Source organism: Monodelphis domestica, chromosome 5 (assembly GCF_027887165.1).
Source record: "Monodelphis domestica isolate mMonDom1 chromosome 5, mMonDom1.pri, whole genome shotgun sequence".
Taxonomy (NCBI): domain Eukaryota; kingdom Metazoa; phylum Chordata; class Mammalia; order Didelphimorphia; family Didelphidae; genus Monodelphis; species Monodelphis domestica.
The window spans coordinates 221,235,438-221,307,526 of record NC_077231.1 but is presented as its reverse complement, the minus strand read 5'-3'; the positions used below and the strand labels follow the sequence as shown (position 1 = coordinate 221,307,526).

At 34.6% G+C, this 72,089-nt stretch overlaps 1 long non-coding RNA gene across 1 annotated transcript; it reads left to right on the top strand.

Moving 5' to 3' along the window:
- Positions 1–13,153: 13,153 nt before the first annotated feature.
- LOC130454606 (uncharacterized) lies at positions 13,154–71,429 on the top strand. Its single transcript, XR_008912333.1, has 2 exons — positions 13,154–17,314; positions 71,188–71,429. It is a non-coding gene; the product is annotated as an uncharacterized LOC130454606 (long non-coding RNA).
- The last annotated feature ends 660 nt before the right edge of the window (positions 71,430–72,089 follow it).

The following is a 72,089-nucleotide window of genomic DNA, read 5'->3' as shown; positions in this document are numbered from 1 at the left end:
TGTCTTTAGGATACAGACATAGATGTCTTTGGGATTGTTGGGTCAAAGGTTATATACAATTTTATAGCCCTTTGGGAGTAGTTCCAAATTGTTCTCCAGAAAGGTTAGATCAGTTCACAACTTTAACATTACTGAATGTGTTCCAATTTTTCTGCATCTCCCCTAGTATTTAGTGTTTTTAATTAATCAGTCAAAAGCTTTAACTATATCTATTGACAATCATATGATTTTTATATATTTATATATGATTTTATTACTGATACAATCAATTATGCTTATAGATTTCTTAATATTGAACCAGCTCATGTCAATGCAAAAATTTTAGATAAAATACCAATGATGATATTACAGTAATATTTCACAAGTAACATACACTATGACCAAGTAAGTTTAGGATTTAAATTCTGATATTTAATTGGAAATATTTATTTTATTCTTTTTTGGTTTTGGCTACATCCAATAAATTTTTGGATTGACAATCTTCTATATTAAATACTAATTTTCTTCCTGAAGGAATATAATCATTTTGCTGAGTGTGCTGTTGTTATGAGGCTAGCTCTTTTGCCTTCTGGAATATCATATTCAAAATTGTCTGTTCCTTTAAGGTAAAAACTGAGAAATCTTGGGTGACTGTGACTCCATGATATTTCAATGTATTCTTCCTGGGTATTAGAAGCATAGAAAAATACTTTGATTAATTATAAAATATGGATAAACTTCAATTTGGGAGCTCTGGAATTTGGGTATGATATTCCTGGAAGTTTTCATTTTGCAGTTTCTTTTAGGTGACAATAGGTAGATTCTTTCCATTTTGATTTTACTCTCTAGTTCTAGAATATCAGGGTAGTTTTCCATAACAATCTCTTGAAATATAATGTCTAGGTTCTTTCTCTGACCATGGCTTTTACATAGTCCAATAATTATTAAACTATCTCTTCTTTATCTCTGTTCTAAGACAGTTGTTTTTTCTCCTCCATCCGTTTGTTTTTATTGTTTCTTGATGTCTCATAGTGGTGTTAGCTTCTATTTCCCTAATTCTATTTTTTGAGGAATTATTTACTTCATTCAGTTTTTGTACTATTTCTATTTAGTCAATTCTATTTTTTTTAAAATAAACCCTTACCTTCCATCTTGGAATCAATACTGTGTATTGATTTTTTTTTGAACCTAGGATTTATTTGAACCTAGGACCTCCCATCTCTAGGCCTGGCTCTCAATCCACTGAACTACACAGCTGTCCCATAGTCAATTCTATTTTTTATTTATTTTTAATAACGTTATTTTTTAATTTGGTCAATTTCAAACATTATTCCTTGGATACAAAAATCATTTTCTATTCCTCCCTCCCCTCTCACAACCCCTGCCATAGCCAACACACAATTCCACTGGGTATTACATATGTCCTTTATCCAAACACATTTCCATGTTGTTGGTATTTGCACTAGGATGTTCATTTAGAGTCTTCATCCCCAATCATATGCCCTCTACCGCTGTAGTCGAGCAGTTGTTTTTCTTCGGTGTTTTTACTCCCACAGGCTTTCCTCTGCATGTGGATAGTGTTTTTTTTTCTCATAGATCCCTCTAGATTGTTCAGGGACATTGCATTCCCACTAATGGAGAAGTCCATTACATTTGATTGTACCACAGTGTATCAGTCTCTGTGTACATTGTCCTGGCTTTGCTCCTTTTGCTCTCCATCAGTTCTTGGAGGTTGTTCCAATTCCATGGAATTTCTCCAGTTTATTATTCCTCTGAGCACAACAGTATTCCATCACCAACATATACCACAATTTATTCAGCCATTCCCCAATTGAAGGTCATCCCCTCATTTTCCATTTTTTTTTTTGCCACCACAAAGAGCACAGCTATGAATATTCTTGTACTAGTATTTTTCCTTATTATCTCTTTGGAGTACAAGCCCAGCAGGACTACATGGCTGGGTCAACAGGTAGATAGTCTTTTATTGCCCTTTGGGCATAGTTCCAAATTGCCTTCCAGAATGGTTGGATCAATTCACAACTCCACCAGCAATGAATTAATGTCCCTACTTTGCCACATCCCCTCCAGCATTCATTACTTTCAATTGTTGTCATGTTAGCCAATCTGCTAGGTGTGAGGTGATGCCTGAGTTTTTTTTTATTTGTATCTCTCTAACTATAAGAGATTTAGAACACTTTTTCATGTGCTTATTAATAGTTTTGATTTCTTTAACTGAAAATTGTCTATTTATGTCCCTTGCCCATTTATCAATTGGGGATTGGCTTGATTTTTTTGTACAATTGATTTAGTTCTTTGTAAATTTGATTAATTAGACCTCTGTCAGAGGATTTTGTTATGAAGATTGTTTCCCAGATTGTTATTTCCCTTTTGACTTTGGTTGCATTGGTTTTGTTTGTACAAAACTTTTAAATTTGATATAGTAAAAATTATTTATTTTATATTTTGTATATTATATTTCACATTATATTATATTTTGTATATTATGTTTCAGTCTTGCTTGGTTTTAATCAATTTTATTTTTTAAGAAATTTTTCATCACTTAAGTTTTGCATTTCTTTTACCAGTTGGTCAATTTGTTTTTTTTTTCTAAACTTGTGTTCTTTAGTGTATTTTTGGTGTGTTTCTTCTAACAGGCTGCTGTCTTTTTATAATTTTCTTGTATTGCTCTCATTTCTTTAACCGTTTTCCTCTAATACTCTTATTTGATTTTGAAAATCTCATTTTTAACCTCTTCATGATTTTTGCTGGGTTTATGCCTAATTAACATTTTTTACCCCTTTAATATTCTCTTTGTAAATGTTTTGATATTATTCTATACTTTTAGGCTTGTGTGCACAGATTTTGTTGTTGTTTTTTGCTCATTTCCTCAGTCTACTCTTGTCTTTGAACTTTATTTTACCATTGGGCTCTGTTCTTGATAGGGAATTTTAGCTTTTTTTCATTGCTGATTTCAGAACTAATTTTGGATGGTTTGAAATTTTGAGGTGCTTTCAAGGTGCTGTGATCCAGGTGTTTGTTATTTTCTGCTCTATGCTCTATTCCTTACTCAGGAAAGGACTCTGTTCTCTTGGAATTGTAATAAGTATTGCTTCTCAGGGCCCCTATTCTCTTAGGACTAGAAGCAATACTACTTCTCATGGTTGCTCGCTTGCGATTTATAGCTCTACCATTCCTCAGGGTTTCTAGAATCTTTTGACCACTTGCAATATTGCTCCTTAGGGCTCTTACTCCAAATAGTGTTTCTTTCTACCTTTGAATTTTGACTTGAAAGTGAATATAGCTGATGGAGTTGCCCAACAACATCCAGGTTCCCCTATAATCTCTCTCTAACCAGTTATCAGATCCCCTTATTGTCTCTGATTTAAGAGCTCCTATCAGCACCCTGTCCCATGTCTTGTATTCTTTTGTGTTCTGGCCAGCTTCCAAACTCCATGCCACATATCTCTCATTTTTATTTTCTAGGTTGACTTGAGCTGTAAAAATATCTCATTCTGAATTTTCACTGGATCTTCAATTCCATTGGAGGCATTATTTTAAAGTTGTTTGGAGGCAAATCTAAACATTTATTTTTTTAAAAAAGAAAATATTCATTAGCAACCTTATTTTTTTAACCAGTGCAGTTTAAAAACCCTGAAAGTCTTTCCATTTGACTTGCAGCTAAAGATATCATGATATAGAAATAATAATTAGTACAGTGCCTGGAACACAGTAGGTTAATAAGTGTTAATTGACCAACCAAATGTTATCTCTATAATTAGGATAAGAGCTTCTTGAAAGCCAACATTTTCTTTATTTTCTAAAAAAAATCTACTAAGAACTCAATTTTAATGTCCTTGCTACTCTCTAAATTGATCCAGATTATAATCCATCCATAGTAAATGATTTTCTTGAGTTGTTGTGGCCCAAAACATCATCATTTGATATCCATTTTGATGATAATTAGGTGAGATTTGATAGTTATTTGAGCATTTACATGCCCAATTCCTACTTGAATCAAACCTAGCTGGACATACCAAAGCTTTGCTTGTATTAGCAAAATTATAGAAATATAGTGTGACCCATATATCATAATAAGGCATAAGAGTGATTATATTATCTCTTAATTTATCTCCAAGACTATTTTTGAAGCTGCTTTTTGTAGCCAAATCCAGAGGGCAGATCACAATTAAAGAACTCATCCATCTTCTTTCAGTATAAATACACAGTTCAATACTAACAAAGCATGCATTTTATATAATAATATGATTTTTTTTACAATCTCCTATTGAATGTAGCCCAGTATTTTTATTGAATTCTATAATGACCATATTTTAATAAAACATTCCATATATATATATATATGTTTGTGTAATACATAAATATACATACATATATACATATACATGTGTGTAAATGCTTCCAGATATTGTAGATAGAAAAAACTCTTTGAAATATATTATTTCCTAATTTTGGCTATATAAACTAGAAAATTTATCAAAACCTCCTTGTCTTCAAATTTTACTGAATATAAAAATATGTTAAAAATCATTGCAAATCAACAGTAAAGACATGTTCAGGTGGATCCTCTACACATGCCTGCCTCCTGAAAGAGAGACATTAGGACTCTTTCAAACCCTGAAGAAATTTACATTTTGATCTTATTTCTCTGCTCCTAATGATAGCCTTGTAATGTGAAGGCACTAATGTCCCTTCCAAGGTGTCTAATTTATATCAAGGGAGTCACTTATTTGTAAATAGACTCTGTTCTATCACTTTTATTATTTAAAGAACATGTATTCCTTTAAAGAACTGTTCAAAGGAAATGAACCAGATCTGAAGACATTCAAATCTTGAATAGAATATTTGCCTTAGCCCATCCATAATCTGAGATAGCATCACAATGTTTATTCTCTACATGAATGATGGTTTCCTCCTTTAACAATTTTTGTATTTATAAAATGCTACCAACAGCTTTTGAATTTTTGAAAAATGAGTGATAATAAACAACTTCACAGTGTTAAAAAAGAATACTTCTGAGAATCAACAAAATTGTCAGGGTTTCAATTAATGCATGGCAAAAATTAGTATTAATTTAAATAAATGTTCATTTGTATACAATGTTAATATTCTTCCATATATGAAAAGTAAACATATAAAGCATACAAAATGAATGAGCAAAGCACACTCAGCTCTTCTCTCCCCATCTCCTAAGAAATACCTACAGGGAAAAATGCAAAATAGACATCATAACATATATCTATCAAATTATGTTTTAAAAAAGAACAGCTACTTCTGAGAAGAAAGGAAGTAGCTGGATGTTGAAGTGGAAAGGTAAGAGAGCTTGTGGAAAGCAGCACCATGAACTTTGGCAGTGACAGCTTCTTACTAGGAAACAGATGTCAATTGTAAACCAAAATTTAAAAATAGCCTTTCTGTACCTGTCCTTATAAGTTCTTTTATACTTACAAGTTATGCAAATGTTAGTAGCAGTCTGTTTTTTTTTGCTTTTAAAGAAAATGATAATCAGTTTTCATGAGTTTTGTTTGTACTTTCCATAAATACTCTAGATTTATAAAGTACATTCTTGGCCCAAAGAAGAGATATGAGAAGAAACTCTCCCTCCTTTGCTATGGTGGAGATACACATTATATATAATGTTAACATTATATATAATGTTAATTTTTTCTTCAATATGTTGACTGGTTTTGCTGTGGAGGACAGCTCTCTGGGAGGGGTCATGTAAGGAATACAAAGGGATTCCATGTATTTTCCTACTTTATAAGTTTGTTTATTGCTGACACTAAAAATTAGAAATGACCAATGTATATGTGTGTGTGTGTTGATTTATGGTTTGCAAAGCACTTTGCATAAATTATTTTAGTTTATTTGCATAACAACTTCATGAAGTGTTAAAAATATTATTTCCCTTTATCAAATAAGGAAAACAATATTGAAAGAGGTTAATAGACTTGCCGAAAGTCTCTACAATAAAAGATGACTAAAGTGGGTTTCAAACCTAAACCTAACCTAAGTCTTAATGATTTCAAGTACAACCCTAAATCAAATGAAAATTTGTATATATGTGTATATAGGATTCAGGGCTGTATTTGATATTAAAACATTATATATATAAATGTTATATATATATAATTTAGAGCTATATTTGAAATATATAAGTATATACATGATCTTTCACATATAAAATTAATTAATATGCTACATATATAAAATATGTTAATAAACATGCATTTTGCATATTATATACAAGTCTATGTTTATACACATAAATATGTTTTGTGTATATATCCATAATGTGTACATAACATACATGTATATTGCATGTATATACATGTATGTATATGATACATAATATATGCATATATGTGCATATTCACTCTGTCATCAAGACCTATGTCTTCTTTCTTAATATTTTTTCATCTCTGCTATAACTCTGCTATAAAATTCCTATGGCTATTCCCTGTGGTGTCTGGGGTTTTCAGGGAGGACTAGCACCATTGGTTTGATGGCTTGCTGAGATCTTTTCATGGCTCCATAACTCATATCTACCTTTTATTGAACTCTCACTTATGGCTTTAAGAAGTTATAGTATGGGCAGTGGCCATGCCTCTGGTCCTCAAACAGGCAGGCTACATCAGATTGATAGTATTCAACAGACCTCAAAACCATTGGTGAGTTATAGGGTTGTCTATTTCATGACTGTGAAGGCTTCCTCTGACAGAATGGGTGGATGAGAACAATTTGATCCAATGGTCATGAAGATGGCTGAAGCAGTTGCTATGCAATGCGTAGAGCTTGGTCAGCCATCAAAAACACCAACATCATCTATTGCATTTCTGGCCATCTACAGTTGTCTTGACTTTTGGCTTGCCACTGAATTGCAATAGCTCTGGAAGAGTGAGGCTGATGGCTTTGTGCAACTCTACTGCTGTTTAATGCTACTTGAGTCAAGCTATCATCTTGTGATGTCATTACTCCTCTTTGAAACAAGGGATAAACAACATTGTTCTCACCTATTGCATTTTTTAGAAAATAATCTCTTGCCTAGGCAATTGATATAGTAGTAGAACATGAAGTCTGGAGTCAGAGGATCTGTGTTCAGATCATGCCTCAACTACTCTGTATTTGATCTTGGACAAGTCACTGGATCTTTCTGAGACTCACTTTCCTTGTTTCTAAAGTAAGTGTCTCTGCATATAATTGATCTCCCAAATATTATTTTCATCCCCCTCTAACCAACCCCAGGAAACTACATATTGAACACTTTTTTCCCAAGTTATTCTTTTATTCAAAAAGCTTCAATATCTCCTCCATGCCCACTAAGTAAACTTCAAACTAACTTCTTGGCATTCTACCTGTTCATATCTCCCACTGATCTGAGCTACTTAATTGCAATATTAGAAACTCTGAATGATAGAATTGAAAGAACAGAAAGGAAATTAGATAGTATTTACCCTAACACTTAAATTGTCCATAGAGTTCATGCTATCAGCCAACCTTATAGATGAAACTGTCTTATTATGATTATTTAATTAGGTACTTTAAAATATTCTCCTTATATTGAAGGAGAAGAATGAAAGAAAGGTTACATATCTCATTTTGTCCACATTGGGAACTCTCAGTGAATAGACTGTCTCCAGAGTGGCAAATCAATATCTGCATAGGAACTTAAATATTTAGAAATTTGGGGGTGGAGCTATTGATAAGTCAGGATCATCACACCAGCATGTATCAAAAGCAGAATTAAATCACAGTTCTTCCTAACAGGCTACCTTTCTGTCCACTATGCCAGGCAGACCTCTTGCTATTATTTCTCAGTAAAATATGAACAGATAAAAAAATTCTTAGGGGGGAAAATACCTTCAGAATCTCTTCAATATTTGTTTTCAGGTCAAAATGAACCACTGAGGAAGATAGTCCTATAAGAAAATTACCTTTGAATAATATAGGTGGAAGTGTAGAAGCGTTCTGTCTTGCTAAGAGAGGGTTATTTATGGACTAATTGTATGATTTAACACTAGCCAGCAAAATCACTTGTTTCTTTTTTCCCACTAGAGACCCATTTGAAGTTTTGGATCTCCTAAAACTGGACATTACAAGTCTTTTCTCTAATACCTAATTTGACTTATACTAAAAACACAATCTTATGTCATTAAGAGAAGAATAATATGACATTAGAAAATGCAGTTTATAAGATAATATTTAAAAGCATTTCTTGTTACACTCACTTGAGTGCTAAGCTGTAGGTAGCTATCTAATTTGCCTAGCCTTAGTCACAGCATTTTTTCCCCTTATTTTTGAGTCGACTCTTCACCGAGCTTCTATATTTATGTAGGATTACTAGCTATTCTTCCCTTCTATGAACATAATTGTCTAGCCTTTCACATTAACAATGGAACTTTTATAAAAACAAATGAATAAATAACTAAAAGCTTTATGAGAGCATTATTGTGGGAAAAGTAATAGGGCATATTTTTTTAGAAAGCAGTCAAATCAAATCAACAAGGATAGATGAAGTTTGCACTTTCTTTTCTACAACTGATAGAATTACCTAGAGCACTGAGGCAGTAATATGTGAGATATGTAAAAGATGTCTGCCTTGCTCCAGGAAATAGAAAATGAGCAATGGACCCAGACCTAGAGTCTAATAATCAGAGAAGAATAATATGAAATATATGAAAAGTGGGAAAAATAGTTTATTGCTCTCCTGGAACATCTTTTAAATCCTCTGCATAAATAATGGAAATATTTTCTACTCATTTGCCTGTTTTATTATTATTGGAACCCTACCATGTTGATTTTCTTTGTCTGATGATAAGCGTTTACTGTCTATAAAACACTTGAGTTTTCATTATTCATTTAATGTCCTTATTCTGTTCTTCTGATGCTAGGGCCAAGATGAAACAAGTATTTCAGTATGTCAAAGGACATATGAATTCATAGATTACTACCATTCCTTACTCAGAAACAGAACATAGTTCATTTATGTTACTTTTTTCATTTGCTATACTTCTCTCTTTTCTTAAATATATTCTCTCCCCAAAATTGCATCCAATTTGTTGGCAGACCTTCTCAAACATTTTTTACACTTTATGTATACCACTAGAATGATTGAAAAAATGACTGAACAACAAATTAATCTTATGTATCTATTATCTCTCAACTTTATTAAAGGACCATTAAACTCTTTTTCCAATCATTAATATCCTCAGAAGTATCTTATTTGCATAGTGTACTGGATAAAAAAACTCATTTAAGAGTTGACAGGACATTAATAGGTTCAATTTCTACTTCTGACATATATGAGCTACTTAACCATAGGTAAGTTACTTGATCCTCACTGTCCCCAACTAAAATTTTCAGTTTTAGTGTAATTACCAATCTGTATCACTGAAGAATAATTCTAAATCAAAGTTCCTCACATTGAAATCAAATCGGGGAGAACTAGCCACTCTCTTTGCCCCTAATTCTAAACTCATTTCTTGCATGTCAATGGACCTGTATATTTGCAGAAGTATACTTGCACTTCCTCTTAATTCTTTGGAAGACCACAAATTATGATTCATCATTGATTGTGTGGTTCTAAGATTCACAATTATACAGCACTCTCAGGGAAAAAATACTAAAAATGGGTCTTTGTGTGTGAAAACATTATAACTGTGATCATTAAAATAACTGCAATATTCCCCTCAATGCAACCCAGTCTGTTTCATCTTTCCTTTCAATTCTGAACATGGTTCATTATTTATCTGCAATGCCTATTCCAAATTTTTTTCATAGATTGTATGAATTAAATGGATTAGTTATTCAACTGCAAACTACAGGCTGGACAATAGATGTTTTCACTCATTTTTTTCTGTATAGATTTTTAAGTGGATTTATTTTGAATAATTGTGGCTCTTATAAAGGAGGTATGATGATACAATAAAATTTGCTATAATAAGCACAATATATTTCACATCTTCCTACAAATAGTAGTAAATGGATTACCCTACTATCTTTATAGAATTTTCCTTTTATTTGTTTATTATGCAAGATATCCTCTATGTCTGTGAACACCTTTAGAAACCTTTATCTAGTTGTATTATCAGAAAATCTTGCATGTTTGCAAGATATGCATGAAAGGTTTTGTGAGGAAGGAGAAACTTTAAGGACACATTTTCTTCTAAAGGAGAAACTTCAAGGCCATATTTTCTTCTATTGACTTCTAAAAATAGCTAATAAACAAAAATATTGATATTATTTTCACCTTTAAGTCACCTGAATGAGTGCTCACTATAATTATTAGTCTTCTCATATTTGAAACAAGAAATCTTGAATACAGTATACATATATCATCCTTTTAAAGACTTTAAAAATAAAAAGTAAATATATGGATTAGGAGTTATTGGTGAATTCTTCAATGTCTTTTTTAAAATAGAGACACCTTTTATCATTTTCCATTCCTTTAAATATCACTTGAAAAGTTGTATGGATGGCTCCCATTGCAATTTCCTCTTTGCGTTCTTGGTCAATTTTCTTAAAATCCTTTTCTAGTTCCTCTTATGGGACACAAGGTTTTGAGCTGTTATTATTCAAAATGTTGTAGTTCTCCTGTTGCTACTGTTGAAAATCAATCAGAATAGAAATGATGGCATTTCTTCAATTTGACATGTATTTATTTTCTTCTTTTCAATCTCATCTATAAATTCTTGAGATAATATGGCCCATTCAGATCATAGATATATATTTTTATATCTACTATTTTTTCACTGTTTTGTGAGGTACCACTGTTTGAAATTTTAAGTTACATTACCTTATTAAAAATTGCAGGGCATCAACAACTATTATGGAATGCTTGCCACCTGAGTGATAATCACAAAATTATAAGTAATAAGAATTGCAAGTTTTGAAGTTATGTGAGATTATCTAGTCCATTATGAGACATGTATAGGATTCTCCTCTATAGCATTATCAACAGATATCCAGAATCTATTTTTTTATCTTTAGTTAAGAAAACAAAGGTGTACATTTAATTTTGGAATAGTTTTAATTGAAAAAAGAAATTATTTATTGAGTCTAAAAAAGAACCCCACCTTGATTTTCATGCTGAATACATCATTTCCAAATGGCAGATCTTATCTCTAAGGTATGATGATGGCAGATCTTATCTCTAAGGTATGATGACTGGCCACTTTGTTGTTGTTGTTGTTGCCCTCATTTTTTTGTGAAGGAAAGAAAGGGAAGCAAATGATGCCAATTTATATCATGCTTTTCCTTCCTTTCTTTTACCTTCTAACCAAAAATGGAGAGATTTTTTTACTTCATTTTTTCCATATCTTCTATATAGTGTCTCTTTTATTTCTTAGATAACATCTATGTTCCATGCAATTTTTCTCTCCATTGCTCCCATAGTAGCAAAGTTCACCATCATTATGTCCTTACACTGTAATGATAGGTTCCTGTAGATCTCTTAATGTCTAGTCTCTTTCTGTTTACATTGATCATATATATTGTTGCTGGATTAATCTTTAAAAATATTTTCATAATGAATTTCTCTGTTGTGCTTAGAATTACTTTCTATAATCTATGGCAAAAGTCCAACTCTTTATCCTACCTATCCAAAGTATAAATAATCTTCACTCTAACCAGGTTGCTTTCCTCACTGTCATCAAAACACGTGATATTTCTTTTTGCATTTGTGATCTGTTTTCTTTGAAGTATTAATACCAGCAAAACTTTCTGTAGTCCTGACTGCTGATTGGGAAAGAGCATAATTACATAAATCACATTAATTGTGCCCTGATTCAAGGACCTGTTATACATTTACTTTTCTTTTACTTAAGATTTTTACACATAAGACTTTGGTAGTCTATATTTCATATAGATGTTATCTTTTCTTTTTTATTTGGATTTTTTAAAATATTTTTTATTTCTCTTGCCAATTGACTCATAAACCTATAACTCAGCCATGCATCCCTAAGTGTTCTCTGTGTTCTTCAATACTCTCTTGGGGGGGGATTTATTATTATTATTGTTCTAAATTGCAAAGTTTAAATTCTTTTTGAGACTAATTTTAGGATAAGAAAAATGGTGCCTCTCTGAATCCAGAAAGTGAACTTTTTAGAGAAGGCACCATTAAGTGCCTGCACAGACCACACACTGAACCAGAAGATGCAGAGTGAACATAGGGATGTGGTGATTTGAAATGTGTGGGGTTGAATGAATTTATTTTGTATGTATACTTTTATGCTAAAGAGGACTGCCTCCTAACTGATTTTTTTGTCAACAGGTTGAGCAATCATTGGTTTTGTTCTCTTTTCCTTTAATACCCAAACTATGTTATGTTTACAACATCTATTGGAGAGACTAGTCTTACACAGATCTCAGGGGGAATGTATAATTGAAAATCTGTTTCTCTAAAAAAGAACTACATTTACCAGGAGTCCACTGACTTCCTGTCATTATGTACTTCCTGTAGACAGGGGATATTAGGCGGGAACATGGAGTGTCCCATGTCTTTACTTCCTGTCCTGAGCTTGGTGGTGGTAAGGTGGGCATTTGAATGGGCTGATAAGCCTTGGGCATGCAGTCTTTTTATTTGTTACCTTTTTATTACTCTATTTCTAGTGATCCCTAACAAGTCTCCTAAAATTATAATATTTTTTATTTGAGATTAATTTTAATTTTTACAATACTAATACTAATTATTATTATTAAATGAAGAAACAAATGTAAAGTGACATAGAAATCTTAAAGTGTTATAAAATACTGCTGCTACTACTATTGTCAATGTACAAATTTCAATTATTGCTACCATTATCATTTCTTTAGCTCTTTAAGACATGCATATTTCACATATTACCTCATTTGATAGAACAATGCTCTGAGATAGTAGTAGTCTCATTTTACAGACTAGAAAACTGAGTCTGAAAGAGGTTAATCAATTTACTCAGTATGATACCACTAGTATTTTGTGGTCTCAAACTCATATCTTCTTGACTACATGTCTAACACTTAAGCAGTATGCCATCCAGTAGCTATATGGGACTACACCCCTTATCTTTACCTATCTATCCTAAGCCTCCCCAGTTTCAGTTCAAATTCCATCAGGAAATTTATTCCCATTGCAACACTCCACACTGATTTCTCCTATCCCTAAATTTCTGCTGTACTACAGTCAGTGCCTCAAAGCTTAGGTCTTATTTGTCCCATGCATATGAGATTTGTTGTTTTAATGATCCATTTTCAATATAATTTGTTCCTTAGCAAAGACCACATTTAATATCTCTAGCCTTCTCTAAATACCTGCCTATCAATTGCTTCCCCACTCTCTTTGTCTCTCCAGTAGATTCGATTTCTCCTATGCTCATGACAACTTTCTAATCCTTCTTACTTCAGTAATGCCATATTGCGACCTTAGGTTGGTGAGAGGGTTCCCTGATGACATACTTGTGAGACTTCATGATGCCTATCAACACAAAGGGAGCCTTCATTTCTAATGGCAAGGAGGAACTTTAGAATCTAAATTACTGCATTAGTATGCAGATGTTGAAGAGACAGAAAATTGAGGTTCAAAAGAAAAGAGGTGAGAGAGAAGATGCAAATTTTTGAATAGTTAGCACAATCCACTAGAATTGTAAACATGTAAAGGAATCTGGTCTCCTATTAAGCCCCATTTATTTCCAATTTCTGGAATTCCAGGGATAATGGCATTATAGTCATCCCTTTGAGGCCATTTTCTCCTTGATTGAGCTGATGGTTTATTTTGCTCCTGTCAGAGTTTATTTTTCACTTCTGCACCCTATCATTTATTTTAATCTGTACAATTTGCCCAATTTCAGTTTTACTCTTTGTTTTAAAAAAATGTTATTCTCTTTGAATTACTGATATTAAGTGGAAAGGATCTAAATTGTCTAAGGCTAAGCAAATCGCTATCCTCCCCTATAGATTAACTAGGAAAAGTAGACACTAGAATCACAAACTTTAACCTGGAGAACATTTAACCAGGAATGCAAACAGCACAGATAAAGTTCATGAGAGATACGGTGAGAGATACGGCAAGAAGAAAAGTCTATGGCCAAGTTATAGAGATTCAATGTTAATACAGGCAACAGGGACTTGAGCTTCTCATATAATTATCTCAAATAGCTGAATTTACAAAGGGACATTTAGCCTTGATTTCAGGGAAAACATTGTAACAATTAGAGCTACCTAGTGATGGAATGAACTGCCTTAAGAGGTAGTATGTCTCCCTTCTCTGGGAGTCTTCAGGCAGTTGTTGAACTATTGGCTAGTTGTTTGAGCTATTTTAAATGAGATACTAAGTCAGGGCTAGAGTGAACTATGTGGACTCCAAAATTCCTCTTTAATGTTACATTTTGAAGTTTTATATTTATTCTGTTCCAATGTCTGTTGATTTGTTTGTACAAAAATTTCTGTGTTGGTATTTTTAAAAAATTTTTGGTTCTAAATGGATGTCTACCCTCTTCTATTTTCAGTTTCTTCAAAATTTGACTTAGCTGGACAGCTCCTTCTGTTGCTCTGCTTATTACTGTCCCTGGCAATAGACATTCAAAGAAGCAACAAGACAACTTCTCTCTAAAAATCCTCAGTGCAAATTGATTCACTATCATGCTAACAGGTTTCCTTGATGGGGAAAAGTATCTGCAGGTACCTTTTGTTTTTCATGCCTTTTCTGAGGTGGGTTGGCTTTTTGCTTTGGTAAGAGTACAGACTTCTACTATACTAGGTTGACTGGCTTTTCAAGTCTTTTATTCAAAATTTATGGCACTCCTCTTCATAAACAATATAGCATATGGGCATTACACATGTTGGTAGATGAATTGAAGGAAACACAGCACCTGTCCAAATCTCATTTAAGAATATGACATTTGGGACTTCTGGTCAAGATGGCGGCGTAGAAGCAACGAAAGTTCAGACCTCGGAAACCCTTCCTTACCAATCGCAAACAGAGTGCTCCTAGGCCAACGAAATTCAAGCTGAACAACAGAATAGACCTGGAGAAACCTCCACCTAGACCTGGATCAAAAGGTACCGCACCCCAAAAGCCAGAACCCTAGATCCCTGGGATCTAAGGGGTAGACAGAAAGAAGGTCCCAGGACCCATCCCCCCCAACCCAGAGTGCTGAGCCCACAGCAGCAGTGGGAACCTCAGGGCTCTAAGGACTCACCTTAAAAGCAACCTGAGCCAGTCTCTGGGGTGCCCAACACAGACGGCAGGGAAACATAGAGAGAAGGGGGAAGCCTGTAGCCCCCTAGCTGGGTCCTTCCATCTGTGTCTCAAGGGAGGTCCCAGCTTTAGGGTACCAGCTGAACCCAATCCCATCAGGAGCCCTCAGAGCTACTGAAAGGACAGAAAACCAGGGCTGGCAAAGGGGTTGCTCCAAAGAGCTTACCTTGAAAGTAACCCGGGCCAGTTTCTGGGCATTCAACAAAGACTATGGAGGAGGAGGTTACTGCTTTTTTTTTCTTCCTTTTTTTGGCTCAAAGATCATTCAGCCCACACCACCTGAACCTAATCCCATCGGGAGCCCTCAGAGCTTCTGAAAGAACAAAAACTTCAGGACCAGTGAAGGGCTTACTTTGAAAACAACCCGGGCCAGTCTCCAGGCATTCAACACAGATTGTGGAGGAGGAGGCTTTTTGCATCAGGGCTCATTTGGCCCAAATCAGGTGAACCTAATCCCATCAGGAGCCCTCAGAGCCCAGGCGAGCCATGACCCCTCCCCACTTAGAGAGCAGGGTCTTCTGAAAGAACCAGCTGAACCTAATCCCATCAGGAGCCCTCAGAGCCCAGAGAGGCCAGGCATCTCCCCCCTTAGAGAGCAGGGTCTTCTGAAAAAACAGAAACCAAGAGGCGAAGTCAAGATGGAAGCCAAGAAGGAGCATAGACCTGGCAGCCTGGCCAGAGCTTTGGAGATCCTCCATATCTGCTCCAGCCTTCCAGGAAGTTTAAAACTCAGAGTAAACCCAGCCCAACTAAACTGAACTCAATCCCATCAAAAGTCTCCAGAACACAGGGAAGCCTAGGCTCTCCATCCATCCTCATTGACTGCTGGACTTTAAGCCAATCAAAAGCCTCCAGAGGACAGGAAAGCTCAAACCCCCAACAACCCTCCCCCATAGATTACACAAAGAGATCCTCTGTTAAAGCTCCAAGAGGGGAGACTGATAGAAGTCCCCAAAAGAACAAAAAAATGAGAGGAACAAGAGCACAGACAAATACACTGAGGAAAGAAGGGGTGAATTTGAACAAACAACAGAAACAGAAGAAAGAAACTACAATAGATAGCTACTACTCACCAAATGGAACAGAGGGGGAGAGATCAGCAAATGATAAACCAGAAATCCCAGCGAATTGGATACAGGCTGTGGAAGAACTCAAAACACAACAAAGAGAGACTGAAGACAATTAGGAAAAGAACTTAAAAATTAAGATAAGCCATCTGGAAACAGAGGCACTTGAACTAAAACAAGAAAATAGTGTCCTGAAAGCCAAAATCATACAGATGGAAAATGAGGCAAAGGAGATGAAAGATGAGACAAAGGAGATGAAAGACGAGATAAAGAGGATGAAAGAAGATCTTCAAAGAAAATCAGACCATAAGGAAAAAGATGACCAAAAAACCAGAGATGAAATCTAATCTTTAAGAACCAGAATAAAACAACTAGAATCAAGTGACCTCACAAAGGCAGCAGGACACTATAAAACAAAACAAAAAGAATGAAAAAATTGAGGAAAATGTGAAGCATCTCATTCACAAAACAGACGATTTAGAAAATCGTTCAAGAAGAGACAATTTAAGAATAATTGGACTACCAGAAGACCAAGACAAAAGAAAAAGCCTGGACATAATACTAGAGGAAATTATCCAGGAAAACTGTCCCAAGAACCTAGAACAAGAGGGGAAAGTGGAGATTGAAAGAATCCACAGATCACCCCCTGTATTTAATCCCCAATTGACAACACCAAGAAATGTTATAGCCAAATTAAAAAACAATCAGATGAAAGAACAGATATTACAAGCTGCCAAGAAGAAGCCATTCAGATACCATGGAAACACAGTGAGGATAACACAGGATCTGTCTGCATCCACACTGAAGGACTGAAAGGCATGGAATATGATATTCTGGAAAGCAAGGGAACTAGGCCTACAGCCAAGAATAAAATACCCATCAAAACTGACTATATTCTTACAGGGGGAAGTATGGTCATTTAACACAACAGAGGAATTCCAAGCATTCATAAATAAAAGACCAGACCTGAACAGAAAATTTGAAGTCCAACCACAGAACTCAAGAGAATCATCAAAAGGTAATTAAAAAAGAGGGGGAAAAACAACAACAATAAAAACAAAAACAAATTTTTAAGAGACCCAATCAGTTAAAATGATATGTATCCCTATAAGAAAAGAGGTCATTGGCAACTCTTAAAAACTGTTGCTATCACCTAAGCAGCTAGAAGAACTACACTCAGAGGGAACAGTGACAAATTGTATAGGATGAAAGGACAAGACATAAATAGGTATATAGATATATGCATACATAAATACATATACATGTGTATGTGTATATATATATATATATACATGACTAAAGCTAAAAAAGAAAAGAGGTTATGACTAAAAGAAATGGGAAAAGAAACAAATGGGGTAAATTTATATGTCACAAAGAAGCTCATGGCGGGAGGGGGGAGAACATTGATACACTGGAAGGGTAAAGAGGATGGAGATAGGAAATACTCAACTCTTACATACTTTGAAACTGACCCAAAGAGGGAAGAACAATCCAATCCATTGGGGAAGAGAATAGATTTGCACCCTATAGGGGAGTAGAAGGGTAAAAAACACACTGGTGGGGAGGGAAGCAGTACAAGGGAGGGAGAAGGTGGGGGGGAAATTTTAAAAAGACTACAGGGGAAAATAAGGGAGGGAATAAGAAGGGAGGGGGGTAGAAAGGGAAGTACAAGGGGGACTGATTTAAAGTAAATCACTGGACTAAAAGGTAGAGCTGAAGAAGAAAGGTTAGAATTAGGGAAGGATATCAAAATGCCAGGGAGTCCACAAGTGACAGTCATAACTTTGAATGTGAATGGGATGAACTCACCCATAAAACGTAGACGAATAGAAGAATGGATTAGAATCCAAAACCCTACCATATGTTGTCTCCAAGAAACACACATGAGGAGGGTAGACACCCACAAGATCAGAATTAAAGGATGGAGTAAGACCTTCTGGGCCTCAACAGAGAGAAAGAAGGCAGGAGTGGTAATCATGATATCTGATAAAGCCAAAGCAAAAATAGACCTGATCAAAAGGGATAGGAAAGGTAATTATATTTTGTTAAAAGGGACTTTAGATAATGAGGAAATATTACTAATCAACATATATGCACCAAATAATATAGCACCCAAATTTCTAATGGAGAAACTAGGAGAATTGAAGGAAGAAATAGTAAAACCATATTAGTGGGAGATTTGAACCAACCATTATCAAATTTAGATAAATCAAATAAAAAAATAAATAAGAAAGAGGTAAAAGAAGTGAATGAAATCTTAGAAAAAATAGAATTAATAGACATATGGAGAAAAATAAATAGGGATAAAAAGGAATACACCTTCTTCTCAGCACCATATGGCACATTCACAAAGATTGACCATACATTAGGTCACAGAAACATGGCATACAAATGAAGAAAAGCAGAAATAATAAATGCAGCCTTTTCAGACCACAAGACAATAAAAATAACGATACCATCCTATCCAAACTTATTTATCTATTTAGTGCCATAAGCATGGAACTCCCAAAAATTTTCTTTACTGATTTAGAAAAAACCATAACAAAGTTCATTTGGAATAACAAAAGATCAGGGATATCCAGGGAAATAATGAAAAAAAAAAACACAAATGAGGGGGGCCTTGCAGTCCCAGACCTCAAACTATATTACAAAGCAGCAGTCATCAAATTTGGTACTGGCTAAGAGACAGAAAGGAGGATCAGTGGAATAGACTGGGAGAAAGCAACCTCAGCAAGACATTATAAGATAAACCCAAAGATCCCAGGTTTTGGGACAAAAATCCACTATTAGATAAAAACTGCTGGAAAATTGGAAGACAGTGTGGGAGAGATTAGGAATTGATCAACACCTCACACCCTACACCAAGATAAATTCAAAATGGGTGAATGACTTGAACATAAAGAAGGAAACCATAAGTAAATTGGGTAAGCACAGAATAGTATACATGTCAGACCTTTGCGAGGCGAAAGACTTTAAAACCAAGCAAGACATAGAAAGAATCACAAAATATAAAATAAATAATTTCGACTACATCAAACTAAAAAGCTTTTGTACAAACAAAACCAATATAACTAAATATATATATATATATTATATATATGTTATATAATATATATATATATATAAATATAACTAAAACAACAAATTGGGAAAAAATCTTCATAAAAACCTCTGACAAAGGTTTAATTACTCAAATTTATAAAGAGCTAAATCAATTGTACAAAAAATCAAGCCATTCTCCAATTGATAAATGAGCAAGGGACATGGATAGGCAGTTTTCAGATAAAGAAATCAAAACTATTAATAAGCACATGAAAAAGGGTTCTAAATCTCTTATAATCAGAGAGATACAAATCAAAACAACTCTGAAGTATCACCTCACACCTAGCAGATTGGCTAACATGACAGCTATGAAAAGTAATGAATGCTGGAGGGGATGTGGCAAAGTAGGGACATTAATTCATTGCTGGTGGAGTTGTGAACTGATCCAACCATTCTGGAGGGCAATTTGGAACTATGCCCAAAGGATGATAAAAGAATGTCTACCCTTTGATCCAGCCATAGCACTGCTGGGTCTGTACCCCAAAGAGATAATGGACAAAAAGACTTGTACAAAATTATTCATAGCTGCACTCTTTGTGGTGGCCCAAAATTGGAAAAGGAGGGGATGCCCATCAATTAGGGAATGGCTGAATAAATTGTGGTATATGTTGGTGATGGAATATTATTGTGCAAAAAGGAATAATAAAGTAGAGGAATTCCATGGAGACTGGAACGACCTCCAGGAAGTGATGCAGAGCGAGAGGAGCAGAACCAGGAGAACATTGTATACAGAGACAAACACACTGTGGTACAATGGAATGTAATGGACTTCTCAATTAGTGGCAGTGTAATGTCCCTGAACAATCTGCAGGGATCAAGGAGAAAAAACACTATCCATAAGCAGAGGACAAACTGTGGGAGTAGAAACACCAAGGAAAAGCAACTGCCTGACTAAAGCGGTTGAGGGGACATGACAGAGGAGAGACTCTAAACAAACACTCTAATGCAAATATTAACAACATGGCAATGGGTTCGAATCAAGAACACATGTGATACCCAGTGGAATCACGCGTCGGCTATGGGGGGTAGTGGGGAGGAAAAGAAAATGATCTTTGTCTTTAATGAATAATGCATGGAAATGATCAAATAAAATACTATAAAATTAAAAAAAAAGTAAAAATAAAAGTCATCTAAGCAAAGCTGACAAAGTAAAAAAAAAGAATATGACATTTGGAAGACTTAGTTTAATGGACAAGTTAACTATCTACTCATAGTCTATAAAATACTCTTAACTTCTTTTACTGACCTATAACATTAGGAAAAGTACATAGAGCACATTATCTTACTCCATCACAGAAAAGATTTCAGTGCATTTTGATTTAATGCTCTACTTATTACTGCCATGGAGAATCAATACAAAAACCATATGGTTGAACAGCATTTTTAAAAAATGTTGTATAAAATAATGAATGAAGATATATTCACTATATAATATAGTCTTTAAAAAAAACAAAATGAATATTCCTGGCTCAACTTTAGTACATGGACAAGTCTGGACTATGTAGATGAATTTATGCTTTCTGTTGTCAGAAAAGGAAAATTCAGCTTTCTGTTGTCAGAAAAGAAAAAAGGAAAAAAACCTAATGTTTCCCTCTCCAATTTTTTATTTGTCTTTGGATGTTAAGCATATTAGTACCTTAAGCTATTATTAGTTTGATTTATTAGGTCATCTTCAAGTGTTTGGTAAAATCTACTGCCCATTAAATCTATGTGGGTCTCTAAAAAAATCATACTAATTATTATTCTAAAAATGCTTCTACTCAAATGCCTCCTTGAGACCTGGAGATAAATCTGGATTCTTGAATCTGATAGTCTTTTCTCAATATAATTCTTCTTTACTTCTCTGCAGTAATTGACACTGATAATCAAATTTTTCTCCTGAATGCTATTTCCTTCAAATTTTCATGAAATTCTTCTCTCTTGAATATCCCCTATGTGACAGTGCTTCTTCTCAGTTTTCTTTGCTAGATGATCATGCATATTATAATCTCTAACTGTGGATGTTCCCCAAGATTACCCTGGCCTTTCTTTCCTTTTCTTCCTATACATTTTACCTTGGTAAACTAGTCAACTTCCATGGATTTATTTTCTCTATGCTGATTTCTTCCAAAATTATATATTCAGCCTACAATGAATGTCTTTTTATTTATTCCGTTTTTGCCTTGGATACCAACTATTTTCAGGGAAATTTGATAGAGATTTCTTTATCCGCTATTCAATCAGTCCCCTTTTATTCTATTTGGGTCACTTTTATTTGCAAAAAAAAATCATTTTCATAGAATACAAGTTATCTATTATAATTGTATTTATCTGTTCTTTGATTAAGAAAATGTTTTCCATCTAGTGGTGAGACTTTTGATCTACTTTCATTCTAAAATTTTTTGTAGTATAATAATTTTAACTGAGGTCACATATCCATTTAAAATATTTTATGGAATATGGTATAAAGCCCATTGCCCTAAGTCTGTTTTCTGCCAGAGTGCTTTTCAATTTTCTTTACAGATTTTTTCTGATAATTAAGGAATTCTTTAAATTATAGAATTTGTGTTTTCAGGTTTACCCAACATTAGAATATTAAATTTAATGGTTTTTGAGTCATTGTTGTCTGTTCTGTTTCACTGATATATTGCTCTATTTTCAACTGTTACCATTTTTTAAATGATTTTTATAATATAATTACAATATAAATTGATACTTGAAAGTATTATTCTTGCTTAGCCCCTGTTTTCACTATATCCACTGATTTTCTAAATGTTTATTTGTCCCAATGAATTGTTATTATTTTTTCAAGTTCTAGAAAGTATCCCTTTAACAATTTGACTGATAGGACATTTAAACTATAAATTGATTCATGATTGTAATTTTTTATTATATTGGCATGAATCAACTTATAGATTAAATGACCTATTAGTCAAACTTATTCTTCCTTCATTGAAACTCTAATCACTTAATCACTCCTTAGTATTTCAATCAAAAATTTGTCTATTTCTAGGTACTTTTTCCATGACCTAAATTCTATGATGGACACTTTACCATTGTCTCCTAAACTAATTCAATTAAATTAGACAATTATTTATTGAGAATCTATTGCATGGATCTCATCCACAAAAACGAGTAATTGTATGTCTATTGCATGGATCTCATCAACAAAAATGAGTAATGTGTGAAAATGTTTTACAGAACCACACAAGTAAAATCCATATCAGATTGTTTACCATCTTGAAGAGTAGAGAGGGGTAGGAAGGATGGAGAGAACTAGCAAAGGAGGAAGATAATTTAGAATTTGAAATTTTTAAAAAAAGAATGTTTATTGTTTTTACAGGTAACTGGGAAAATATTATTTTATTTATTTTTTGTAAACTTTATAATGATATTTATTTATTTTTTTATATTATTACTATTTTATTATTTTTAACCCCTATTTTCTGTCTTTATAACAGCTCCATGACAGAAGGGGGTAAGGTAGGCAAATGGGGATAAGTAACTAGAAAGAGTCTTAGGCCAGATTTGAACCCTCCAGGTCCTCTATGCCTGGAGCTCTATCCACTGTGCCACCTAGCTGCACCTATTATTACCATTTTATTTTTATTTATTTATTTTTAAATTTTAAACATTATTTTATTTGGTCATTTCCAAACATTATTTGCTGGAAACAAAGATCATTTTCTTTTCCTCCCCGCCACCCCTCCCACCATCTTTCCCTCTCCCATAGCCAACGCACGATTCCACTGGATATCACATGTGTTCTTGACTCGAACCCATTTCCCTGTTGTTGGTATTTGCATTGTAGTGTTCATTTAGAGTCTCTCCTCAGTCATATCCCCTCCACCCCTGTAGTCAAGCAGTTGCTTTTAATCGGTGTTTTAATCCCACAGTTTATCCTCTGCTTGTGGTAGTATTTTTTAGATCCCTGCAGATTGTTCAGGGACATTGCATTGCCACTAATGGAGAAGTCCATTACCTTCGATTGTACCACAGTGTATCAGTCTCTGTGTATAATGTTCTACTGGTTCTGCCCCTTTCACTCTGCATCACTTCCTGGAGGTTGTTCCAGTCTCCATGGAATTCCTCCACTTTATTATTCCTTTTAGCACAATAGTATTCCATCACCAATATATACCACAAATTGTTCAGCCATTCCCCATTTGATGGGCATCCCCTTGTTTTCCAATTTTTGGCCACCACAAAGAGTGCAGCTATGAATATTCTTGTACAAGTCTTTTTCCTTATTATCTCTTTGGGGTACAAACCCAGCAGTGCTATGGCTGGATCAAAGGGCAGACAGTCTTTTATCGCCCTTTGGGCATAGTTCCAAATTGCCCTCCAGAATGGCTAGATCAATTCACAACTCCACCAGCAATGAATTAGTGTCCCCACTTTGCCACATCCCCTCCAGCATTCACTACTTTCCATAGCTGTCATGTTAGCCAATCTGCTAGGTGTGAGGTGATACCTCAGAGTTGTTTTGATTTGCATCTCTCTGATTATAAGAGATTTAGAGCACTTTTCCATGTGCTTATTAATAGTTTTGATTTCTTTGGCTGAGAACTGCCTGTTTATGTCCCTTGCCCATTTATCAATTGGAGAATGGCTTGATTTTTTGTACAATTGATTTAGTTCTTTGTAAATTTGAGCAATTAAATTTTTGTCAGAGGTTTTTATGAAGGTTGTTTCCCAATTTGTTGCTACCCTTCTGATTTTGGTTACATTGGTTTTGTTTGTACAAAAACTTTTTAATTTCATGTATTCCAGATAATTTATTTTGCATTTTGTAACTCTTTCTAAGTCTTGCTTGGTTTTGAAGTCTTTCCCTTCCCAAGGGTATGACATGTATGCTATTCTGTGTTTGCCTAATTTTCATATAGTTTTCTTCTTTATGTTCAAGTCATTCACCCATTTTGAATTTATCTTGGTGTAGAGAGTGAGGTGTTGATCTAAACCTAATCTTTCCCACACTGTCCTCCAATTTTCCCAGTAATTTTTATGAAATAGTGGATTTTTGTCCCAAAAGCTGGGATCTTTGGGTTTGTCATATACTGTCTTGCTGAGGTCGCTTGCCCCCAGTCTATTCCACCGATCCTCCTTTCTGTCTCTTAGCTAGTACCAGATTGTTTTGGTGACAGCTGCTTTATAATATAGTCTGAGATTTGGGACTGCAAGGCCCCCTTCCTTTGTATTTTTTTTCATTATTTCCCTGGATATCCTTGATCTTTTGTTCTTCCAAATGAACTTTGTTATGGTTTTTTTTTTTTACTAAATCAGTAAAAAAAATTTTGGGGAGTTCAATGCATATGGCACTAAATAGATAGATGAGTTTGGGTAGGATGGTCATTTTTATTATATTGGCTCATCCTACCCATGAGCAGTTAATGTTCTTCTAATTGTTCAAGTCTAGTTTTAGTTGTGTGGAAAGTGTTTTGTAGTTGTGTTCATATAGTTCCTGTGTTTGTCTCAGGAGATAGATTACTAAGTATTTTATTTTGTCTAAGGTAATTTTGAGTGGGATTTCTCTTTCTAGTTCTTGCTGCTGAGCTGTGTTGGAATTATATAGAAATGCTGATGACTTATGTGGGTTTATTTTGTATCCTGCAACTTTGCTAAAGTTGTTGATTATTTCAATTAGATTTTTGGTTGAATCTCTAGGATTCTATAAGTAGACCATCATGTCATCTGCAAAGAGAGATATTTTGATCTCCTCCTTGCCTATTTTAATGCCTTCAATTTCTTTTTCTTCTCTAATTGCTACTACTAGTGTTTCTAATATAATTTCAAATGATAGAGGTGATAATGGGCATCCTTGTTTCACTCCTGATCTTAATGGGAATGGATTTAGTTTGTCCCCATTGCAGATGATATTAGTTGATGGTTCTAGATATATACTGTTTATTATTTTTAGGATCAACCCTTTCATTCCTTTGTTTTCTAGTGTTTTTAGTAGGAATGGGTGTTGTATTTTATCAAAGGCTTTTTCTGCATCTGTTAAAATAATCATGTGGTTCTTGTTGGTTTGCTTGTTGATGTGGTCAATTATGTGGATAGTTTTCCTAATATTGAACCAGCCTTGCATTCCCTGGTATATATCCTACTTGATCAAGGTGGATGACCCTTCTGATCACTTGCTGAAGTCTTTTTGCTAGAATCATATTTAAGATTTTGGCATCTATATTCATTAGGGAGTCTATAATTTTCTTTCTCTGTTTTTGGCCTGCCTAGCTTTGGAATTAGTACCATGTTTGTGTCATAAAAGGAATTTGGTAGAACTCCCTCTTTGCTTATTATGTCAAATAGTTTGTATAGTATTGGAGTTAGCTGTTCTTTGAAGGTTTGATAGAATTCACTGGTGAATCCATCAGGCCCTGGGGATTTTTTCTTAGGAAGTTATTTGATGGCCTGTTGGATTTCTTTTTCTGATTTAGGATTATTTAAGAATTCTATTTCTTCTTCTGTTACTCTAGGCAATTTATATTTTTGTAAATATTCATCCATATCACCTAGGTTGGTATATTTATTGCCATATAGTTGGGCAAAGTAGTTTTTAATGATTGCCTTAATTTCCTCTTCATTGGAGGTAATATCCCCTTTTCATCCTTGATGCTGTTAATTTGCCTTTCTTCTTTCTTTTTTAAATTAGATTGACCAGTACTTTGTCTATTTTGTCTGTTTTTTTTTTCAAAGTACCAGCTTCTAGTCTTGTTTATTAGCTCAATAGTTCTGTCACTTTCAATTTTATTAATTTCTCCCTTAATTTTTAGGATATCTAGTTTGGTTTTCTTCTGGGGGTTTTTAATTTGTTTGTTCTCAAGTTTTTTGATTTGCATTTCCAATTCCTTGAGCTCTGTGCTCCCTAATTTGTTAATATATGCACTCAGGGATATGAATTTTCCTCTAATTACTGCCTTGGCTGCATCCCATAAGGTTTGAAAGGATGTCTCGCCGTTGTCATTTTCCTCAACGAAATTATTAATTGTTTCTATGATTTGTTCTCTAACTAACTGATTTTGGAGTATCATATTATTTAATTTCCAATTAATTTTTGATTTGGCTCTCCATGTACCCTTACCGATCAATATTTTTATTGTCTCGTGATCTGAAAAGGCTGCATTTTTTATTTCTGCTTTTCTGCATTTGAGTGCCATGTTTCTGTGACCTAGTGTATGATCTATTTTTGTGAATGTGCCATGTGGTCCTGAAAAGAAGGTGTATTCCTTTTTGTCCCTATTTATTTTTCTCCATATGTCTATTAACTCAAATTTTTCTAAGATTTCATTCACCTGTTTTACCTCTCTCTTGTGTATTTTTTGGTTTGATTTATCTAAATTTGATAGTGGTTGGTTCAAGTCTCCCACTAACATGGTTTTACTGTCTATTTCCTCCTTCAATTCTCCAAGTTTCTCTATTAAAAATTTGGATGCTATTCCGTTTGGTGCATATATGTTGATGCGTGATATTCCCTCATTGTCTATACTCCCTTTTAACAGAATATTTTTACCTTCCCTATCCCTTTTGATCAGGTCTATTTTTGCTTTGGCTTTGTCAGATATCATGATTGCAACTCCTGCTTTCTTTCTATCAGTTGAGGCCCAAAAGGTCTTACTCCAACCTTTAATTCTAACCTTGTGAGTGTCAACCCACCTCCTATGTGTTTCTTGAAGACAACAAATGGTAGGGTTTTGGGTTCTAATCCAATATGCTATTTGTCTACATTTTATTGGTGAGTTCATCCCATTCACGTTCAAAGTTATGATTGTAACTTGTGGATTCTCTGGCATTTTGATATCTTCCCCTAGTTCTGACCTTTCTTCTTTAGCTATCTCCTTTTGAACCAGTCATTTACTTTAGGTCAGTCCCCCTAGTCCCCTCCCTTGTTATGCTTCCCTTTCTATCCCCTCCATTTTTATGCTCCCTTCCCCTCCCCTCTCTCCTTCCCTCCCTTTTTATACTCCCTTTGCCCACCCCCTCCTTAATTTTCCTTTCTTTCTTGCACTATTAGATAAGATAAAATTCAGGATCCCACTGGATCTATATGTCCTTTCCTCTCAGATTTGATTTCATTGGGAGTAAGGTTTAAGTAATTCCACTTTCACACTCTCTTCCTCTCCTTCTCATATGAGAGTTCTTCACCTCCCCTTCCCATGTGTATCTTTATTTGGGAAAGATTATTCTATTAAGTCCCCCCCTATTTCTTGAAGTAAATCTTAGTGTTATCGACAGTTCCCCCCTCCCTTTTCCTTTCTTTGCTCCCATTTTCCCCAAATCTTCTTAATGCCCCAATCTTTCCCTATGCATGTTTCTTCTAACTACTATTATTATGCATACAATTTTTGAGATTTACACAACACATTTTCCCCACATATAAATATATATAATTTGATGTAAATGTAGTCCTTATAGAAGAGAATTTGACTAAAAGAAGAAGATAAGATTTATCTCCTTTTCCCTTTCTTTCATATTTACCTTTTCCTGTTTCTCTTGCTTTCTGTGCTTGGATATCAATTTTTCCACTAAGTTCTGGTCTTTTCTTAGCAAATGCTTGGAAATCTTCTATTTTGTTGAATGCCCATACTTTCCCCTGGAAGTATATAGTCAGTTTTGCTGGGTAGTTGATTCTTGGTTGGAGACCCAGCTCTCTTGCCTTTCTAAATATCGTGTTCCATGCTTTGCGGTCTCTTAGTGTGTTAGCCACTAAGTTATGTGTGATCCTTATAGGAGCCCCCCTATATCTGAAGCTCCTCTTCTTGTCTTCTTGTAGGATTTTCTCCTTTTCTTGGAAGCTCTTGACTTTGGCAATTAAGTTCCTAGGGGTTGTCTTTTGGAGATTTAGTGTAGAGGGTGTTCTATGAACCCTTCCTATTTCTATTTTGCCCCCTTGCTCCAGAACGTGTGGGCAATTTTCTTTTATAATCTACTGTAGAATAACATTGAGTTTATTATTTATCTCTGGTTTTTCTGGGAGACCGATAATTCGGAGGTTGTCTCTTCTTCCTCTGTTTTCCAAGACTGTGACCTTTTCAGTGAGATATTTTATGTTTTCTTCTAATTCATTAATTTTTTGGCTTTATTGATTCTTGCTGTTTTATGATCTCACTTTCTTTGAGTTGCTTAATTCTGGTCTTTAGGGACTGGTTTTGCTTTTCAGCTTTGTCTGCCCTTCTATTGGATGCTTCGAGCTCTTTTTCCAATTGAGCAGTCTTATCTGTCAGACTGCTGATCTCTTTCTCCCATTTTTTCTTTCCAGGTTTCCATCTTTTGGGTAAGTTCCAGTTTGAGATCTTCCAGAGCTTGTTGATAGTTTCCATTTTGGGAGGCATGTTCTGATTTTTTTTGGGGATTTCATCCTCATTCTCTTCTTTTCCTTGGGTACTTCCACCATAAAAGTTTTCAATAGTCACCTTTTTCCCTTTCTTCCTGGAGGCTTGATTTTGGGCCACGTGAGCCATCCCTTTGGTGGTTTTATTCTCCTTTTTTTCCCCCACATATAAATATATATAATTTGATGTAAATGTAGTCCTTATAGAAGAGAGTTTGACTAAAAGAAGAAGATAAGATTTATCTCCTTTTCCCTTTGTTTCATATTTACCTTTTCATATTTCTCTTGCTTTCTGTGCTTGGATATCAAATTTTCCACTAAGTTCTGGTCTTTTCTTAGCAAATGCTTGGAAATCTTCTATTTTGTTGAATGCCCATACTTTCCCCTGGAAGTATATAGTCAGTTTTGCTGGGTAGTTGATTCTCACTCTCTTTCTTTTCCTTAATTCCTTCTCTCTATATTAATTAAATTACCATAATTTCCAGATGACTTGGGTATTTTATTATTTGGGAATTTTTCCTGGTGACCAAAATTAAATAGATTTTAAATTACAACACTAAAATTATCCTTACAATATCCTAATGCAAACACCAACAATGTGGAAATAGATTCTGATCAAGGACACAAGCAATACCCAAAGAAATTGTGTGTGGGCTGTGGGAAGGGTGGGTGGAGGGGAGGGAGGGAAATAATGTGATTATTGTAACCAAAGAATAATGTTCTAAATTGACTAAATACATTATTTTTTTAAAAATCCATTGATGAAGTTTATGTTATCATTATCCCAGAATTTTTTTTTATTTTATCAATTAAAATTATATCCCCTTATCCTATATCTTTCCAAATTGAAATATTCAATTTCACTTTATCTTCAAAAAGTATCTTTGAATTTCTATTTATTTTTTGCCAAATATTCTTTAAATCCATTAAAGTTTTCTTCATTTCCAGAAATCAGAAATAGACACATTTTCCAAATAAAGATGCATCATGATTTTAGAAGAGTAGGATGTTATTTAAAATGATGAACAACATTTTCTTGTTCTTTATGTGGAGGCAGGATGGTGTAGAAAATGGAGAGATAGCAATGATTCCAGGAAACCTGGATTCAAGTCACACCTCTGGAAAATATTGGCTATAAACCTTAGGCAATTCATTTAACTTCTTAAAGCTCTCTTCATAACTTTCTAAGATAATAAATTACAGAGAAAGTGATTAATTACTTTGAAATAGGGAGATTTTCCTCACAAAGGAGTTCCCTATACCAGATAAATCACATGCCCAATTTCTATCTCTATCCTTGTCTTAGTAGCAATATCTCCTTCCTTTTATTAAATGTTTAATGAAGGAATGATATCTCCTAGGGAAAGAATAACCAAACCAACAGAGTATAAGAAAAATTTAAGAATCTCTGTGAGTAGGCAGAGACAAGGATAAATAATATAAATTATATTTTAGAAATTAAGGTCTTTACACCCTAAATCAGTAGGCATGAAAGAAAACTGACAGTCATTACAGCTTCTTTCTTGAGGATGACAATGAGAGAAGACATCACTAGCATTCCTGTTTCTGTTAATGACATCATCGCTCTCCCAATTTCTGTCATAAAATTTCTGCTTCTTTGCATGTCAATTATTCTCCCCTTAATCCTACCCAATCAATCACTGAATCTCTCTATCATCTATAACTTAGTGCATAAACTTTCAACCCATTTAAATCCATTTTCTATTTTGTTTATCAATTTAGTGATTTCCATTCTATTCCAATTGCCACTATTTTAGTTAGTAACTTAACACCTATATCTAGATCATTACAATGGATATTTCTCTGGACCCTTCAGCATCTTCTCCAGTTCATTCAAGTATGCTGTTGTATAATGGCTTCAAAGGATCTTTCTAAATGTATCTCCCATTATTCTTGTATACAAACACTTTTCTCCAACTAGACTAGTTTCTCACACATGCTTGAACCTAACTTGTCTCTGAATTTACTCAGTGAAGATGGTGTTTCCAGAGCTCCTTTCAAACAAAGCTGACATATATCTTTTCAAGAGACACGTCAATTTTCATATTTTCCATGCATTTTCCTAGATGTTATCAATCTTGATTACTTTTTCTTTTAATTAACAGCACTTAGTTTCTATACTAATAATTTTCCATCTCACTAGTCTTATTATTTTATATTGTTATTATTAAAGCCTTACTTTCTCATTTTTGAGAATAAGCTCCTTAAGAGTGAAGACACATATTATATTTCTTTCTTTTTCATTGTCTTTCAAACAGTGTTCATTCAGTACTCAATAAATAGTTGTTAAATTGAATAAAATTGAATGAAAATAAGAACAGGACCAAATTCACTGAAAAACCTTCTTACCAATCTCAGACCAAGACTTAGTAAATTGAGAAAACATCTGAACTTTGCACATAAATGCATTACAGGAAAAATTCATATTGTCATTAATTATTTTAAGAGAAAAATAATTTGAATCTGATCACCTAGCCTGGAGCATTATCTGACAACAAGAAGAAACAGTGTTTTCATGCATTATTTATATTGAATAGCAGTCTATAAACATGACTGCTTTTAAGTTTATACAATAACAATTTTACTGTTACCAGGCAAACTTTATCTTACATATGAAGTATTTATGAAAGCTTTGGATGAGAGTTACAATCTATTTGGTAAAAACACATTTCAATGTTCACACATTTTTACCTATAAAAGACATCTCATTATGAAGCCTTCTTGCTCCAGGAAGACCTAAAGGATCCTTTCAAAAGTTATTTTAATTGCTGAAAAAAATTGAAAGGAAATAAATACCCACTTAAGCATCATTTGGCAAAGAATAGAAGATAGATGTTCCAAATCTAAGGTTTAGAGACATTACAGTCCAGAGTACATATAAAAATGCAACACTTTTATGTAACCAATACTTTTGGGAAGAAACAACAAAATAGAAAAACATAGTAAAATTTATAAGCTGACTTAGAAACACAAAGTGACAGAGTGTTTGAAGCACAGAAAATAATGATGATAAAGAATGTTGAGCTCAGTTATTGTTTTACTATAGTATATCTATCCAGTTGGATCTGATACATAGGTCAAGGTTTTCGTGAAACTAGTTGGGATCATTAAATTGGCTGTGACTTTAGTGGAAACAATTTAAAAGTAGTTTGGGAGAAGGAAACTTAATTTAGCTTCCCCTCTCTACAAGGAGTTTCTGAATGAGAGTAGGAATGAGAGCAGAGCTTTAGGAAAAGAATTACATGAAAGTCAGTGCTAATTGCTAGAGTGTGTTCATAAGATCATAAATTTAAATTGGAAGTAAACTTAGAGATCCCCTCATAGTACAAATGGTTAATTGAGTTATAATTTACTTGCCTAAGGTCATGCAACAGAGTAGAAACTCAGAACCAGTGGCTCTGACTCCCCAGAGTAAGCAGACAGGACCTATCTCAAAAGTCAGATATTTAACTCTTAACTATTGCTAGCCATTCTATCCTATTTCACATTTTTGCTTTCTAGTTGGTACTAGTCCCTTCTGAATCCTTAGCACATTGTGCTCACTTGATCCTTTTCTCTTTCTCCCTGAAATACCTGTCCCTATCATTCTGTCACTATTGGCAGACCAGTGTTTTTGTTTTAGCAAAAGATATGAGTTAATAAAAGGGTTTGCTCCAGAGGCTACGTGTCAAAGGTGATGATGTGGGCTGCAATTACTGGTTATGGGACCAAGCACATCAAGTGAGCTGACTCATGAACATAGGAGACTTCTGCAAGCAGGATTTATTTGCAAAGTGATGAAAAGTCAGTGGGTCAGAGTTCTTTGTTGAAGGCCAACAAACTATAGTTAGCAAGAAACTTAGAGGTTCTTTGAGTGAAAACAAGAATGGAAGGGGTCTAATAGCTGCCCCAAAGTCATACAGCCATCTAGACTGAGACTTCATGACCCCATTACAGGTTAGAGGACAGGATAAGTCCAACATGGTGCTTTCCATGGAGGGAAAGAATAACAAACAGCTAGGGTATTTGCACAAAGCTGGAGCAATATGAATGTGAATGGAGAACTCATTCCTCTACAATATTTAGTATAATGACCTGGTTCAGAAATAGCAATGAGAATATTCATGTGTTATTTCTTTAGTGTGATTTATTATGTACTTATATTTTCATTTTCATTTGCAGAAATTCCACTGAAGATGTAAGCTTAGAGGGTTTTAAAAAATTATATTGATATCCTCTGTTATTATATCATCTCCATTCTCTAATATTTCTCTCCTCCTCTCCCAGAGGTTTATACCTCAGAACAAAGAATAAAGGGGATAAATAATTCAGGAAAACTAACCAACACTTTAGTGAATCAGACATATTAAAATAATCTCACCCATGGTTTCACCTATTCTGCCACCCTGCATCTTTGCAAGGAAAGTAGAGAGCTACATTCTTATATCTTCTTGGTGCCTTGCTCAATCATTATAATTTCACATTCAACATTCAGTTCCATTTGTTTGGTCATTGCTGTTTTTCTTTTACATTATGGTAGTCACTGTCTATACTATTTTCATGATTTTGATCATTTCAGTAAGAATTGGTTCATTTTAATTTTCATGCTTCTTTGTATTCCATTCATTACTTTATATAACTTGGTAATATTCTATTACCTAAGATTATTTTAACCATTCTCCAACCAATGTGCATCTACTTCATTTCTCATTCTTTGCTTCTGCAATAGGAGTAGACATTTTCTTTTTATTGTATAAATGGGGATTATGAGCCTTTGGACTTCATCCCCCGGAAGTCCCTTAGTATTTCCCAAAATTCCCTTTTCCTGCCTCCCCGAATTTTGCGTGATTATATTTAAGTGGCTGTAATTCTTCACTCTTGCTCTCTCTTGGACCTGTGACTTGGCTGAAGTCAGGCAGTTCTTTTGTTTTAGTTTTTATTAATAAAACTTTATAAAATATGGTATTTACTTATTGGTTATTAATTTTAAAACCCACATTATCCTTGGTATCCTTTGGTAAGTTCCTAATAACTATAAATCTGGGTCAAAAAGCATGGACATTTTAGTCACTATCTTAAAATTTTTTTTCAAATTGCTTTCCAGAATGATTGGACCAATTCACAGGTTCACCAAGAGTACAGCAGCATTCCTGTCTTCTAAAACCCATTTAACAAAGACTATTCCCATATAATGTCTTTTCCTTCCTTTAAAAAAAAAACCACAGGTTAACATGAGCCCAGGAATCTATCCTTGGCTCTGTTCTTCTTATCATTTTTATAAATGATTTGGAAGAAGGGATAAAGGACATGATTTAAAATGATTAACATTAAGCTTTGTGGGAGAGTTAATGCATTGGATGATAAATTTAGGATTATCCTACTCTCCCACCAAAATCTTGAAAGACTAATAATTTCAGGAGAAATGCAAAACCCTACACATTTTTTTGGAAGAGGAGGAAGGAAAGAGGAATAGATTGAAAAATAATAAGATAAGCAAGAAATAGACAATAGTGTTTGTACAAGTAACATTTAATAGGCTATAAGATGAATATGAGGCAATTTTGTTTAACATTCCAATGAAAAAATTCTATTGCAGTCTTAGTGTGAATTAACGCAATAGTAGTACCCAGAAGAATGAATGTGATGGTCCTGGTTTACTCTGTTCTTTTCAAACTCTTTTCTGAGACTACATGTAGTTGTAGGTCCCTAATTTTAAGAATAGCAGTGACAAAACATAAAGAATATATTGAAAAACTAGTAAGATGGTGATGGAAATGGAGCATAGACCACAGGAAGATTACTCCAATGAATTGGGAGTGTTTTTTTCAGAAATAAAATTTATATACAGATAACTATGATCTTCAAGTATTTAAAATGACTGTCATATGGGCAAAGGGATCAACTTGTTTTGCTTAGACAAAGCGAGCAGAAGTAAAAAGAATTAATGGAAGATGCAGAGATGCATGTTTAAAATCGGTATATAGGAAATAACAATTAGAACTGTCTAAAAGTTGAATGAGTTCCCTCAGGAGGAATGACATCATGATGCCACCAAGTAGAGGTTTTTGTTTTAGAATATATTTCTATTTAATTGGATGTTGAACTATATGACCTCTGGGGTCATTTCCAACTATAATATTCAATAAGTCTCTATTTATACTTTACAATACTTTTATTGTATGCCACCCCCTCTATTTTTCCCATCAAGAGACATAACTATTGATCTCTAAATATTTTACTTCTACATTTTCATCATCATCATAATGTTAAGATGAAAATAAAGATCATAGTCTGTAGTCACATAGTCAGCTTTCAGTTGGAAATAGAACCTGAAAATCAATTAAATTAGGGTTGAAGAAGAAAAATATATATTCCATATATCTGGAATTCCTACTATCCAGATGTCAAAAGAGATGTGAATATTCAACTGTTGATGTAAGTATTCTTTGAATCTATTCAGTTAGGAACTCTGTTAATTCTATTTGTCACTAAAGGCTGGAAGATCCAAGACAGACAAATTGGGGTAGAGCTAATTAGGATTTAGCAGGAGGAACCTAGATATTATCTGAAAGAGTAAAGCAGAAATAAAAGTCTTCTACAAAGAAGTTGACAAATCTATGGAATAAAGCCAATTTAAAGAGAACTAAGTAGGCAGGTTGGCAGAGTTTAGAATTCAGTAGGTCATAATATTAGTAATAGATCATTAATAAAAGATCCATTAATAATTTTATGGGGGGATAGAGGTCAGGTCCCTAACTACTTCAGCATATGGAACTTTCAATGAGGAAATTTCCTTTACCAGTATAAATCAGAAATTATTCTGCAGGAGGCATCTTGGTAGCTCAATGGATTGAGAGCTATGCTTAGAGATGGGACGTCCTAGGTTCAATCTGTCCTCAGATACTTCCTAGCTGTATGTCCCTGGGCAAGTCACTTGACCCCCATTGCCTAGCTAAGATGGAAAATAAGGGTTTTTTTTTTAAATTATCCTGCAAATTTACAGGTTTATTGCTTATTTCTAGAAGATGATAAATGAGTATGATGATAAATAATTTCTAGAAGATGATAAATGAGAAGATTACTCCAATGAATTGGGAGTGTTTTTTCTTTCAAAAATAAAATTTACATACAGATAACCATGATCTTCAAGTATTTAAAATGACTGTCAGAAGGGAAAAGGGATCAACTTGTTTTGCTTATGCATATCCTGGGACAAAAGTGAGAGTTGAATCCAAATCTGCCTGCTTTCCAAAGCAGCCTTCCATCTACTACATCTCTACTAATGAATTAGTTGTGATATAGTAAAATTAATTATACTTGAAAAAGACTATCCACCATCATAGAAGGAATGTATGGAGTTCAAATACAGAAGGAAACATTCCACTCTTCACTTTATTTCCTCAATGAATTTTTCTCTAAGTAATATGTCTTCTTTTACATCACAATGAACATTGAAATATGTATTGAAAAATAACACATCTACAATTTATATCATATTACCTGTCCCCTTGAGGAAGTTGTGAGGGAAAGAGAGAATATGGATTGTAAATTTTCAGAAAACAACTATTGAAAATTATAATGACATATAAACAATGAAAAAAATTACCAAAGAGATAATAAATTAATTAAGCTTTATTTAGCTAAATAATGAATATTATCTATTTTGTATAAAACTAATAAATCTACCATATTCACAGACACTGAAATGAAGATAGTGCTTATTACAATGCTTTGGCATATAGGTAGTGCTTACTAAATATTTATTTGCTTACTAATATGAACTACAACATGAAACTTAAATATTAATTTAAGCAAGAAATATGTAGTCATGTCAGTTTTGTGAGCAAAAACTCACTTATTCTACCTCTCTACCATTAGGGAAAAACTGACATTTAACAAGAGGTACATGACTTAGCCAGTGTCCCATGTTAGACTTCAATCCATTACCAAACATGGACATAATCAGACTTTTTTCTAGACCTCAGGTTATTAATTTCTCAAATGAGGATATTGGAATATATCATCTCTCTAAGGTCCCTTCTTATATAACAATGATCCTATGAGAGAACTAGGCTTTTGCCTGGATATAATCCATGGCTGTTTAAAAAGACTTGATTTCCAGGAAACCTAACCAGATTGAGGAATTGAGAAAGAAAATTGCTTTGAACTCTGGGTAGACATAATTCCCATGATGCTATTCTTTCTTTTTCATTCCTCTATATATTTTGGATGATGGGAGTAGAAAATGTTTTTTCTTGATTAATATAAAAAAGGAGCATTGTGGTCCAAAAAGAGAGACCTGAGAGACATTAACTCCAGTCCTCATTTGAAATAATTTTTAGTCTTTTTAGTTAACTGCTAATTTAAAATTGCTTGAAATGCTTATTTGATAATACATATAAATTATAAAAATATTATATGCATAGTTCAATTAAAGTTGCAAGAAAAACCTTGAGTTTTCAGTTTCTTCACTTTCAATGCCTAATAATTTAATTTTAATATTGCCTTAATGTGCATTTATACCATTAAGATTGAATGAGTTCTACTTTAATAACTAACTAAATTGTTTCAATCAAATATTAAGCATCTAAATGATGACCTGAGCTTAATATTTTCCTATTCAAGTTGAGTATGGACACTGAAAATAATCACATCCATCCCAGTCGTTAATATGGTTTGCATGACTCTGAAAAGATCAACATCTCTTTTTTTTCACTTTCATGTATATTGGAATATATTCCTCTTTAAACAAAAATGATGAAACATCTAGGTTAGTATTTGTTTTTTTTTTTAATATTATTTTATTTGGTCATTTCCAAACATTATTCATTGGAAACAAAGATCATTTTCTTTTCCTCCCCCCACCCATCCCACCACCTCTTCCATAGCCAGGGCATGATTCCACTGGGTATCACATGTGTTCTTGATTCGAACCCATTTCCATGTTGTTGGTATTTGCACTAGAGTATTCATTTAGAGTCTCTGCTCAGTCATATCCCCACAACCCCTGTAGTCAAGCAATTGCTTTTCATTGGTGTTTTTACTCCCACAGTTTATCCTCTACTTGTGGATAGTGTTTTTTAGATCCCTACAGATTGTTAGGGGACATTGCATTGACATTAATGGGGAAGTCCATTACCTTCGATTGTACCACAGTGTATCAGTCTCTGTGTACAATGTTTTCCTGGTTCTACTCCCCTCACTCGGCATCACTTCCTGGAGGTTGTTCCAGTCTCCATGGAATTCCTCCACTTTATTATTCCTTTTAGCACAATAGTATTCCATCACCAACATATACCACAATTTGTTCAGCCATTCCGCAATTGATGGGCATCCCCTCATTTTCCAATTTTTGGCCACCACAAAGAGTGCAGCTATGAATATTCTTGTACAAGACTTTTTCCTTATTGCCAGCAATGCTATGACTGGATCAAAGGGCAGACAGTCTTTTATCGCCATTTGGTCATAGTTCCAAATTGCCCTCCAGAATGGAATGGTTGGATCCATTCAAAACTCCAACAGCAATGAATTAGTGTCCCTAATTTGCCACATCCCCTTCAGCATTCATTACTTTCCATAGCTGTCATGTTAGCCAATCTGCTAGATGTGAGGTGATACCTCAGAGTTGTTTGATTTGCATCTCTCTGATTATAAGAGATGTAGAACACTTTTTCATGTGCTTATTAATAGTTTTGATTTCTTTGGCTGAGAACTGCCTGTTCATGTCCCTTGCCCATTTATCAATTGGAGAATGGCTAGATGTTTTGTACAATTGATTTAGTTCTTTGTAAATTTGAGTAATTAAAACTTTGTCAGAGGTTTTTATGAAGATTGTTTCCCAATTTGTTGCTTCCCTTCTGATTTTAGTTACATTGGTTTGTTTGTACAAAAACTTTTAAATTTGATGTATTCCAAATTATTTATTTTGCATTTTGTGGCTCTAAGTCTTGCTTGGTTTTAAAATCTTTCCCTTCCCAAAGGTCTGACATGTATACTATTCTGTGTTCGCCTAATTTTCTTAGTTTCCTTCTTTATGTTGAAGTCATTCACCCATTTTGAATTTTTCTTGGTGTAGGGTGTGAGGTGTTGATCTAAACCTAATCTTTCCCACACTGTCGTCCAATTTTTCCAGCAGTTTTTATGAAATAGTGGATTTTTGTCCCAAAAGCTGGGATCTTTGGGTTTGTCATATACTGTCTTGCTGAGGTCACCTACCCCGAGTCTATTCCACTGATCTTCCTTTCTGTCTCTTAGCCAGTACCAAATTGTTTTGATGACCACTGTTTTGCAATATAGTCTGAGATCTGGGACTGCAAGGCCCCCTTCCTTTGTATTTTTTTTTCATTATTTCCCTGGATATCCTTAATCCTATGTTCTTCCAAATGAACTTTGTTATGTTTTTTTCTAAATCAGTAAAAAATTTTTTTGGAAATTCAATGGGTATGGCACTAGATAGATGAATGAGTTTGGGTAGGATGGTCATTTTTATTATGCTGGCTCATCCTACCCATGAGCAGTTAATGTTTTTCTAATTGTTAAGGTCTGGTTTTAGTTGTGTGGAGAGTGTTTTGTAGTTGTGTTCATATCGTTCCTCTGTTTGTCTCGGAAGATAGATTCCTAAGTATTTTATTTTGTCTAAGGTGATTTTGAATGGGATTTCTCTTTCTAGTTCATGCTGCTGAGCTGTGTTGGAAATATATAGAAATGCTGATGACTTATGCGGATTCATTTTGTATCCTGCAACTTTGCTAAAGTTGTTGATTATTTCTATTAGCTTTTTGGTTTTGGTTGAATCTCTAGGATTCTTTAAGTAGACCATCATGTCATCCACAAAGAGTGATAACTTGGTCTCCTCCTTGCCTATTTTAATGCCTTTAATTTCTTTTTCTTCTCTAATTGCAACTGATAGTGTTTCTAGTACAATGTCAAATAATAGAGGTGATAATGGGCATCCTTGTTTCACTCCTGATCTTACTGGGAATGCATCTAGTTTATCCCCATTGCAGATGATATTAGTTGATGGTTTTAGATATATACTGTTTATTATTTTTAGGAAGGTGCCTTCTATTCCTATGCTTTCTAGTGTTTTCAGTAGGAATAGGTGTTGTATTTTGTCAAAGGCTTTTTCTGCATCTATTAAAATAATCATGTGATTTTAATTGATTTGCTTGTTGATGTGGTCAATTATGTAGATGATTTTCCTAATATTGAACCAGCCCTGCATCCCTGGTATAAATCCTACTTGATCATGGTGAATGACTCTTCTGATCACTTGCTGGAGTCTTTTTGCTAGTATCCTATTTCAGATTTTGGCATCTCTATTCATTAGGGAGATTGGTCTATAGTTTCCTTTCTCTGTTTTGGCCTGCCTGGCTTTGAAATCAGTACCATGTTTGTGTCATAAAAGGAATTTGGTAGAATACTTATGGTAGAATTGCTTATTATGTCAAATAGTTTGTATAGTATTGGGGTTAGCTGTTCTTTGAATGTTTGATAGAATTCACTGGTGAATCCATCAGGCCCTGGAGATATTATCTTAGGAAGTCCTGTGATGGCCTGTTGGATTTCTTTTTCTGATATGGGATTATTTAAGAAATGCATTTCTTCTTCTGTTAGTCTAGGCAATTTGTATTTTTGTAAATATTCATCCATATCACCTAATTTGGCAAATTTGTTGCCATATATTTGGGCTAAGTAGTTTTTCATGATTGCCTTAATTTCCTCTTCATTGGAGGTGAGGTCTCCCTTTTCATCCTTGATGCTGTTAATTTGCCTTTCTTCTTTCCTTTTTATAGTTATATTGACCAGTACTTTGTCTATTTTTGTCTGTTTTTTCAAAGTACCAGCTTCTAGTCTTGTTTATTAGTTCAATAGTTCTATCACTTTTGATTTTATTAATTTCTCCCTTAATTTTAGGGTCTCTTGTTTGGTTTTCTTCTGGGGGGTTTTAATTTGTTTGCTCTCAAGTTTTTTGACTTGAATTTCCAATTCATTGATCTCTGTCCTCCCTAATTTGTTAATATATGCACTCAAGGATATGAATTTTCATCTAAGTACTGCTTTGGCTACATCCCATAAGGTTTGAAAGGATGTCTCACCATTGTCATTTTCTTCAATGAAATTATTAATTGTTTCTAAGATTTCTTCTCTAACTGATTTTGGAGTATCATATTTTTTAATTTCCAATTAATTTTTGATTTGGCTCTCCATGTACCCTTACTGAACAATATTTTTATTTCCTTATGATCTGAAAACATTGCATATATTATTTCTGCTTTTCTTCATTTGAATGCCATGTTTCTGAGACCTAGTGTATGATCTATTTTTGTGAATATGCCATGTGGTGCTGAGAAGAAGGTGTATTCCTTTTTGTCCATATTTATTTTTCTCCATATCTCTATTAACTCAAATTTTTCTAAGATTTCATTCACCTCTTTTACTTCTTTCTTATTTATTTTTTGGTTTGATTTATCTAAATTTGATAGAGGTTCGTTCAAGTCTTCCACTAATATGGTTTTACTGTCTATTTCCTCCTTCAATTCTCCTAGTTTCTCCATTAGAAATTTGGATGCTATACCATTTGGTGCATACATGTTGATTAGTGATATTTCCTCATTGTCTATACTCCCTTTTAAAACAATATATTTACTGTCCCTATCCCTTTTGATCAGGTCTATTTGTGCTTTGGCTTTGTCAGATATCAAGATTGCAACACCTGCTTTCTTTCTATCAGTTGAGGCCCAAAAGGTCTTACTCCATCCTTTAATTCTAATCTTCTGAGTATCATGCCACCTCATATATGTTTCTTGAAGACAACATATTGTAGGGTTTTGGGTTCTAATCCAATATGCTATTTGTCTGTTTTATGGGTGAGTTCATCCCATTCACATTCAAAGTTATGATTGTAACTTGTGGATTCTCTGGCATTTTGATATCTTCCCCTAGTTCTGACTTTTCTTCTTTAGCTATAACCTTTTAAACCAGTGATTTACTTTGGGTCAGTCCCCTGAGTCCCCTCCCATGATATGCTTCCCTTTCTATCCCCTCCATTTTTATGCTCCCTTCCCCTCCCCCCTCTCCTTCCCTCCCTTTTTATACTCCCTCCCTCTTTCCCCTCCTTAATTTTCCTTTATTTCTTACCATTTTGGATAAGATAGAATTCAGGATCCCAATGGATCTAGATGTTCTTCCCTCTCAGAGTTGATTTCACTGAGAGTAAGGTTTAAGTAATTCCACTTTCACAATCTCTTCCTCTCCTTCTCATATGAAAGTTCTTCCCCTCCCCTTCCCATGTGTATCTTTGTATGGGAAAGATTATTCTATTTAGTTCCCCCCCCCATTTCTTGAAGTAAATCTTAGTGTTATCGACGGTTCCCCCTCCCTTTTCCTTTCTTTGCCCCCACTTTTACCAAATCTTCTTGATGCCTGTATCTTTCCCTATGCATGTTTCTTCTACCTACTCTTATGATGATACAATTTATAAGAGTTACACAAAACATTTTCCCCACATATAAATATATATAATTTCATATAAATGTAGTCCTTATAGAAGAGAGTTTGACTTAAAGAAAAAGATAAGATTTATCTCCTTTTCCCTTTGTTTCATATTTACCTTTTCCTGTTTCTCTTGCTTTCTGTGCTTGGATATCAAATTTTCCACTAAGTTCTGGTCTTTTCTTAGCAAATGCTTGGAAATCTTCTATTTTGTTGAATGCCCATACTTTCCCCTGGAAGTATATAGTCAGTTTTGCTGGGTAGTTGATTCTTGGTTGGAGACCCAGCTCACTTGCCTTTCTAAATATCATGTTCCATGCTTTGCATTCTCTTAGCGTGTCAGCTGCTAAATCATGTGTGATCCTTATAGGAGCCCCTCTATATCTGAAGCTCCTCTTCTTGTCTTCTTGTAGGATTTTCTCCTTTGCTTGGAAGCTCTTGAATTTGGAGATTACATTCCTGGGAGTTGTCTTTTGGGGATTTATTATAGAGGGTGTTCTATGAACCCTTTCTATTTCTATTTTGCCCTCATTCTCTAGAACATGTGGGAAAGTTTCTTCTATAATCTCCTGTAGCATAGCATCGAGGTTTTTGTTTATCTCTGGTTTTTTGGGCAGACCAATAATTCTCAAGTTGTCTCTTCTTCCTCTGTTTTCCTGGTCTATTACCTTGTCAGTGAGATATTTTATGTTTTCTTCTAATTCATCAATTTTTTGGCTTTGCTTTATTAATTCTTGCTGTTTTGCAAGCTCACTGTCTTCCAGTTGCTGATTTCTGGTCTTTAGGGACTGGATTTGTTTTTCAGCTTGTTCTACCTTTTTGTTAGAGACTTCCAGCTCTTTCTCTAATTGTGAAGTCTTGTCTATCAGACTTCTGATCTCTTTCTTCCATTTTCCTTTCCAGAAGGTTTCAATCTTTTGGATAAGTTTCGATTTGAGTTCTTCCAGAGCTTTTGGATAATTTCCATTTTGGGAGGCCTGTTTTGATTTTGTTTGGATTTCATCCTCTTTCTCTTGTATTCCTTGGGTACTCCCAACCATAAAAGTTTTCAATAGTCACTTTTCCCCCCTTTCTTCTTGGAGGCTTGATTTTGGGCCGTTTGAGCCATTCCTTTGGTGGTTTTATTCCCCTTTCCTTTTTGGTCTGAGGTCTGAGTGATATGGGCGGGTTTTATGTGAATTTCGGTTGCCTCAGACTAGTTCTTCCCAGCCTCCGAGGTTTCTTAGATGCTGGCCCCTGTGCTCAGCACAAGTGCCCTTTTGCTCATTGTGCTGGCTTTGCTCTTGCAACTGCCCCTGTGTTCAGCGCGCCCGCCCCCATGCTCTGTTATCTCTACTCGTGGTGTGCAGGAATCTCCTGTAAAACCACTAAGGGGTGGAACTCTGATATTCCCTGTCAGTTTCCAAGGACCCTGGCTTGCCCCGTCCCTTCACTACAGCAAGGGGCAACGCTTTGGCCTTAGGCAGTTTTTACAGACTCTCGAGACTCCTCACTGTTCCCAGTTTGCAGGGGACCCACTATCTGGGCGCTCTCCCATTCCCAGGGTTCTCCCTTCCCCCCACTAAAATCATAGAGCTGCTTAGAAGTACAGCTAGGATAAATTTACTATCTTCTTATTCTAAATCCAATGCTTTTCCCCATTATGCTAAATAGCTATTTTGCCAACTTTTATATATCTTACAATGTGTTGATTTTATAAATATATGATAATTTTTAAAATTTGTAAACATTACACAATTAGGAATGGATTATGACTCCAAAATGCTTAATAAAAAGACAACATATCACTATTCTAATTGTTAATTCATGTCAATACTATAAAATCACCATCATCATAATTGCCAAATATATAATAAAGTGAATATGACATTTTCATTTGAGATTTTTTATTCATGGACTATGAAAGAATAATATCAATTTTATATATAATCTATTGACTTCCAGTAGTTGTGGGAAGCCAGAGTCAGAGAAGAGTCAGGCTAGAGAGTAAACAAAGAAATATCCTAAGAGTCAAGAAAGTCTGAGTTAACATCCTACCTGTGATATACTTTGGCTGCAAGGACCAAGTAAAAGTCATTGAAACTTTTGATCCTCTAGACCAGTAATGGCAACCCTGTGGCACAGGTTCCAAAGATGGCAAGCAAAGCACTCTCCGTGGACACCCAGCTACCACCCTGCCCCAGTTTAATACTAGAAAGGCAGAGGGACTTGGGTGGAGTTGTTCTCCTCTCCCTCTCCACTGTACCTGAAGACATTTTTTCACATCACCCACCCCTCTGCCCACCAGCCCAATGGGAGCACAAAGCAGGTAAGGTTGGCAACTCACAGGTGCCATAGTTAGAGAGGAGCAGAGGGCTTGGGCTACTCCCTTCCCCCCTCATGTGCCTGAAGACATTCTTCACTTCACCTACACCTCTGCCCAGCAGCCCAAGGAGAGAGCTTTTTCCTATCCCTATGAGGGTTGGGGGGGAGGCAGGGCATGCTTAGCCCTCAATGAGGGGGTGGGGCATGGCACTGAGTCTCTAAAAGGTTCACCATCACTGCTCTAGGCACATCTCTAAGGTTATAAATGTGTAGAACATTTACCAATTTGTACTTCTATATGAAGCTTGATCATCTAAGCTCCCTATGTGGAAATCAGAGTTTTGAACAACAAAAACAAGTATGCTACACTTTTCATAAACTATAGATTTTCCACTTTATTCATATAAAGAAAATTTTAACAAAAAAAGGAAAAAAAACATTAAGAAATGGCATAACTAAAGTTTAGCTTGATTTTGATTTTGAATGACTAAAGTGCATTGAAATACTTGAAAAATTCCCATTTCACAAAAAACACACACACTCACATAATGGGCCTATTTCCAGTTCACTACACTCTCTTATGCTTAACTAAAACCAAAACCTAACCAAAATTCCAACTGGCTGAAATAGCAGATAGACAAGTTGACTTAGAATGAATAATGAATGGGCAAATAATTATTTTTTACTTCAACTCCACCCCCATTGTAGAAATTTTTATGAAAGCATTAAATCAATGCCTTATATTTAAAAAGTATTATATAGTTTTCAAAATAACTTTATGTGCATGCTCTCATTTTATTTTCTCAATAAATCATTTGCAAAGTAGATAGGGCAAGACTTAAAATCATTATTTGAGATTTTGAAACTGAAACTTCAAGAGGTTAAATGAGTAGCATAAGATCATACAACAAATAAATAGCACAGGGAGACCTAGAACCCAGAGTTTCTGACTTTGAGTTCAAAGTGATCAGAGGGCCATAGGATCATTGACCTAGAGTTGAAAAAGACCACACAGGCCATTAGGGCAAACTTTTCCATATTTTATTTTTTATTTTATATTTTTCCAGAATACATGTCAATATCACTTAATAATCTTTTTTTTTCTGACATTTGGAAATCCATTCTCTCTCTCTCTCTCTCTCTCTCTCTCTCTCTCTCTCTCTCTCTCTCTCTCTCTCTCTCTCTCTCTCTTTCTCCCCTATCCTCTCTACTCCATAATATAGTAGGTAACATGATATAGGTTGTACATGTGCTATCATATAATACATATTTCCATGTTTGTCATGTTGTGAAAAAAGACACATATTGGACACTGGGGAAAATTCATGACAATTTTCTCACTTCATAATGAGAAAACTAAGCCCAGGGAAGATATGTGAACTTCCAAAAGTTAATATTTGGCATCAGAATCAGAATAGGAACACAAGTCTTCTGACTCAAGAGTAAGTACTCTTCCTGTGACACTAGCTCAGGGCAATAAATAACAATTTTGCATAGTATCATTATTATTTAGTTTAGTGATTTCTTTCCTCCTCCCCCTTAGGATGAAATGAAATGCCTTCCCATAACTTCCCCCTAGTTCTCTAGATCTACTTGAAGGAGTTACACAAAGTCTAATCATTTTTTCAAGCCCATCAGATAGTTGAAGACATCTATTATATTATTTTCTTTTCCAGTTTCTTCCATTGTTCTTCATATAATAGAGATCCCAAACCCCTCATTATCAGGCTTGTCTGCCTGACAGCTTCTGGTCTGTTAATGTCCCTGTGGTATCTAGAATTGAGCATAATACCATATCTTGCAGCATACAGTTGGACTAGTATCATCCTCATTATGGATACTATACTTCTACTAATGTTTTCTATCACTATTTGGGTCTGAGAAGCAATTGGAAATAATAGCATCACGCTACTGGTTATTTTCATCCTCTTCCTTCATCCTATTCTTGTGTGGGTGATTTTTTAAATTTGAGGTCAAATTTTATATTTCATTAACTCTTAATCATTAGATTTAATGACTTTTCTAATCTGAATCCTCCTCAACATCTATGAAACACAGTATCATTAATTACCCCTTCTTTCTTGATATTTTTGCTTCTTTTGGTTCTATGATATTGTTTATCATAGTTTTCCACTTATGTCTTACAATTCCTTCTCTGTCAATATAAGTTTTTATTTTTTCCATCCTCTAAGTCCCTAAATAACAATATGTCCCAGAGCTCTTAAAACTCCTGTACATCCTACAATCTGCTACTAAAGTAATTTTCCCTAAAACTCATATGACTTTCTTACTCAACAAACTCCAGTGACTTCCTAGCAACTCTATGATAAACTTCTCAGTTTACCTTTTAAAATCCTACACAATTTGAAGCCAATTTATCTTTCAAGCCTCATTGGATATTACCCACTTTGTATTCCAAATTGATCTCTTTGAACTTTGCTCTCAAAATTTTATTTACTATCTCCAAACCTTTATTCCAGTTATTACTATGCTTAGAATACACCATCTTTTTACTTTCACCACGTTTCCCTCTTTTCTTTTATAACACAACTTAGTCATGTAATAGTTAAAGGGACTGTAGGGATTGAAGAGGTACAGGGAATAAGGAAAGTTTTATAACAGGGAATAGAGGAGTTGAAGGGAGAGAGAGAATATGGATGTTGGTTAGGTAAAAGGAGAGAGATGTCCCCTTCCAAGAGGCTATCTTTGAAAAATGGGGTTTCCAAGAAATGGGCCAATTCTGATCACCTGAAGGGATGTTTTTTCTATTGACTGATGTTAAAGGTACCTCAGAGCAGGTAAGCCCAGACCCACACCCCCAAGGGACAAACCTCCCCCCACCAAAGTTGCCCAGCAGGGGTCCTATAAGGACCATTTATGGCTGAATGGCTGTCCTTAGGTTCAGCTCCCTCTTTGTCCCCCTGAAATTACAGTCCTTTTAACTGATTATGGGTTATTTAACTCAAGATGAATTTAATAACAAGTTTGGATTGGGGAGGTATCAGGGAAGAGAGAATCAGTATTTCCCTAGATTGGGTTTGAGACTCTCTCAGCTTTTGAGCTGAGGCCAGGTCTCACAGGCTGGTGGAGGGTTTCTTTTATTCTCGTCTATGCTAAGCTATGCTAGTTTTCTTATGTTCAAAGTCTTTAGCAGTAGACAGCAAGAGGAAGAAAAGGTTCTAACCTTCAGACCTAGTCGGGCCTGCCTCTTCAGGCTGACACCCCTAAAAATCAGCCTTACATTTCAAACACTCCCCTTAAATCCTTTTGTTTGATGAAATGGTCACAGGAATCCAGGTAGAGTACACAGTTGGGAAAGATATAGGAATAGAGGTACTTCTGTCTTGAGACGGGGAAAGAGTGCTCCTTCCAGTCTGAGGGTTAGGAAAGAGAGAGCCCTTTGAGAGCAACTGTCTCTCTCCAAGTCGCCCCACCCCCCAACCAACTGTGTTCGCTGTCCATAAATTTCACTCTAACTTTCCAATTGCTGTTTGTTCCACCCCAGAGGCAGAAAGTTCAGAGCTTGATTCAGTTTTCCTTTCCACAATCATCCCCTTTTTTGTTGTGATCTTCTGAAGGTCACATATTTATTATACTTACCAAGTTACTAAATCTAATTTCTAACTACTCCCCCCAAAATAATAAGTTTCCCTCAATTACTCTATAACTATTCTATGCTAACTTAATCTACTCTAAGAAATTCTATGCAGGAAAGTTTGGGTAAGTTAGTTTTAGGGTTTTAGAATAAGTTCAGTACTATAAATGTTTGAATAAAACCATTACAAAGAAAATTTATATCACATTTCCCCTAAATGTCAATATACCATGGAAAATTGTAATGGATATTAAAATGATATAATACAGTCTTCTAATATGTAACATGAAAATTTCTAGAGAAGATGCTAAGTTTCTTTGGAAAGAAATGTTCCCATTTGGAGTTCCCTATACCAATGAAATCATAGGTCTGGGTTCAAATCCTGATTCTGCTATTTATGAACTGTGAGACAATGAGAAAGTAAATTAACCTCTCTTGGGTCTTGGATTTCATTATTTTAAATACAGGAATTATTAGTCCAAATGGCCTTGAAAGTCCCTTGCCATTACATATCTGTGATCCTATTGTAAATATGGAATAGAATTTATTTATAATAACTAGTACATAATTTTTAAATGGGAGCCAACTTTTTTATTAAAAAAAAACACTCAGAAAGTCCATGATTTGATGAATACCACATTGTGAATTCAGGGACAAAACTAATTAGTGAATGTTGGCCTTGCACTAATAATATGGTACTCACCAAGTCATTGCCTTTCTGAGCCTGAGTTTATTTATTTTTTTTTAAATTAGGGAATTATCTCTGGTTTTAAAATTAGTGTTTTTTTCCCAGAGTACCTTGCTTCTATTCCATTTCCCCACTAAATTTTGTCTTGTTAAATTAAGACCATCATTATAGCCTGTCAGGCTTTAAAAAAAAATCTCAACTCTGTTATACAATTTTCAGCTAACTTCTCATTTTATTCTATCCTCTCATTTTATAAGTATTCTTTCTATGTCTTCATCCAAATAACCAATAAAAGGTTTCAGATATAAATAGAACTATGAACAGAGACCTGCCACAATATACCCACCAGGGAGTTCTTTCCAGCCTGATGTCCATTCATTTATCTATACTTAAGTACCATGCTTCAACCTGCCAAGAAGCTACCTTATGGTATTATCATTTAGCTCACATTTCTCCACAAAGATATGAAAAAATATTGTCAATTGTCTTGCTGAAATCCAATGTACTCTGAAGAGAGGGCAATGAAACTAATGCATCAGTCATGGTGAAGAACTGTATGTATTTACAGTTAGATGAAGTAGTTGATTTGTAGAAATAGAAAATCATCAACTGCTGCTAATATCCTTAATGTGTATATGAGCCTCTCTTTCACACTGAGACAACCTATCAGTAGTCTATAAAATCAGCCATAACCCAGACCTTTGGGCTGTTTGTTCCTCAATTAGCCTTAATATGATGTTTGGAGAGATGAATGATATTGACAGAGAAAGTGGGAAATTCATGTGAGGCATCATTGTGTGATAGCAGTTTAACTCTGGGGAGAATGTTCCCCTGGTGACTTGCCTTGTCTATTTGTCCTTTATCATATATGTCCCTGAGAAAGTTTTATGAATAAAGCTTTATTAAAAATGTATGACTCTTTAGAAATAAAGTACATCAAGCATCTAGGTTCTGATGACCCTGTCAGCACCAAATGTGCTTCTGACCACAGCTTCTGAGTACTACCCATCATTTTCTTTGGCATACTGATGTTAGAGGTCAAAGGATTCTAGCAGGTTGAAGCACAAGCCAGAGTTAGAGAGTTATGAATGAGAGGATAGATAGGAGACAGGTACATACATATTCATCATATATATATATATATATATATATATATATATATATATATCCATCCACATCAGATCTTTAAAAATATTACCAAACCCAAAATGTTTCTACTTGTATATTTTTGTATCTTGTCACAATTATCTTGTAAGTGTACTTTAGACACTTATACTAAATATGTTTTTCCATATCAACTAGACTTAATTGAACACAAACACCAGCCTACAGCAATACTGTACATACAAAATCCCCCATCCTCACACTCTTCATGAAAATCAAAGAAAACTAAAAAGGAGAAATAGAATAAACACATTTTTTGATGCCCAATTGGAATTTCACAAGCTCTATGTACATGGGCCAATATTCATTTTTAAAGTTGAGATAATGGCTTTCTTTGCCCTGGAGAAATATTTCATCAGAATTGTTTCATTATGCCACCTAGTATTTTTCTTTTATGGTGGAATTCATCTGTGTGTCATAAACACATTCTCTAGAAAACTGAGTAGGTAGATAATGTAGACTATAGAGGGATTTTTATCAAAGCCTTCCTTTTCATTACATTCAACTGTTATCACTAACAGCCTTGCAGTAAAGTTGACTTCCCTGGATTTAGCTTGAGAGACTACTTATTCCTAGCATTTTCATGTTACATATTAGAAGACTGTATTATATTATTTTAACATCCATTACAATTTTCCATGGTATATTGACATTTAGGGGAAATGTGATCTAAATTTTATTACTGGCCTAATGGCATCAATGTTACAAACAATTTAACATTGCAACTTAAAACAATTTATATTTATATAAACTAATTTTAAGAAATCTCCAAGATTAACAAACACTCATTTCAATTTTGACACAATATGAATGGTGAATAAATGCTTTTTATTAATTTATTTATTCATACTGTCTCATTTTGTAAATTTATTCAAAATTCAGAAAGTTTTCCAGGAATGGAAATTGTTATTAATTTTGAAAAAAATATTTTACTGACCATACACCAACATCAGTTTATCTTTGGCTTATTATCAGAAAATATTTGTTGGTTTTAACTCATTATTGAAATAAAATAATTACTAATCTTAAGAATTTTCTAGAGTTTCTGAATATAAAGATGAAAGCTAGCATAGTCTCTCTTCTTAATAAGCTTAAAGTGTACTGGGAGTATAATACTTATAGGCAAATATATATTCCCATTTGAATAGCCAAAAGCAACTTTGTTTTTACTGTTCAAAAATTAATCCTGTTTATATTTTAACTTGTATTCATTATATTTCCTGCTAAAATTTCAATACAGTACCACATTGTATCATGAAATGATCCTGGCTTCCTGAAGGCTATGCCAGTGGCATGCAAAGTTTTCTAAGTCTTTTAGAGCAATTAAAAAGCATTTACTTAGTATCTGCCATGTTCCATACTTGCTGTGTGATCCTGAGCAAGTCACTTAACCTCTGTTTTCCCAGTTACTTCAACTCTAAAATGAGAATAACAATAATACCTATCTCCTAGAGTTGTTTGAAAATTCCAATGAGGTAATATTTGTAAAATATTTGGCATTGTGCCTCATTCATTGTAAGCATAATGTAAAAATTAGCTATTATTATTTTGGTAGTAGTAGTAAGACTAGTATTATTAAAAGAGGGAGCTAAGTGGCTCAGTGGATAGAAGACCCAGTCTAGAATCAGGAAGACCTGAATTTAAATTCAATTTCACCCAAATAGATAAAAGATAGGGGGAAAAGACCTACATGTACAAAAATATTTATAGTACTTCTTTTTGAAGTGGCAAATAACTGGAAACCTTCAATTTGGAAATATTTGAACAAGTAATTGCATATGATTGTGATGGAATACCATTGTACCATAAGAAAGAATGAACAGGACAATCATGAAAAATCCTGAAAAGACTTAAATGAAGTGAAGGAAAGTGAAATGAGCAGAACCAGGTTTGATTTATGATGATCAATTATGAATGACATTACTATTATTAGTAAGGCAAGGATCTAGGACAACTCCATGGGATTCATGACAATAAAGATTATCCATGGCCATAAAAGGAAGTGATAGGGTCTGAATGCAGATTGAAGCACATCATTTTTTACTTCATTTACTTCATGAATTTTTTTTCTAGTATCAGCAATATGTGTCTCCTTTCTAGTATGACAAACATGGAAATATATCTTGCATCATAGTACATATACAACCTAAACCATATTATCTGCTATCTCATTAGATTGAAAACTATAAGAAAATAATTATTAGGTTTTTGGAGTTCCGGGGGTATAGCCAAGATGGAGGAGTAATTCAGAGCAGCTCTGTGCCACCATGAGAATCCTCTTCGACCAAGATTAAAATATCACCAGAAAACAAATACAGAAATGAAAAAAACAACAAGAAGAAAGAATGAAACAACTTTCAAGAAAAGGAAAAAAAAACAAAAAGTAGGCAAAGAACATTTGGGGGACTGGGGTGAGAGGAGAGCAGAGCCAGCAAGAAGCTATAGCAAGAAGGAAAGAGCAAAATCAAGAACAAGCCACATGGGGGCAGCTGGTTAGCTCAGTGGATTGAGAGTCAGGCCTAGAGATGGGAGGTCCTAGATTCAAATTCAGCCTCAGACACTTCCCAGCTGTGTGACCCTGGGCAAGTCACTTAACCCCCATTGCCTAAAAATAAATAAAAAAGAAAAGATAAAGAAAAAATAAAAGAATAAACTATTATTAAGCTATTATTAAGAACTATTTTGCCCAATTATATAACAATAAATGTGACAATCAAATTATAATGGGTGAATATTTGTAAAAATATAAATTGCTTAGAAACAGAAGAGGAAATAGAATACTTAAATAATCTCATCTCAGAAAAAAGAAATTGAACAAGCCATCAAGGAATTTTCTATGAAAAAATATCCCCAGGGCCAGATGGATTCACAAGTTAATTCTATCAAACATTTAAAGAAAAACTAATCCCAATATTTTACAAACTATATGACAAAATAAGAAAAGAAGGAGTTCTGTCAAATTCCTTAGTACTGATTCCAAAGCCAGGCAGACCAAAAAGAGAAAGAAAACTACTGACCAATCTCCTTAATGAATATAGATGCAAAAATATTAAATAGAATACTAGCAAAAAGACTTCAGCAAGTGATCATGAGGATTATTCACTATGATCAGGTGGAATTTATGCCAGGAAGGCAAGGATGATTTTATATTAGAAAAACCAACCATAACTGACTTTATCAATAATCAAACCAACAGAAATATAATATGACTATCTGAATAGATGTAAAAAAGCATTTGACAAAATAGATAATCAATTCCTATTGAAAACACTAGAAAGTAAAGGGCCTTTTCTCAAAATGTTTGTTATAAAATATTTCCTCAAAATAATAAATAGTATAAATTTAAAACCATCAACAAGTATCATCTACAATGGGGACAACTTATAAGACTTCCTTTATAAGATCAGAAGTGAAGCCAAGGTGCCCATGTTCACCTCTATTATTTAATATTGTACTAGAAACCATAGAAGTAGCAATTAGAGAAGAAAAATAAATTGAAAAGATTAAAGTAGACAGTGAGGAAACTGAACTATCACTCTTTGCAGATGATATGATAATCCACTTAAAGAATCTTAGAAAATCAACTAAAAGACTAGTGGAAATAATTAACAACTTTATCTAAGTTGCAGTATACAAGATAAACCCACATAAATCACCAACATTTCTGCATACTTCTAACAAAACTCAGCAGAAGGAGTTAGAAAGAGAAACTCCATTTAATATCACCCTAGACATTATAAAATATTTAGAAATCAAGAAAAACACAGGAATAATATGAACACGACTATAAAACACTTTTCACACAATTAAAACTAGATCTAAATAATTGAAAAATCATTAATTACTCATGGGTATGATGAGCTAACATAATAAAAATGATAATTCTACCCAAATTAATCTACTTATTCAGTGCCATACCTACCAAACTACAAAAACATTTTTTTTTTTTGTAAAATTAGAAACAATATAACAAAGTTTACCTGGAAGAACAAAAGATCAAGACTATCCATGGGAATAATGAAAAAAAAAATGTGAACAATGTGGGTCTAGCAGTACCAGATCTTAAATTGCAATATATATATATATATATATATATATATATATATATATATATATATATATAAGTAGTGTTCATCAAAACAAGATGATATTGGCTAAGAGACAGAAGGGAGGATCAATAAAATATGACCTCAGCAAGAAGCAAGATAGTGTATAATAAACCCAAAGATCCCAGCTTTTGGGACAAAACCCCACTCTTCAACAAAAACTACTGGAAAATTGAAAAACAATATGGGAGAGCATAAGCTTAGATCAACATCTCACACCCTATACCAAGAGAAATATAGAATAGGTAAATGACTTAAATATAAAGAAGGAAACTATTAAAAAATTAGGTGAACATTTGTAATATTTATTGGGAAAGGATGAGAAATTGGAAAAATTGGGGGATAAAGGGAGGTCTGTATGGGGGTAATGAGGAGTTGAGAAAAGAGAAGGAATATTGCTCGGTGAGGCAAAGGAGAGAGAGATGCCCCCTGTTGAGAGGATGCAGCAGAGGTCCTATAAGGACTGTTTGTAGTTGAATGACTGAACTGAAGTTCAGCTCCCTCTATGACCAGAAAAGATAGTCCACTTATCTGACTGTGAATTCAAATAATATAAAGTTTAATAACCAGTTGGGATTGGAGTTTTTTCCTCATCTTCAGAGTTCAGGCCAGGCCCCAGAGGCTGGCAGAGGGTTTGTCCCACTCCTGTCTACTCTATATCAGTCCTTGCTTTGTCTAATTCAGAATCTTAGCAGTACACAGAAAGCAACAAGGTCTGACCTTCAGAGATGAATGGGCCTGTATCTTTGGGCTGAACCAAGAAGAGGCACACCACACCAGATTGGGCTGAACAAGCTCCTCTTTCCTCCAACACCAGGAAAGAAGACCCTTCTCCCTACACCCCGGCAGGGAGGAAGTGCTAGTCACAAGACCCAACTGCCACTCCCAGTTACCAAAATAAAAATCTTATTGATCTAAAAATAATCATAGGCAAATTAAGAGAACAGGGGATCATATATTGCCTATCAGATTTATGGAGAGAAGAAGAATTTGTGAGTAAATATGAGATGAAGAGTATTGTGAGTTGTAAAATGGATAATTTCGAGTATGTTAAATTGAAAGGGTTTGGTACAAATGGGTTGCTAAGAATAGAAGGAAAGATGAAAATTGAGGGGAAATTTTCAAACAGCCTCTCAAATAGAAGGCTCATATCAAAAATATGTAGAGAAATCGGTCATATTTATTGGAATAAGAGCCATCCCACCATTGATAAATGGACAAAACATATGAACAGTTTTATGATGAAGAAATCAAAATCATATTTAAGTATGTGAAAAAAATGCTCTAAATCTCTGCTTATTGGAAAATGCAGACCAAAATAATTCTGAGATATTATCACATACCTATTAAATTGGCTAAAATGATGAAAGGGGAAATGGCAAATATTGGAGGTAAAACTGGGGACATTAAAGTACTTTTGATTACACTGTGAACTGATCCAAGTATTTGTGGACAATAATTTGGAATTATATCCAGCGAGCTATAAAACTATGTGATCTCCTAAGGATATCAGGAAAAAAGGAAAAGAACCTGTATTTTCTAAATATTTATAACAGCTCTTTTTATGGTGACAAATAACTCAAAATTGAATGTCCATTAATTGGGGAATAGCTAAAAAAATTGTAGTTTAAGATTATAATGGAATACTACTGTCCTATAAGAAACCATAAGCATAATTTTTTAACTTAGAAATAACTGCACTAGATAATGAAAATCAAAATGAGTAGGATCAAGAGAACATGCTATACAACTACCTATTTAATATTTAAAGAATAATTTGTGAATGTTCACTTAATAGAATAAAGTGAAAAATGGAAACACAGAAGACTATATAGAAATATCCAAGTGATCAAGTATACATTAGTGTGCCTCTCTGCTGAGATTGTCTTTTGAATCTCTTCTTCCTTTATTTTTAATTTTTTTCTTTCTTAATTGAGAGTTCAACATAATATTCTAGTAGAAGACAGAAAATGTCTAATATGTTGGTGTCTGCTAAACTTATTGATGGATATAGATATTAAAATAATAAATTGCCAGTTCTCAGGAGTTCTTTCTGAGGCTAAATACTTCATACCTGTTGGGAGATTTCATTTTAAATGTAGAAATAATAAACACTTGAAGAAACTTGTGATTGCAAAGTCCACTTCAACTTAACTTTAATGTCCCTCATGAAAATCTCTTATAGTTTCAGTCCAAAAGTAATTTAAACCTAAAAGAGAAAATACCACTGGGCCTTTACATTTATTGAAATAAAGTAAACACTAATATTCTTTCATTTCAATTTGACAGCAATCTTCAAAGGTATACCTTATTAGATTAACTTTGATTGCAGCATTTTTAAAGGGCCAGGGAAAATTATGTCTTCATGGCAGCTGAATTCTGGATATAGACTGCCCTATCATATAGAAATGAGTCCTGCAAAAGATTTTTTAAAAAGCCTTTAAGCTTTAAAATGAAGCAATCTGTCTTGGGAGATTTTATGTGCCAGGCTGGAATGTCACCCTGAGCCAGTCTTTAACGGAACATCAGGCCAGAGGCTGAGAATTGTAACTACCTGCCCAAGAGAAAGATGGCAGAAAGAACCTATAATAACCTATTGTAATAAAAAAAAAAGTTGTGGGAAGATCTTATTAGGAAAAAAAGAAACGTGGCTCTTAAAAATGAGATTATTATTGTTCTGGCATATAAAGCTTTATACCAAATAACTGACATCAAATATAAAATGTGCTCTTTTTTTGAGATGAGTTTCTTCATACCCCTTGCCTTCTAATATTATGCTTTAACAAAATGTACCCACTCCCAGGAGTTAAGGACCTCTATGAGCTGCTAAACCCTAAAAAATGCTTTCAGCCAGATGCTTGAAAATCATTCTCCCCTTCATGTTATAGTATCTAACACACACTGGTGCATTATAAAATTAATCAAAAAAGATTCCAAATATATAGAAATGCTTATTCCATGCTCTTTCTTTCACAGATATTTTTCTTGTTCTGCCTTTGTAACTCATTACCTTTCACACAGTAGGCACTTAGTTAATGCCCTTTGGATTAGAATGGAATTCACTATTCACAGAGTAAATTGTTTCTTTATAAAACATGACTACTTGGACTAACTTTTCTATTATAAGAAAATTGTCTTATTTCTTTAAAATACCTACTACCCAATTTCTCAATCACTTTAAGAGTTATTTGATTTTGACCATAAATTTTTTTTCATATTTTATTAAAATAATTTAAATTACATCTTCATATATTTTCTGAAATGATCATGATTTTTCCTTGGTAGTAAAACATCCCAAAAGGAAAAAAAGTGGTATATAACCTGTAGATGGATGCTTTGTAGAGTTAAGCTGAAGTCTTTTTGTGTCTCCTAATCAACTCATGGTTCTATACGGAGCAATTGAGCAGTTGGGTACTTTAATCTGAATACCTCAGCTAAAGAAGATTTAGCAGCATGAACCATGTGCTACAGACAGTTCAGTTTAGAGATTCTGATTTGGCATATCACCTTGGAAATCAATACATGCCTTAGGCTTTGGTATATTTATAGCCCTTTTTGGCAGCCACTTCTGCCTATGTGAATAACTATGACTTCATATTTGCCCCTTCTTTTAAATGTACACATGCAGAGAGAATTTATTTTAACACTCTGATCAAGCTTCCCAATGACCTTTTTTCCCCATGATCCCTTCCGGTTTTTCAACTTTCAGAGATCATTTATAGGAAGAAATAGTGATGTGGAGTATGAGAATGACAACTTAAGTCCTATGCTCCATAAAAAGATCTAACCTTTTATTTAAATTGATGAAACTATATAGCAGTAGTGTATGTCTGTGTGTTTGTGTTCATATTTATATGTGTATATTTATTAATGGTAGAAATAGGGTAAGAAAAATTCATAGGACAGAAAGAGGAAAAGACAATATTTTTTTCTCATTTAAAAACCACCCAAGAAAAGAAATTGGAGTCAAGATGGCAGAGTATAGTCCAGAACCTAGATGAACTCTTTCAACAATAGCCTCTAAACAACTTTAAAATAATGCCTCAAATCAAATTTTGGAGTGGAAGAGCCACAATAGGTCAAGATACATATATTTTTCCTAGTCTAAGACAATTTAGGAGTTTGGCAGGAGAAGAGCAACACAAATGGACTCTGGAGTTAGAATTGACAACAGTAGCTGCAAAAAAATCAACTTTGGGAGCTTTCAGCCTAGAGATGGTAAGATAGTCAGACAACTGTTCAGAAAGAAATTAAAGGGAACCCTTGGGTGACACTGGGTACAAGTGGGGCCTTTTGACAATACTGTGGACCATAAGCAGTTCTAAATCCTAATTCCAAGGTCAAGAGGAGTGCTTGTGATCAGTCACAAAAGAGAAGGAATCCTAGTCAATGTTTTAGAATCAAAAGAAGTGTCATCACTTGTGGCCAGAGGAGAACAAGGAACATAGTCACAGATCCAGGGCTAAGAATAGCATAGCAGTGGTACTGGCAGCTTCAGGAGAGTAGGAGCCATTCCTGGATAAATACCAGAGTATAGAAAAGGAAATCAGTGACTACATCTTTCCCTGTTTCACACTACTTTGGAAGCACCAACAATTTGTAGCTCTTCTACAATTAAGAACACGACTTATTCTGAAAACAGAAAAAAACACCCTTGAAACTCGTCACAGTGTTGCCCCACTCCCAGGAGGGCAGAAACTAAATGTAACATAAGATTTAATGTCTAGAAACTGGCTTGCTCCAGCCTCTTACCTTTACCCTGCATGTATCTACCTGCCTCATGTGTGTTTCTTGTAGACAACATTTGGTGGAATTTTGGTTTCCAATGCACTCTGCTATTTGCTTCCATTTTATGGGTGAGATCATTCCATTCACATTCAGAATTATGATTATCACCTGTGTATTCCCCATCATTTTGATTTCCTCTCCTAGTCCTGCTCTTTTTTCTTTCACTATTTCCTTCTCCACCAGTGTTTTGCTTTACACGAGTCCCCCTAATCCCCAGGCTTGTTTTATTTCCTTTTTCACCTCCTCTTTTCTTATTCCCCTATTATTCCCTCCCCCTCTCTTTCCCTCCCTTTTTGTACTCCCTACCCCAATACCCCCCTTGGTTTTTCCCTCTCAACGTTCATGTAGGGCATGATAGATTGTGATACCCCAATGGATCTAGATGCTCTTTCCTCTCAGAATCAATTCCACTGAGAGTAAGGTTTAAGTATTACCAATTAGCACTCTCTTTCTCTCCTTCTTATAATAATATTCTTGCCCTACCCCTCTCCTGTGCCTCTTTATGTGTTAGAGATTATCCTATTTTCTTATTCCTTCAAGTTTCTCTTGCTGCCATCTTCTATTCCCCCCAAACTTTTCTTTTTTTTAAATAATATTTTATTTGATCATTTCCAAGCATCATTCATTAAAGACAAAGATCATTTTCTTTTCCTTCCCCCCACCCCCCATAGCTGACGTGTGATTCCACTGGGATTCACATGTGTTCTTGATTCGAACCTATTTCCATGTTGTTAATATTTACATTAGAGTTTCTTTTAGAGTCTCTCCTCTGTCATGTCCCCTCAACCATTGTATTCAGGCAGTTGCTTTTCCTCGGTATTTCTATTGCCATAGTTTATCCTTTGCTTATGCATAGTGTTTTTTCTACTAGATCCCTGCAGATTGTTCAGGGATATTACACCACTACTAATGGAGAAGTCCATTACATTCGATTATACCACAGTGTGTTTGTCTCTGTGTACAATGTTCTCCTGGTTCTGCTCCTCTCGCTTTGCAACACTTCCTGGAGGTTGTTCCAGTCTCCATGGAATTCCTCCACTTTATTATTCCTTTTAGCACAATAGTATTCTATCACCAACATATACCACAATTTGTTCATCCATTCCCCAATTGATGGGCATCCCCTCATTTTCCAGTTTTTGGCCACCACAAAGAGCACAACTATGAATATTTTTGTACAAGTCTTTTTGTCCATTATCTCTTTGGGGTACAGACCCAGCAGTGCTACGGCTGGATCAAGGGGCAGACAGTCCTTTATCGACCTTTGGGCATAGTTCCAAATTGCCCTCCAGAATGGTTGGATCAGTTCACAACTCCACCAGCAATGAATTAATGTCCCTACTTTGCCACATCCCCTCCAGCATTCATTACTTTCCTTTGCTATCATGTTAGCCAATCTTCTAGGTGTGAGGTGATACCTCAGAGTTGTTTTTATTTGCATCTCTCTGATTATAAGAGATTTAGAACACTTCTTCATGGCCTTATTAATAGTTTTGATTTCTTTATCTGAGTACTTCCTATCCATGTCCCTTGCCCATTTATCAATTGGAGAATGGCTTGATTTTCATACAATTGATTTAGCTCTTTATAAATTTGAGTAATTAAACCTTTTTCAGAGGTTTCTATGAAGATTTTTTCCCAATTTGTTGTTTCCCTTCTGATTTTAGTTACATTGGTTTTGTTTGTACAAAAGCTTTTTAATTTGATTTTTGTAAATTTTTTATTTATTTATTTTACATTTTGTGATTCTTTCTATGTCTTGCTTGGTTTTAAAGTCTTTCCCCTCCCAAAGGTCTGACATGTATACTATTCTGTGTTTACCCAATTTACTTATGGATTCCTTCTTTATGATTAAGTCATTCACCCATTTTGAATTTATCTTGGTGTAGGGTGTGAGGTGTTGATCTATTCCTAATCTCTCCCATGCTGTGTTCCAATTTTCCCCGCAGTTTTTATCGAATAGTGGATATTTGTCCCAAAAGCTGGGATCTTTGGGTTTATCATATACTGTCTTGCTGAGGTCGATTTCCCCCAGTCTATTCCACTGATCTTCCTTTCTGTTTCTTAGCCAGTACCAAATTGTTTTGATGACTGCTGCTTTGTAATATAGTTTAAGGTCTGGAACTTCAAGGCCCCCATCATATGTGTTTTTTTTTTAATTATTTCCCTGGATATCCTTGATCTTTTGTTATTCCAAATGAATTTTGTTAGGGTTTTTTTCTAAATCAGTAAAGAAATATTTTGGGAGTTCAATGGGTATGGCACTAAATAGATAAATAAGTTTGGGTAGGATGGTCATTTTTATTATATTGGCTCATCCTATCCATGAGCAGTTAATGTTTTTCCAACTGTTCAAGTCTAGTTTTAGTTGTGTGGAGAGTGTTTTGTAGTTGTGTTCATATAGTTTCTGTGTTTGTCTCAGGAGATAGATTCCTAGGTATTTTATTTTATCTAAGGTGATTTTGAATGGGATTTCTCTTTCTAGTTTTTGCTACTGAGCTGCTGAGCGGTGTTGGAGTTATATAGAAAAGCCAATGACTTATGTGGGTTTATTTTGTATTTGCTAAAGTTATTGATTATTTCAATTAGCTTTTTGGTTGAATCTCTAGGAATCTTTAAGTAGGCCATCATGTCATCTGCAAAGAGTGATAACTTGGTCTCCTCCTTGCCTATTTTGATGCCTTCAATTTCTTTTTCTTCTCTAATTGCTACTGCTAGTGTTTCTAGTACAATGTCAAATAATAAAGGTGATAATGGGCATCCTTGTTTCACTCCTGATCTTATTGGGAATGCATCTAGTTTATCCCCATTGCAGATTATATTAGCTGATGGTTTTATATATTTATATATATATATATATATATATATATATATATATATATATATACTGTTTATTATTTTTAGGAACGACCCTTCTATTCCTATGCTTTCTAGTGTTTTTAATAGGAATGGGTGTTGTATTTTATTAAAGTCTTTTTCTGCATCTATTGAGATAATCATGTGGTTTTTGTTGGTTTGCTTGTTGATATTTTCAGTTATGTGGATGGTTTTCCTAATATTGAACCAGCCCTGCATCTCTGGTATAAATCCTACTTGATCATGATGGATGACCCTTCTGATCACTTGCTGGAGTCTTTTTGCTAGTATCCTATTTAAGATTTTTGCATCTATATTCATTAGGGAGTTTGGTCTATAGTTTTCTTTCTCTGTTTTTGACCTGTCTGGTTTTGGAATCAGTACCATGTTTGTGTCATAAAAGGAGTTTGGTAGAACTCCCTCTTTGCTTATTATGTCAAATAATTTGTATAGTATTGGGATTAACTGTTCTCTGAATGTTTGATAGAATTCACTGGTGAATCCATCAGGCCCTGGGGATTTTTTCTTAGGAAGTTCTTTGATGGCTTGTTGGATTTCATTTTCTGATATATGATTATTTAAGAATTCTATTTCCTCTTCTGTTAGTCTAGGCAGTTTGTATTTTTGTATATATTCATCCATATCACCTAAGTTGGTGTATTTATTGCCATATAATTGTGCAAAGTAATTTCTAATGATTTCCTTAATTTCCTCTTCATCAGAGATGCTGTCCCCCTTTTCATCTTTGATGCTGTTAATTTGCTTTTCTTCCTTCCTTTTTTTAATTAGATTGACCAGTACATTGTCTATTTTGTTTGTTTTTTCAAAGTACCAGCTTCTTGTCTTATTTATTAAATCAATAGTTCTATCACTTTTGATTTTATTAATTTCTCCCTTAATTTTTAGGATTTATAGTTTGGTTTTCTGCTGGGGGTTTTCAATTTGATCGCTTTTGAGTTTTTTTATTTGCATTTCCAATTGATTGATCTCTGCTCTCCCTAGTTTGTTGATATATACACTCAGGGATATGAATTTACCTCTGATTATAGCTTTGGCTGCATCCCAAAAGGTTTGAAAGGATGTCTTGCCATTGTCATTTTCCTCAATGAAATTGTTGTTTCTATGATTTCTTCTCTAACTAAACGATTTTGGAGTATCATATTGTTTAATTTCCAATTAGTTTTTGATTTGGTTTTCCTGTACCATTACTGAACATTATTTTTATTGCCTTGTGATCTGAGAAGGCTGCATTCATTATTTCTGCTTTTCTGCATTTGTGTGCTATGTTTCTGTGACCCAATGTATGTTCAATTTTTGTGAATGTGCCATGTGGTGCTGAGAAGGTGTATTGCTTTTTTGTCCCTATTTATTTTTCTCCATATGTCTATTAATTCTAATTTTTCAAAGATTTCTTTAACTTCTTTTACCTCTTTCTTATTTATTTTTTGGTTTGATTTATCTAAATTTGATAATGGTTGGTTTAAGTCTCCCACTAATATGGTTTTACTGTCTATTTCTTCCTTCAATTCTCCTAGTTTCTCCATTAGAAATTTGGGTAGTATATTATTTGGTGCATACATGTTGATTAGTGATATTTCCTCATTGTCTAGAGTCCCTTTTAACAAAATATAATTACTTTCCCTATCCCTTTTGATCAGGTCTATTTTTGCTTTGGCTTTATCAGATATTATGATTACCACTCCTGCCTTCTTTCTGTCAGTTGAGGCCCAGAAGGTCTTACTGCATCCTTTAATTCTGACCTTGTGGGTGTCAACCCGCCTCATGTGTGTTTCTTGAAGACAACATATGGTAGGGTTTTGGATTCTAATCCATTCTGCTATTCGTCTACATTTTATGGGTGAGTTCATCCCATTCAAGTTCAAAGTTATGACTGCCATTTGTGGACTCCCTGGCATTTTGATATCCTTCCCTAGTTCTAACTTTTTCTTCTTCGGCTCTACCTTTTAGTCCAGTGAATTACTTTAAATTGGTCCCTCTTGTCCCCTCCCTTGATATGTTTCCCTTTTATTCCCTCCCTTTTTGTTCCCTCCCCTTTTCTTTTCCCTCTCCCCCTACCCCCCTTGGTTTTCCCTTCTCCCTACCCTTGTTGGGTAAGATAGAATTCAAGATCCCAATGGATCTGGATGTTTTTCCCTTTCAGAGTTGATTTCTCTGAGAGTAAGGTTTAAGTAAAAATTCTCTTCCTCTCCTTCTTATAGGAGTTTCCTTCCCCTCCCCTTCCCATGTGAATTTTTGTGTGAAAAAGATTATTCTATTTAGTCTTTGTTTTCCCCCTATTTATACATTGCATTTTCCCCATGTGTTAGTATACATAGATTGATATAAATGTAGTCCTTATAGAAGAAAGTTTGAGTAAAATTAGAAGATAACATTTTTTCCTTTTCCCTTTCCTTCATATTTACCTTTTCAGGTATTCCTTGCTCTTTGATTTTCGATATTGAACTTTCCACAGAGCTCTGGTCTTTTCATTGCACAAAGTTGGAAATCTTCTATTTTGTTGAATGCCCGTACTTTCCCTTCGAAGTATATAGTCAGTTTTGCTGGATAGCTGATTCTTGGCTGAAGACCCAGCTCTCTTGCCTTTCTGAAGATCATGTTCCATGCCTTATGATCATTTAGAATAGAACTTGCAAGGTCTTGTGTGACCCTGATTGGCATTCCTTTATATCTAAATTGTCTTTTTCTGGCTTCTTGTAGGATTTTTTCTTTTGTTTGAGAGTTTTGGAATTTGGCAATTACATTCCTGGGAGTTGTCTTTTGGGGGTTTAGTGTAGAGGGTGTTCTGTGAGCTCTGTCAGTGGCTATATTGCCCCCTTGTTCTAGAATCTCTGGGCAATTTTCTTTGATTATCTCTTGTATTACAATGTCAAGTTTGGTGTTTATTTATGGCTTTTCTGGAAGTCCAATTATTCTTATATTATCTCTTCTCCCTCTATTTTCCAAATCTGTCACTTTTTCAGTGAGATATTTTATGTTCTCTTCTAATTTCTTGGTCTTTTGGCTTTGCTTTATTAGTTCTTGCTTTAAGGCCTGGTTTTCTTTTACAGTTTGGTCAAACTGGTTTTGTAGATGCGTGAATTTCTTTTGCATTATTTCCCACTTTTCCTCCCAGAAGGCTTCCATCTTTTTGCTCATTTCAGATTCAAATTCTTCATGGGTTTGTGGAGGGTTTCCATTTCCTTTGGAAGGTATCGGAGCATTTCCTTGTGTTTCCTCTTCTATCTCCTCTGTGTTTTGTATTTTTGCTCCATAAAATGTGTCCAAAGTCGCCCCCTTCTTCTTGTTTCTTTTGGAATTTTGGGGCTTTTGTGCTTCTGTTTAGTTTGCCATCTCTATCTGAGTGGGGAGGATTAGCTTTTCTTATCTCTGTCTAGATTCAGAGGTTTTAGCCCTAGGCAGATTGTCCATTCTATGCAGTTGTTATTCTGTCTTAGGAGCCAGGAATTGCTGGTGTGTCCCTGTTACTGCCCTCCTCTCCTCGGCACCCTCCTGATGCTTCTCTGTTGCCTTACTTCCACGCTCTGAGCCTAGCTTGGCCCTTGTTCCTGTGCCTTAGCCGGTCAGCTGCAGCACTCTGCGGGGGGAGGGGCTGCGGCTTCCTGGAGCTCTGAGAGCTCCTAGCTTTCCCTGGGTTGAATTTAGTATGCCTTGAGGCAGGGACTTTTTTCGTGAGACTCCAATGGAAGGATCTAGCCAGGGGGTTACAAGCTCTCCCCTCTCTCTCTGTTTCCCTGCTGTCTGGGTGCCCCCTCGACTGGGTCAGGTTGTTTTCAGGATGTGGCCTTCAGAATAGCTGGCTCCCGAGGCCCTTTCTCCAGCCCTGAGGGTTGCTGTTGTTTCAGATGACCCTGCTCTCTGAGGGGGAAGGGCCGCGGCTTCCAGGAGCTCCAAGGGCTCCTCCCAGGGGGTTACGAGTTCCCCGTCCCTCTCTGTTTCCCTGCTGTCTGGGTACCCCCTCGAATGGGTCAGGTTGTTTTCAGGAAGCAGACTTCAGAATAGCAGGCCATGGGGCTCTGAGGTTGCCTCTGCTGCCTCCGACTTGGACTCGGTGCTCTGGGTTGGGGGGGATGGGTCCTAGGACCTTCTTTCTGCCTACCCCTTAGGTCCGAGTGGTCTTGGGTTCTGGCTTTTGGGGGGGGGCGTACCTTTTGATTCAGGTCCAGGTCCAGGAGGAGGACTCCCAGGGTCTATGTTGTTGATCGTTTTGGGTTTCGGTGCTCTAGGAGCATTCTGTTTGAGATCGGTAAGGAAGGGTTTCAGGAGATCTGGACTTTAGCTTTCTCTAAGCCTCCATCTTGACCGGAAGTCCAAACTTTTCTTTTTTTGCATATCATCTTAAACCACTTAGTACCCCAAACTCTACCTGTGAATATTTCTTCTAACTACTACAATAATGAATACAATTTTTGACAGTTTAAAATAGCATTTTTCCTTATAGAAGTATAAAATAATTTGATCTTAAAAAAAGACTTTAAAAAAATAAAAAAAAATTCCCCCTTTCTTTCTTATTTACCTTTTCATGTTTCTCTTGATTTTTGTATTTGGATATAAAATTTTCTGTTTAATTCTGGACTTTTCTTCCAAATACTTGGAAATCTTTATTTAATTAAATGCCCATACCTCCCCGTGGAAATATATAGTCTGTTTTTCTGGCTTCTTGCAATTTCTCTTTAGCTTGGAAGCTCTTGAATTTGGCAATTATATTCCTGAGGTTTGTCTTTTGAGGGTTTAATGTAGAGAGTGATATATGGACTCTTTCAAAGTCTATTTTGCCCTCTTCTTAAAGAATATCAAGGCAATTTTCTTGGAGAATTTCTTGTAGTATAATGTCAGGGTTTCTGTTTATTTCCTGGTTTTCAGGTAGGCCTATGTTTCTCAAACTGTCTCTCCTAGACCTATTTTCCAAGTCAACCATCTTCTCGATGGAGATATTTCATGTTGCCTTCCAATCTGTCATTCTTTTGACTTTGCTTTATTAATTCTTGCTGTCTTGTGAGATCATTGGCTTCTACTTGCCTAATTCTTGTTTTTAAAGACTAGTTTTCAGCTACATTTTTTAAATTTTCCTTTTTTATTAGGTCTAACCTGCTTTTCATAGCTTCTAGCAGGTCATTTCTGGTCTTCAAATTGCTTCTCATTTCATTTTATTTTTGGGCTTCTTTTTCCAAATGGGAGAGTCTGTCTTTTAAACTTATTTTCTTTTTAACTATTTCCCACTTTTCTTGCCAAGTTTCTTCTATCTTTCACATTATCTCAAATCTGAGCTCCTCAAGAGCTTGTGATCAATTTACATTTTTGGAAGGTTTGTTATCTGCTGCTTTCTCCTCTTTAATCTAGGGTTTTTCTGCATAAAAATTATCCAGGGTCAAAGATTTCTTCTTTTTTTTTTTGGTAGTTATGAATTGTAGTTCTTGGCATTTGGTCATCATTGCTTTGTTCCTTCCCAATCAGAAGTCTGGGTGAGGAAGGTGGAAAATCTTTGTATTGAACTCCAGAGAGGTTTTGCCCTGAGGCTATTTTTGAGTCTTGGTGGTGGCATCTGCTGTGTGCAGCCCTGCATTATCTCTTTTCCCAGCTCATCATTCCTTTGCCTCCTGGGGTTTCAAGTCTCACTGCCCTTAGGAGTATGTCTGTGGTGTCCTCAGTCAGCCCCCACTGAAAGGCTAGAAGTTACCCTGTATCCACTCTGACTGTGGCACTGTAGGTGTAGTGGGGGGAGGGGTGATAAGCTTGCCCTTTGGTGAGAGTAATTTCACCTCCTTTTAGCATGGAAATGCCCAAACTTTGCCTGCCTTCAATGCTGTTCCCTATAGTGGATCCCCTTCACTCATTTGATTTTGGTTTTGTACTTTTGAGGCACTTTATATTGGTAGGTGGAGAGGAGAGGAAGAGCCTTCCTTTTACTCTGAGGCCATCTTAATCTAAAAGTCTGAGCCAGGATTGGAACATAAAGAAACTAACAAAAAAGAATATGACCACAAAAATTATTTTATGGTAGCAAGGAAACTTTTATTTTGCTATAAACTTAGAAGACAATAATATGAAAATAATTATAAGCACAGCCTCAAAGAAAAATGTTTACTAGATCCACAGCCAGCAAGAATTAAATGATAGAGGAAAAGTTGGAAAAAGCAATGCAAATGATGCAAGGAATTTATGAAAAAATATTTAGCATATTGATAAAAGAGAAATACAAACTATTTAAAAAACTTAAAAGGCAGAATTGGTCTAATTATAAAAAAAGACTCAAAAATTTAATTAAGAAAAGAACTTTTTTAAAAGCACAATTGACCAAATATAAAAGGAAGTACAAAAATTCAATGAAGAAAAGACATTGTTAAAAACATAATTAGCCAGATGGAAAAAAGAGATACAAAAGCTCACTTAAAATGTTATTCCTTAGAAACTAGAATTGGGAAAAGGGAAGCTAATCACTTCAATAAAAACCACAGTCAAAAGAATAAAACATAGAAGATAATGTGAAATATCTCATTGGAAAATGAAAGTTTTTGGGAAATAGGCTGAGGAGAGGTAATTTAAGAATTATTGAACCACCTGAAAGCCATGATTAGAAAAGGAGTCTAAACATCATATTTTATGAAATTATAAAGTAAGATTACTCCAATTTCTTAGTTCTAGAAGGTAAAATAGCAATTGAAAGAGTTTGCCAACTGTCTCTTATAAGAGATTCTGAGACAAAAACTGCCAGGCATATTTTAGCCAAATACCAATGCTCCCAGGTCAAGGAGAAATATTGCAAGCAACCAGAAAAACACAATTCAAATATCTGGGAGCCATGATCATGATCACACAAGATTTAGTAGCTTCCACATTAAAAGAGCAGAGGGATTACAATATTATATTTCTAAGGACAAAGGTGCTAGAATACAACCAAGAATTATTGGAAAAACTAAGTAAAATTCCTTAGGGGGAAATGGTTATTTAATAAAACAGAAGATTTCCAAAATATGTTGATGAAAAGACCAGTGTTGAATAGAAAATCTGACATTCAAGCACAAGGTTCAAGTAAAGATAAAAAGGTAAACATGAAAGAGTAACCACATATGGAGTTTCATATATTATATCATGAAGAAATTATAGAAAAAATGGTATCATTGGAATCTCATAAAGGTATCTTGTAAAGTATGGAGGGGGTGATCACTTATTTAAATAAACTCAGTTGGGTATAAACAGTTATCTTACTCAATAAGGACGTATATCCTATTCCATTTATTTCAATTTGAATTTGAAATTGTAATGTTTCCCTTTGCACTATAGGAATAGGATTAAATGGGCCAAGGTTTGTAATCTATACAGGCTTGAATTTGGGGGGAGGGTAGAGTTGGAACAATCAGGGTTGTGATGATACTTAATAGCAAAGGGTGAATTCTGTGTGTTTTTGCTATAGCACTGAAGTAAAAAGATATTAGCTTTGGCTGTTCACAGAACAGAGCATCATGATTTTCAGTGTTTGAGAGAAATTTGATTAAAAAAGTTTGCAGTATTTGACATGTAATTACATGCATGAAATAAAATTATTTGTCTACCTTAAAAAATAAGGATATATGATGGTAAGGAAATAAAAGATTTTGGGAGAGATACTATAAGTGGGAAAGTGGATTGGGGGAGACTTCAGTTGCAAGAAAGATTTTAAAGAGGAACAATAAAAAAGAATGAGGAGAATAAACAGATGATATTAAGGAAAATACATAGTTGGATATATATATATATTATATGCATATATGTATATATAAATGTGAATGTTAATGGGATGAGTTAATCCATGATTTGGAAGCAGATAGCAGAATGGATTAGAAATGAAAATTTTTATAATAAAAATGTTTGTTACAGAAGAGCACACAGAGATTTAAAATAAAGGGATAGAACAGCACCTATTATTCTTCAGCTGGAATAAAAAAGGCAGGGGGTAGCAAATATGATCTCAGACAAAGCAAAATCAAAAATAAACTGAATCAAAATAAGTAATCAGGGAAAATACATTTTACTAAAAGGTAACAAACAGTGAAGTAATAGCCCAGAATTTTATAGAAATTTTCTGTTAAAAGAATGTTTTCAAATATGTAGGGAACTGAATCAAATTTATGAAATAAGAGGCATTCCCCAATTGACAAGTTGTCAAAGAATATGAACAGACATTTTCTGAAGAAAATAATCAAAGGTATCTATAGTCTCTAAAGGTGACCAAAAGCACTATTGATTACAGAAAGGCAAATTAAAACAACTGAGATACCCACTTACCCTTATTAGAAAAGACAAATACTGGAGAGAATGAAGCAAAAATAGGTACATTAATGAATTGTTTGTAGAGTATTAAATTTATCCAACTATTCTAGAGAACAATCTGGAATTATGATCAAAGGGCTATAAAATTGCATACCCTTAGATCCATTACACCAGAGATTAAAGAAAAAGGGACCTGCATGTCCAAAAAATATTTATAGCAACTCTTTTTGTGATGGCAAAGAACTGGAAATTGAGGGGATGCTCATCAGTTGAGGAAAGGCTAAATAAGTTGTAGCATATGATTGTGATGGCTTTTCTGATCAATACAATAATCTGAGACAATTCCAAAGAACTCATAATCTCCAGAAAGAAAACTGATTAATTCTAAGTACAAATTGAATAATTTGCCTTTCTCCTGCTTTTTATTTTTTGTTTTTTTATGCAATTGCTAATATGGAAATATGTTTTGCATGTCTTCATATGTATAATTATTATAATGTTTGTATTCTCAGTGGGTGGGGGTATGTAGAAAGAAAGGAAAGAATCTGAAACTAAAAATTTAAAAAGAAAATGTTAAAAATAAACAAGTAAATGTCCAAGATAAACAAATAAATTTTATTTGCAGTTTAAAGGCATGATCTGTAGTTGTGCCTATGCTTGCTTTTCCAGAAACATTTAGAAGATAAAGCTTTCCTAATAATTACTTCAAACAGCTAAAATGGAATAAAGACCTTTGTGCATAAAACAAATCTGAATAGCAAAGTTAGAAAGAATAGCTTTGTTCAGTTGTCCTTCATTAGTGACTATATTATTACTATGCAAAAATAAAGAAAATTAATAAATATAAAGCAGTTTTCATCCCCAAAATTTATATCATGAAATTTTAGGAAAATATGAAATAACTATAGTTTTATTAACTTTTAACAGATCTTAAATCATTATGTTCATTTAGGCACAGATTCATTAAAATTTAGTTTACTCAAAACTTAGTGTGTTAAAATATAAAATATGGCTTAATCAGATGACCACAGATTGCTTAATTAAGTGAATTTAAAAAATGTTAAAATAGAGTTGTCAGTGTTAACAATTGCATAAGCTTCTTCTAATTCATTGCTTGGTTTCTCTTCGTGGTTTTGTGAAGAACTAAGATTTTCCAAAGGTGAGAACAGCTCCTCTGTCCTTACAAAATTCTCATTTTATATTTATTTCTTTTTGTTCTTAGAATTTAGAGACATGGAAAATTCCCTTCATATGCTGCTGAAAATAGAGGAATCTGAAGTAACCATGAAACAAAAGTCCTCACATTACTTTATTCTAATAGAAATGGCCTTAGTTGAAAATGTTGGCATGTCTTCTTAGACCTAGAACCTAAAGAAATTGCCTTCTTTATCCACCTTTCTACTATTTCATTAGGTTTTTGTTGTTGTTGTTGTGCATTTCACTTATAATCAAGGTATAATTTCATTCTTTTTCTTTGCCTCCTCAGGGTTATCTATATTTCTGTTTCTATTTTATGGGGTATTACACTCAATTTGTATCTCTTGCTTCTATACTCTTTAATATTTAAAGTACCATTCTATACTGGTTTTGGATGTACATCTTTTTTTAATTTTGTCAAATTTCATAATTATCATAGCCATGAGTTAAATGGCTGAGCTGACAAGATTAAGGAAGATAAACCTGAATTTCTGAAACAAAGCTGCAAGGTAAAAAAAAAATGTATATCTTACCATGTGATTGCATCCAGGAGTACAATATTTTAAAATGAATGAGTATGTAAAAGTAGGAAGTAGATTCAATACCTAATGGATGATCATATTAAATAAGAATCCAAATATTGTTAGTGAATGTAGAAAAAATACTTGGGATCGAAGTTGTCTATCTAAGTAAGAGTAGGAGGACATGGCTGAGTGATGGTACACCTTTTAGAGATGGAGTGCCATGCTTCCCACCCCAAGAGACCATATGCTGTGCCCTTCTGTCCATATGTTGGGTATGCCCCACTTCCTACCTTACCCCACACAGGGGATGGAGAAAGTGCTCCCATTGGGCTTCTGGGCAGTGGAGTGGGTGAAGTGAAGAATGTCCTCAAAGAGTGTAGAGAGGGGGAGGTGAGTGGTCTGA